Source organism: Megalops cyprinoides, chromosome 19 (assembly GCF_013368585.1).
Source record: "Megalops cyprinoides isolate fMegCyp1 chromosome 19, fMegCyp1.pri, whole genome shotgun sequence".
NCBI lineage: Eukaryota > Metazoa > Chordata > Actinopteri > Elopiformes > Megalopidae > Megalops > Megalops cyprinoides.
In genome coordinates this window covers 25,149,453-25,221,541 of record NC_050601.1, presented here as the reverse complement: position 1 = coordinate 25,221,541, position 72,089 = coordinate 25,149,453, and the positions used below count along the sequence as shown (strand labels likewise).

Genomic DNA, 72,089 nt, shown 5'->3' with positions numbered 1-72,089 from the left:
TATGATAAAATAATTTGTTGTAATGTTAGCAGTAAATACGATTCAAATTTACAGAAATACTCGAAGTAATGCTAAATAAAACAAAACTCTGACATTACTTCGAATTATTTCATCTTATTTTGTCCACAAGTTTTCTACTCACTTCGCTGTCAGTAGCTAACAGCATTGGTAAGAAAAATAAGATATGTTATTCAAAAACAGTTTTTTTTATTATATTAGAAACCAAGTTTATTGATATAGGAGAAAATGCTCAGTGTATAAGCTAGTACAGAACTCAGTTACATCCAAGCATTTATCGTATATTTGTTGCACTAATTGTTTTGGTGTCGTTCTGAAACATACTGTCTGAATGATTACATTATGTTACATTACAGTACTATAGGTTATGTTATTCTGTTTATTTATTCACCATTAAAACAAACAGATCTGTGTTTATATTCATATTTTTCACGGCATGCTTTTATTCATTTATCTTGTGCAATTAACCTTACTAATGTCTTGTTTGTGTGATGTCTAGCATACTTTAATAAATCTGGGTAAAAATCCCATCTATTTGCACTTTCTCAAACATGTAAGACGAGGCTGTTGATTGATTGAATTTATAGTGTGAATTTCAAATTACAGTATTACCACAAGGTGACACTGCATCGAAACATATCGAGGCCAATTCAATAAAGTCACAATTCTCATTCGTGACCACATTCTATAAGCTGAAACCAATGCATGCTTGGTTTACACGTAGTTGTACAGTGGTTTTCACGTGTGTACTCTGAGAGTTAAGACACTTTTTGAGCAAAAGTAGACAAATGTAAGCCTATATTTTTACATGTGCTTCACGTCATCTTACCAAAATTGGTGTACATTGGTGTGCCATCCGTTGGGGCACAACAGTAGGTTGTTGATAAATATCTCATATACTGTTTTAAAAAGTAAGAAAGATGGGCCAACATATCCATTAATGAGTTTAGATGGAGAGGAACAAGACTGGACATGGCCCACAGATTGTGGTATATCTGCAGAAACTTTACCTTATGAATCTTATGAAGCTTTACCTTATGTAGTTGACACAGAGAAAATACCCTCAATAGGGCTGTACACAGATGTTCTGGATCACTGTCTTATGTGATTAGCTAATAGGCTAAGGCCCATGAAACTGAAACTTTATAAAAAATAAACTTCATGCTAAACAGACACCGAACTTCATGGTTTGGGATATTTTAAAAACTATTTTTAAAACCAAGCCAGTTTCACATCAGCAGTTGATTTTATCAAATGCATTCATGACGTATTTTTAACAGCAGCATTAGTAGTCTTTTCGGCTAGATACCTCATGTAAGGTCCGTGTAAAATTGTCTGTTCATTTGTCAGAAAGTGCCATTCAATGGAAAAACTTTTGCTACTTTTTCCAAGACATTTCGAGAAATTTGGGACACGCTGCCTTATTTCCTATTGTCAGTTCTACTGTCAAAACTAATTGAAAATTTCTTTGAGGGTTTTAGCAAGTTGGTTATAGTTATTTCAAGTCAGAAATATCCTTAGGACACCACAGCAGTGCACTGGGGCAGTCTCACATATCATAGTATTAGTACCTGCAGCTAGACACTTTCAACTAAATGACTGAATCACTTAAATAAAACACCTAAATTACCTAACTAAAGGTCAAAGAGAAAATGAACCCGTAACTTTCAAAGGGGAAGATTTTTAACTTTTTAAATACTTTTTAATGATGTACACTCAGTTCTCTCGTTTCTTTGCTTCCGTCAAGGGTCATATGTACAGATGCCACTGAGGCGGATGGAAGCTCCCAGGGTCACTGCATATGGTTGCTAGGTGTCATAGGCATTGCTCATTTAATGCCCTGTAGGGGGAGACAGGCATGTTTCAAACTTGAGAGTTGCTCTGCATTTCCTGCTGTGGTTTTTGCTTCTGTTTCTTCAGACTGACTGAGTAGATCAAGGTCAGCTCAAGGTCTCTCCCATGGCACGCAGCATGCTGGCAGTGTGGTTGCAGGCTGCCTGGTTCTGGGAAAGAGATGGGAGATGCTTGCATTTAGAAAGGCAGCATCTCACCACAGTATCTTCCTCCAAAAATATTACTACAGACATAGACCTATCCCTCTGCCAAGTGTGTCCCTCTTTTTATGTATCACCCACTCATTTATACACACACACAAACACATACACACCTTGTTCCCTCAGTTTAACTATAATGCATATAAATTTTAGCCTGGTTAACCTAATGAACAAGGACATACAATTGACACATTTACTCTACTAGTCTATCATGTTACACATACTATCTTCTAGATGAGTTACATACCACAGTCGAATTCATGCTTCCGTTTGAAAGATGAAGTGATAGACGTTGGTTTTATATCATCCAAAACTCTCTGAGCAGCAGCACCAGCCTCAAGGTACACAAACACTAAAAACAACTCATGAAACACATGAAATCAGCCTGATCCAACCCTTCCTGAGCTGCACTAGTACCTGTATCTGACAAAGGCGATGGCCTGCTTTGAGAGTCGGGACCGCTTCACCCACTCAACTCCTGCGCCGATAGCTTCAGGGATGGTCTTCAGGACTTGATCATGCCTCCATCGGTATTGTCCCTCTCCAAGTGCCTTTGTGCAGCAGCTGAGGATGTGCTCCAGGGTTCCTCACTTGGAGCACAGTGGGCACGCTGGTCACTCTGCTTTGCCCCATGTGTGCAGATTTGATGGGCTTGGAAGCACATCATACACTGCCTGGATGACAAATTGAATGCGGTGTGGCTCAGCTTTCCAAAGCTCAGCCCAGGTCACTTTCCTCTCAACCGCATTCTCCCATCTTGTCCAAGCTCCCTCATGCTTCAATCCCACAGCCTTGCAGGTTCTCGTCTCCTCCACTGCTGCTCTCACCTCCTCCTGAACTAGGCGGCGCCTTTCCTTCAGTCTGGTGGTGTTCATTTGGGGAGTTGGAAAGGATCCTAGCCCAGCTCAGCCTTGTGTGACCACTCCCACCAGCCTCTTGTGACGCAGCCTTGCCTCTGCTTCCTGAACAGCTTCCTCTGCCCTCCACTTCCTGCCAGTCCTCACTTGGATCCCTGCTTTAGCCACCTTCGGATCACTTGAGTCCCTGTACTGTACCACTTCTCTGGCTCTTGTTACCTTAAATTCCTCCTCCAAGGATTTTAAGGGCAGTTGCAGTTTGTTGTGGTGTCCGTAGAGTGCAGTGCTGCTCAGGCTCTTTGGTAGCCCCAGCCATCTCCTGAGGTGGTTGCTGACCCTCCTCTCTAAGGAGGATCCACCAGGAGCCTGGGACTGATTCTGTGGTGACTGTGAGGTCATCCATGAATGCCCTGATGGTTAGTTGCTGTTGAGCGGAATTCGATGTAAAAACTTAATATAGAACATTTGTTGTAAAAAGCAATGACTACTATTGTAGGGGAATTAAACTTGGCTGTAGTGTTTATCTTGCTTTGAATCACATAAGTACAAGTTTAAAAGTACTTTTAAAACTAAATGTTTCATGATTACCTTAGATCTTAGATTAAGATTTAATTTTATAAATTGAGAAAGTAAAAATTCACACAATTCCTAATTTTGTTATATCGTTGTTATATAGCCTACTGTTTATAAATCATATCAACTTTTGAATTGCCTTGGAAACATGTTAGTTTACCTTTCTGGGTGCCACACAGCCAACGGTAGAGGTAAATGGATCCAATAACTGCAGCTCCCACACCAGCTGCATAGATCACTGGCTGAAGTGAGGGAGAAGCCAATCCTCGCATAATGGAAGTCATCTTGCTGTAGAAATCAGTCGATATGTTCATTGTACCACCAAAAACACTACCTTGAAGATGTGTTGCTCATCTTTAGCACTGGTATCAACTAGAGCAATAACTATTCATCCTGTATGATGTCACAAAGCTAAATACCAAATAGTATGCAATGACAAGTGGGAAAAACGGCATATTACCGTTCCTTAACGTCACACAATGGAAGTATAGTGCCTATAACTTTTTGTGTGATGTTGTGCCCCCCCCGATTTGCAAGTGCAAAGGCGCCGACCCTGACCCCACTGCTGAAAAAAATTATGGTAACTATGGTTTTTATATAGAAATTCCAGTCCTGTTACATTTCAACGTGTATAACCATAGCCGCAGGAACATATTCTGAACAAGGGGTGCTGGAAAAAAAAATGCAACTCAGCAGAATTGGGCCTGGCAGGAATGACGTTATGAGTGTGCATATAGACGCTTAACTAAAAACATTGATAAAATATACCGGCGTGGCTTGACTATGCGGAGTGCTTGTACGCTGTCCGTGGTGTTGAACACCATGGCTACAGTAAACAATGTGTCACAGCAGCCGTATACTTTTTGGATATTCATTTTTCCTTCCTAGGTTGACAATGAGCAAATAAAACTAAGCCCAAATTTGTTTTTGTTTTTGTATAAACCGGAAGTTGCACGTTTAATCTTTTCAGCCCCTCTCAGTAAAGACTTTCCCAGGTGCAGTGCTTCACAGAGAGGGACAGAAAAGATTAAACATGCAACTTTCTAGGTTGGCAACTTGTTCATTGCCAACCTAGATACAAAAAATGAATATCCAAAAGGTGTACGGACCATAGTAGGCCTACAGACTCTTTACGGCACGGGATACAATCTCACTGTGAATAGTGCAGGTGTACTGTTGAATAACTTCATTCTGAATTGTGTCCGAGAGCCAGTTATCTCTCCTAAGAATCCATTTCTCTCTCTTTTGGGAGGTTGTAGGTACATTCCAGCATAAGTTCATGCAAAATGCCATCACGGCTGCTGTCACCCCGAAAAGCCACCCCCTTCTTTCCCAGGAAGAGCACTCACCTGAACATCAGTTACAGGACATGGCTTAATGTATTCTGAGCTTGGCAGGTAGTGTCAGATAAAAGGGCATTAATTGGGGTGTTTTTAGAGCAGAGATTTTCTGAATGGCATCACTGTGAAGCTTAGACTTCTCATGCTAGTTGAAATTCTATGACCTGCCAGTTTGTGAAGCCTCCCTTAACAAAACTGCTGTCTAACCTTATGCTATCTTCATTAATTAGACCTTTCTCCACTGCTTTGACATAGCTAAAGCAGACAATGCGATCACCATCCTCAATATAATGCAGCCATCTCCATTTGTTGAACCAGTTTGCATTGAATAAACGACAAAACGTTTCTTTTCCAAACGGCCTTCCAGGAAAACTGAAGCTGGCTGGTTGATGCGGTGCCTCTGAAACGTTAGCATTTTGACCTGCAACGTTAGCTTGAATTGCGGGGGCACGGCTCCTGTCAATGCGCTCCCGATCATCAAACTCAGGGGAGGGTGCGTTGGTCATTTCGGAGGTGCTCGGACTGGGCTGCGAGTCTGCCTCCACCAACTCGCTGAATCTTTTTTGTTTTGTTGTGGCTTCCCAAAAAAATCAAAAATGCGTTTTTGTGCCATTTCGACAGGTGGACAGCTATCAGTGACGGTAAGGTCAATAGCTACGTCAGTAAGGTTATGTGACTAGCATGACACAAATTGTTTCTGTCATTAATGGCTTACTGTTACAGAAAGCAAAGAAGAAAGCAAGAAAATGTATTTAACAATAACAAGTCAAGTGATGACCTTCAGGAAGTGAATTATATTTTTCTTTCTTCTCCTTGCCAGATGTATGTGCCTGCTTTGGTTTATTGCTTTTGTTTTTTTTACTTTATGAACTCTCCAATGGTGTGAAAGTTTTACCATTTTTGTCTTTTTACTATGATTGCATGTTCTACATTTTTTCTGTACATAAAATAATTTTTTAAAAAAGTTAAATAAACGAAACTAGGAAAAAGATAATCCGTGCCACGCAAACATTTTTTCATTGTGAACCCATGACACAGTGGCACATATATCTATGGATTCCGGAAACCTGGGTGCTAATGTTGTAAACCAAGAGAAATTTGTCACCAAACGCAGTTGAGGGCCTGAACTTGTTCAGTGACATTTCTGCTTAATGGCACAAGCAGTAATTCTTGCGAATTCAATATATTCCTTCATCCTCAGTACTCTTCCTTGTTCTCAAACATACTGTCTGAATACGTTAATGTGCTAATGTGTAAGAATATGTTCACTTATTTCCACAAATATCTGTATTCATCTGCACATTTATCCATGTATGTTTGTTTTAGTGTTGATCAATTTACTTTCTAATGCTTTCTAATGTCTTCTTTTTGGTGTTATGTCTTGCATCTTTTGATGAATTTGGAAAAATGCCTCAATTCATACTTTCTCAAACAGGTGAGATATGCAATTCATTGACTGAATTTATTGGATAAGTTCCAATAAACTGCACAGTGACACACTGCAGTTCAAAAGGAGGCCAACACCATAAAGTCGCAACACTTATTTCCTATGGACATTCCATGTTTCATTAACTCTCATACATCAGTGTGTACCATGCCATCTGTAGGGAGACTATAATAGATTTGTCAACAAATACCTCCTCTGTTCTAAGTAAGGCAATCTTGTCCATTGATGAGTTTGAATAGAGAGGAACAAGACTGGACTTGGATCACAGATTGTGGTATCCATTTTTAACAGCAGCTAGCATTATGCTTCAAAAAATTTTGAGATACACTGTCTTATTTTCTGTGTGTAACTTCAAACCAAGTGAAAAGTTTTTGAAGATCAACCATGCATTTTCATACAAGGTGGGCTAAGTATTTCCCTGAGAATTTAGCCATCTCTCATGTACACACAGATGAAGGATATTGTTTTTTTTTATAATTTTTTTAAATATCCTGCTTAGGTGAAAGGTCATCTGTACAGATGCCAGAGAGAAAGGTGGAAGCTCCAAGGGTCTCAGCAGATGGTGCCTCAGCATCAGAGGCAGTCCTCATTTAATTCCCTGTAGGGGGAGACAGAGAGTCACTTTTCCGCTTGCAAATTCCTCTGAATTACCTGCTGCAGTTTTTTGCAGCTGTTTCTTCACACTGAGCAAATTGGTAGCTCTTTGTCTCACTTTCTCACTCGCACACACATTCACAGACACATAAATCTGGTCTCAGTCTAACTGCACTGCTGTATGAAATGGCTCACTCTGCTGAGCTATGACTTCGCAGTATATTCGAAGCGTGACCAGCTTGCTTCCATGTACTCGCAATACTGCCAGCCTCAAAGGATAACAGCACAGCGCACAGATTAATGTGTAGGACAGCAAGAAAGTGCCCCTCAAATCCCCCCCCCCCCCCCCCCCCCCCAATCCTTCATCTTGGACACTAGTGTGCCTGTTTTTTGTTTTTGTTTTTTCGTAAGGGTGAAGTCACACATTAGCCTAACTGTGCTTCCTGCAGAGGAACACAGACATTATCAATGCATTATTACTTGGGCCAATACAGGGAATCATTTTGCTGGAATAGTTCCTCAGCACAACAGGAAGAGCTGGAATAGTTCCTAATTGGAATAGTTCATTTAGTTGGACCCGTTCCTAAATTGAACTAAAAATAGGCCCAGCATTTAAAGTAGCAGCAGCCCATACAAACAGTAGGCAAAAAGCCTATGTCTGATTGTGGAACACTTGTATGTTGGTTGCACTGTGGCACATGTATTTCTTCATTAGGAAAGGTCAGCGAATACTTTGATAACGCTATTTTCATTATACCAGATGTCTTACATTTTTACAAAATGGCAAAAAGTGCATGTAAAGTTTAGTCTAGTTCAGTGTTTCTCAATCCTACTCCTGGAGCCCCCCTGTCCTGCATATCTTCTATCTATCCTTGCTCCAAACACACCTGATTGAAATTAGTGATTAAATCAGGTGTGCTCAGCTAATCAAAAGTGCCACTGCTGTATTCACTCAGGTAGCTAGAGCAGGGAAAGATGGAAAACGTGCAGAGCGGGGGGGGGGGGGGGGGGGGGATCTCAGGATTGAGAATCAGTGGTCTAGTTAATCCTAAGAAATGAGGAAATATACATGAAACATTTACACTCTATTACTCTATCATACCACTTGCTATCATGCTATCTTCTGCAGGCACCAGCTGAATTTGACCTTGTTTTTATGATTAAGTGATGTAAGATGTATTTATATCATCCGCTACACTCTGGACAGCAACAGTGGCCTCAAGCTACAAAAAAAGTAAGAACTGCGCATCTTACATGCTAATCAGCAAAAAATAAACCACTCCTCAGGTGCAACTGTACCTGTATCAGGCACACTAACGTCCTGCTGCTCCTCTGTGTTCTCCTCCTGAGCTGCACTCTCCGAGGTTAGCTTAGCATCATTCCCCTGGCCGTTATCAGGCCCTTGGCCTCCTGGTATGCTCAACTGACTAGCACCTTCAGTCAAATTTGTGCTATCTAGAATTTTGGGGCATAACATCAGTAATTTTGCTCATTTGTCTGCATCAGCTTTAGGGGACTTCAGCTTTTTATCCCTTACTTTCTCAGCACCCCTTTTTCTTTACTATAATGACAGCAGTAGGCTAGGCTATGTTTGTGCAAGCAGAACAAGAGACGTTTTCAGTTCATGAGGCGCTCACTTACTGCGCCCACTGCAATCAAAGGCATTCTGAGGTTGCCAATTAAGTGATTATGGTAATAGAAAGTACATTTGATATTTACATTTATTCATTTGGCAGACACTTTTATCCAAATCAACTTACAAGTGAGGTACAATACAACACATGCGCGAAATTATACGGAGTCAACAATATTAGAAGCACTGCATGACCAGGTTTCAAAGGTTGGCCAGGCACAAACTAGGAAGTAAAGCTAGTTCGCTGGATACTTAATTTCATAAATTTACTCAGTTGCTAACTAAGTTAACTAACATCTAAAATGCTGACTAGCATTTATCTTATATAGTCTACAGTCCATATGTCACATCAACTTCCGAATAACCTCGGTAGCTCGCTAGTTCACCTTTGTTGGGCTCATCAGAGTGATCGCCGCGCAGCCAACAGTAAAGGAGTACTGATCCAGCAACGGCTGCCCCCACACCAGCTGCATAAACCACTGGCCGAACCGAGGAAGAAGAGGCCAATCTTCGCAGAACAGCAGTTTTCAGGCTGGATAAAACAACCGATAACTTCCCTGTATCACCAAAAGAAATGAACCGAAGTTGTGTTACTCATCTTCAAAACTGGTATGCTATTCATTCGAGTACCAATCGTTTATCTTTTATAACGACAAATTGTGTAAAAGCTAAGTACTAAATTGTAAGGAATGACAGGAGGGAAAACTACCACTGAAAATCTATCACTGGTAGAGCATTATGCGTAGTGAGGCAAAATAATAATAATAATAATAACACATTCCGTAAAATTCCACAATGCAAGTAAATGGCATATGTGCCCTTTTTTTACAGTAAGCGTTAACAAGCGTGGAAGTATGAAAAAACAGCACACGTGCCATTAGTTTCCATTGTGGAATTAGTTGACACACAAGCCATTATTCTTAACGAATGGGAATGAAAGGTCTCGTCAGTCTCTCTGTCAATATTATTATTATTATTATTTTTTGTTAATTTAATCAATCTTTAAGATATTCTCTGCCGTCGACAAAATAGCAACGATAGCGTAGGGCAGGTGTCGACTCCGTAGTTAAGATATTTTCATGTTTGATCTTAATTCAAAGTCATGTATTGTTGTTGCTGTCTCTCACCAACATCATAGTTCGTCCCACTTACACCTAACTAACATGTAACATGCTAATGGATAACTAGCATCTGCAGCCTATTGTTCATATATCATATAAACTTTCGAACAACCTCGGTACCTCACTAGTTTACCTTTCTTGGGCTCATCGATGTTGAGGCAATGTAGCCAACGATAAAAATATATATATCCAAAAACAGCAGTCCCTACACCTCCTGCATAGATGACTGGCCGAAGCACGCAAGAAGAGGCCGGTCTTCGCATAAGGGAAGTCATCGGATCGAATTCAACAGTAGAACATTTCGCTGTTGTATCGCTAATCGAAAACTACCATCTTTACGAATTGTTGCTCATCTTCAAAATTGGTATTATGTAGCGCCCCAATCGTTTATCTTTTTATGACGTCACAACGTGCAAAAGATAGTCTACATACCACAGAATGTCGAATGACAGGAGGAAAAACTGCCGTTGAAAATTACTGATATGGGCAGTAGCCTAATATATGCAGCCATAAAATTCCACGATGGACGTAAATTGACAATTTCAAGGTCATCGAAATTGCAGTGATGGCTCGTGACAGGTGTCGACTCCGTTGTATTTTCATGTTTGATCCTAATTCAACTTGTTGTTTAGAGTAGGCCTAATCACTCCCCTGCAATTTGGGCTTTCAGAATGACATTTTGAACCAGCGCTCTCACCAGCGTCGTCCCAGGGCAGCATCACCGCTAACTTCATTGCGGTATTGCTTTTCAAGCTAGCTAATTAGCTGTTGAACAAAGCATCGACCCAACCTATGACATTCTCAAGTTGGCGCGTTATATGCAGAATGCGTGGCCTGTCTAACGAGTAAATATGCAACTGTGTTGGCGACCTAGCAATATTTGATGCCAGAGCAATAGTCTTTCTTTCTTGTTCCTGTTATATGTATTAAATGAACTTTAAAATGTGGTGATCATTTGGTAAATAGAAAAATAACATTTGGTTGTACATAAATGTCTGTTGGTCGCAGCAGTCTCTGCAGAATCTCAATGTCTCTGGTTACGCATTTTCCGCGTTGGCCACGAGCATCACAATGATCCGGCAGAAGAGACATGAGAGCTTGTCTTTCACGCGATAATATTGTGCTACTGGACAGATACTGTGTTTTGACGCTTTCACTGCCACTTGATGCCAGAGTGATATTAAACTGTCATAAAGCTTGACAGTAATAAAGCTTGTTTCATATTGTAGGCTATAAGATACAATGGCATTCTTCTCGCCAAAACGGTAGTTTAGGCCATTTTTTAAAAATGAGCTATAGACTTAATCTACTTCATTTCATTTGTGTTTGTAGTACCTGAATAATAACTAGTGTGTGTATTTTTGCATTTTTTGCAATTTAGTTGTTTTAAGTGACCAGTTGGAAATTTCAACTGGAATATGTGCTGGTTTATTTAAAAAGAATCTCTCTGGCTAGTAACAACACAATAATATACCTCTACACTGACAAGAAGGTTATTAACATTTTTATTTACATTTATTTATTTAGCAGACGCTTTTATCCAAAGGGACGTACAAAAGTGCATACAGTGAGTATAGCGACAGTACAGGGACAGGATGTGTACAGTTCCACAATGAGACAGTTCTCAGCTGAGAGCAAGGTCTGTTTGAGGACACAGTACTATCAGATTTGTACAACTACAGCGATTAACAACCATGAGAATATATCATGGTTATCATGATATATTATTTATCACGGATGACTTTGTTTACACATCAGGTGCATACTTAAACTTACACATACATTTATATGTTGTGGTAATGTGGTGTAGTGGTAGGAGCAGAGCTCATAATCCTATACAAATGGATAAAATTGTAATCTATGTGAGTCTCGCTGGAGAAGAGCTTGTGCTAAATCACAATAATGTAATATAACTTAATCCTCAAATGATTACTTAAACAATCACAAAAAAGCTAAACATGGATTCCAACTGAAAAATGCACACACATATGGGTAGCATATGTGTCAGACAGAAAATATGGCGTCATATGAGTACAAATGTTGTTTTGTGTCGACACACTTAAAATCCATGCTGACACAGCCGTGAAGCTTTGGTGCATAAAATCCATTCATAAGAATATGAAAAAAGGTTGACACTTAAAGGACACCTGTGACCGTCCTCTGAAAAATGACCTGCGGTGCGCCTTAGAAACACTTGACCTGTGAATATGTTTTGATCCTCAAATTAATCATACCATTTAAATTAATTTATTAAAAAGTTTAAAATGGGAAGTGTTAACCAGGAAGTACCACGTCCACACCAAGGACACCACCTGGTTTGTAAATGCTTTGTAAGGCCAGCCAACCTGTTCCCCTGGGTTTTACTTTCTCAAACAACTACCTCTGGTGCCTTTGAAGAGCACACATGGGAACCCAGAGGTATGAAAAATCCCGAGGGTTTGGAGACAACAGAGAGGCAAGTGTTCTGCTTATGTAAGTGGCCAGGCTTGCTTTCCCACAGTTACGCAGGCAATCCGACTCACACGGAGGGACACTTGTACACACTGCAGCCCTTGTTTGCAGATTAAATCCTGCAGATTGCTGGTCATTTTTGTGCAAAGCCATTTTTTTTTGCTTGTTTGTTTAAACCACACATCAGCTTAATCCACCAATCAAGTCTGGTGGCAAAATCCAAATTATGGGAGGAATCATTTGGTTTAAAATAACACAGTAGAAAGGATGCACAGTACTTCCTCCCCCCTCCATCCCTCTCTCCTGTCTCTTGCCCACTCTCACTACAAGGCAGGAAGTGTTTGACCTGCCCTCCTGATCTGTGCGTTTGTGCAGGGAGGTGTCTAGACTACCCCCTCCCCAAAGAGGCTCCCAGCTCTAATTTTTCCCTGCCCGGTTCAGGCTGAGGACGATGGTTCAGTTCTTTTCACCATCGCAAATTAGGGCTTTAATGAGGTCATGGGAGTGATCCCTCCATTAAACCCATGCTTCTTGACTGCCCCTCAGTGTGTAGGTGGATTCTGCCTCTGAGTGCTGACCTCAGATTGCTTTCAGGTTTTCTGCCACAATGGTCAGGGTAGGGAAGAGGATTGTTTACATTGATCCTGGATCAGTATAGGCAAAAGTGTCCCCTCCCCTGCATGGTGATTTGGGAAGTTAGTTCTGCAATTCCTCCCATCTCAGTACAGCACAGGATATCTCACATACTTTCAGGTTAATCCTTGGAGGACTTGGAGAGTACTGTGCCTATGTTATAATGAAGTCTCTTGCAAAGTTATGTTACGTTACACATATTATGAAATAACCAAAGGGCTGATAGTGCCTAATGTGCTTGTGTGTGTTTCCTCAAGGGTCTCGTTAAACATGGGTCAATGCGCAGCATCATGATAGGCGGGTTCAGTATGACATCTGTTTTGACACACCCCAAATTTACCAAGGGCATCTCTTCATTACATGTTCACTGTCTGTAGGCACATCATTCTCTGCACCAAAGGTCTTTTTGGAAAGGTCAGGTGGGATCCACCCGCAGTTCTGAGTGTTTAGGAGGCTTTGGTCAGCTGATAGCCTCACAGCTGTTTATCAGGTTGCCTGTACTTGCCTGATCAGCTCACAGGAACTACCTAATTGGTTGGGTAACCTGCCAGTCATATCCTGCCCAGTTGAGACACGCCTCAGATGTCAAGTGTTCAGCAATCTGTGCCTTAATGCGTCTTAATAATGATTATGAGGAATTTTCATTACAGTTCACCTTCTGCTGCAGTTTTCCACCAGCAGATGCTTTAACGTTCAGTTAATTAACAATATGCATCAACACACACTGAGCTGCAAGGGCCAGTACTGTAGTCCTGTAGTCACCCAGTTGAATTAAACTGCTAAAAATATAAGCATAGACTGACATGTACTTAAGTGTGACACTCAGACATATATGCAAGTTCACTCAGACACGCATACACATACATACACACACAAATCCACTCAAAACAAAGTAAGACTAAATCTGGAAACAATATTAACCAGTGCCCCCCTCCCCAGTGAGTTTTGAATTTCAGATGTTGGCGTAATGTCTGGTGTTGCTCTGGATTAGCAGCCTGCATTAGCTATCAGCTTCATGCGCAAATGCATCTATTCACCAAGTTTATCCTCCACACTAGTTAGCTGCACACAGCAGCTCAGTATTTTAGCTGTGTTTTAAAAAGGAACACACAATTGCAGATGAGCACATAAAGCTGCAGTTGAAATATTTTGGGAGAGGTCTAATTTACTTACAGTTGATTCAACCCCCCTCCCCCACAAAAATATGCAGCACTTCTCTTAAACACTGTACATTAACTAGAGACAGGAATTGAGAGTTACTGAGGGTGTGTTTCTCTCACTATATTAAGGCACTGCATGTAATATATTTTCCGCTTGAGGTGCAGAAGTATTCAAATCTTGGAATATGAAGGCATTTCAGATTTTTTTCCACTTTTTTGCATGGAGACAAACGGTTCATCGTTCACAAACCGTTCACCGTGCGATCATTCAATAAAACATTATTAGTACATTTTTCTGGTTGTCTGTAAGGGTCATTTGCTCATTCTTGAATCAGTAGAAACTCGAACAGAGCAGCCGTTACAGGGGGTTGCTGTGCCCCCCGCCCTTAAAATTTCAAAGAGGAAAACTAAGAAAACACAACATTTCCTGGGCTGGATTGGACATCTGCTCCCCGCTCAGGAAATACTCCCCCAAATCTGAGGCCCCTGTTCAGCCCCCACCCCACCCTCCCCCACCCCTGACAACCCCACTGGCTCTCTCTCTCTGTTCATTCACTCTCCTGCCTTCCCTCCTGTAAGCACACGTACCTTTAACCTGCTCAAAACCCACTTGTTCTCCTGGCACTTTCCCTCCCTCTGGGTGCTATGACCTGGCAGAACTGAGTTCCCGTGAGAGCCGCCTGAAAAAGGATATTGCAGTCGAGCAGGTCTTAACAGCATACAAGCTAATCCGATACCAGCTGAGACCTGGGCACAGGGTCTGAACCTCTGGCACATTCACACCCCCCAGCCCTTCCGTTTGTTTTGTGGGGCTCACACTGCACACACACACACACACACACACACACACACACACACCTGTGTCAGCAGCATCCAGGTTACACTATAATAGCTGGGTGTTCCTCATGGCACCCTCTGTGGTCCCTTCCAAGGCTCCTGATCCTTTCTCGTTGCAGTTTTCCTTTCAGTCCTTTGAGGGAACAAGTGTGTCAGGCACTTTGTTTGTTTTAAGAAGGCTGGTCCATTGTGTCCAGGAAAGAGGCTCCTGTTTCCCCTTGCATTCTGGGTATTCGGCAGGAGGTATGGGCATTTGTCTGGTCCGTGCGGGCTCTGCATTCTTTTGATCGCCGCATTCCCGTTTCAGTCACTGCACACCCCTGTGGTCACTGTGCATCCCTGCAGTGACTGCACATGTGGCTCCCAATGACCTCTGCTGTGAGTTTCACTTCAGATGTTTTAAATTCCCTTTGTTCATCCACCCACTTCACTTTCTATGGTAGCAGAAACACATATGAAACATATCCCCGGGTAAGCTCTCTGTCATGAAGGTCACATGTCATACACATCATACTGTACAATATTTTAATCTATCCTGTTTCATTGGAGCATCTCATTAAGGACCCATAATGCAACACATGCAATATGTTTGGAGAGAGCTCAGTCAACTTCAGGGAGCTTGAGTAACTTACTGGTCCAGGATCTGTTTGCCAGCAAGGAAGCCTGTCTCCGCTTCAGCAGACTGTACGTGTTGCACAGTCAACAGAAAGCCCGTTTGTTGCTCAAAATGAGGTCTGATGTGATGCTGCTCTCAGTTTTTTTTTCCATTGATGCGATTTCTGCTCTCACTTTTTTCCATTCATAGAAAACTCTCAACAGGCCCACATTGCTGAGATGTCTCAAAAGGTAAAGCGACAGGTTAAATGAGGTCCAGCTATCTGTGCTGTGGTCACAACGAGTTTTCACACATGTCAAGTCAAATTTATTTTTTATTTTTAAAAAAGCGGCATGTTGGGTTTTTTTCTCCCCTTCGCCCAATAATCTCATTGTCCTGTTGGGGCGGCGTCTGGTCTATTTTTAGCCACACGGTCTGAGGGAAGAGAGCATAAACAAACAGGCGAATACACGGAGACATCTGTTCATTCCTGACCTTTGCAGTAATGGTTAAAGGAAGAGAACATACCCCTCTCTGCGGAGGCAGGAATGCTTTAATTGAATCCATATGTGCTGTTGTAACACAGGCGCAGTGTACTCCGTTCAACACACTCCAGCGGATACTCCTCCACAGGTTTCGAAACCATGGCACCCCCCCCCCCCCCCCCCCCCCCGTCTGAACGCCCCACCAAGGGACACGATTAGCTCACCAGGGGTCTTAGGAGAGCTAAAATAGCATTTTCTCTCCAGTGCTGAGGGGGTGGCATCATCTCAGTGAAAATTCATTGTTAACTGGCATTCATCTCCTCGTAAGGTTGACCAGAATGGCAGGACAAGAGGGTTTGCCTTGCCCATTCTTCTCAGTCATCAAATTTACATGTGGATCCCGCTCATTTTAGTCTCATAGCATCCAGCGTATGTATTTCAGGTAATGTTGCAGTTCCACAACAGCTTTTGCAGATCAAACCAAAGAGTATTGTGAGTCATCAGATAGCCTGCCACCTTTACTGTAAACTAGCCCTCCTGCTTCATTGACACTGTGGCTGAACGGTGTAATGGGTAAGGGACTGCACTTGTGACCTCAGGTTGCAGGTTCAGTCCCCAGGTAAGATGTACTGCTGATGTACTCACAGATGAGGTGCTTAAACCTCAGCAGACAGCAGACAGCTCAGAATCCATCTGAGGATATTATCAGACTTGTTTTTGCTTTTCTTTAAAGGTAGTACTCATGTGCTATTAGAGCTAAATTCCTTTGACAATACAATACATTCTCAAAATAGCCATAGACAGCCAGTGAGTGGAAAAGATTGCAGCTTTCAGTGATTTGCTCCTGTGATATTTCTTAGCTGTTCATAAATACATTTCTTGTATTCACCATTCAGCCAGCAACTGCCACTGGCTGCAAGACATAGATAAGCAAATGGAGCGATCAACGTTAGAAAGCTGAGGATAACTTCAGTGAACAGAATGTTTTTAAAGTCTGATAGAGACTATTATGACTGCTATTGTTTCTGCTATTTCTCATACCACTTCTAAGATATAAACTGTAATATTCATCTCCATTCACATTCACCATGACTCAGGTTACAGTGGCCACACATATCATGCAACACATGCCAGTTCACCTTTGGCAGAAAAAGGCTTTCAGATTCAAGGGCCAGCTCTTTTTTAAATGATGCGTCCATTCAAATTTAACAGTTACAAATGCGGAAATCATATAATGTAATTGATGCTGTCTGTTATTCTCCCAACACTGCATTGTGGTAATAGTGCAGGACGGGCACTATGTCACTATAAATCATATAGCTTTTTTCCATGCAGGAAAAGAAACTAGATGTGTGAATCTGTTTCCTCTCTACCAGAACACACCCACACACACCCATACACACACACACACACACACCATTTGGTACACAGTTCCCTTGGCAATGTGTCTTTGCATACATGTTCGCCATACAATCACTTTGAGGAAGTGCACATCTTTCCCTGTAAATGAGGAAGTTAGCCAGCTCAATGACACACGCAGACAATGCCGCAAATACATGGGGGCATGTGGGAAGTTTGCCCTGGGAAAGAAATAAAGGAACCCTCCTAAAATGGTGATGAGGATGAGCCCCCCACCCCATCCAACAAATTCCTACTTGTCAATTTCAAACAGTTCCTCTTTCTTTGATGAAATCCTTTGTTCATCCCAAATCCTGAATATTCCGCCATGGTCCATGCATTGTTATGGGACAGGTTCTAAGCTTCTCACTCTTATATGTTTGCTAAAGTTACATTTTGTCTGCACTGTTGAATGCAGCTATTTCAATAGGAACCAAGGAGCATAGTGGTAAGGAGCATGGCTCATATCCCTGAGAGGAGCTATTTTGATTGTCACATGGCACTGTTGTTGTACCCTTAAGCAAGGTACAAAATTGCTTCAGGAAATATCCTAAACAAGAATAAATCAAACTATGTGAGTTTCTCTGGATGAGTATGTCTGCCAAGCAAAATAACATAAAGGTCATTGCCAACGATGAGTATTCATATGATAAGTGGAATAATACTGACCATCTACCAAAAAGAAAAAAAGTATTTTTATGAATGAGTTTTCATTCTTAATATAATATTGTTTTTGGCAGTTATAGTAGATACATATGTCTGTATTGTAATAAAATATATATAGACGGCCTTGGTTATGTCATTTTTGCTGCTATAACCTATTTTACTTCCATGATACATCATGAGAATTGGTGTCCCAAAAATGTCAAAAATAGTTCTGGAAAATTAGTCAAAGGGGGACAAGAAGTGCCCTTCAGAAACACATATCTCCCCAGCCCTGTGCTGATAAAACACTCCCTGCCCATTGGTGGAAATATTTACTGTCTTATCTCTGTGCTTAATGGCAGTGTAGCATGGAAATGTATAGAGGATGCATTATTGCACAGCATCCCCCAGGCTGCAGAGGTAGGCAAACGTACAGCTAGTATCTGTGAAGCACAGATGAAGTCTTGTGAAATCTTTCCTTGGCTCTTTCTTAAAGATGGTTAATCATTCACCTGTTCTACCTCCATGGAGGGGTATCTCTGTAGTCTGGAGTGAAAGCATCTGTCACAGTCTGGAGCTTAGATGCCAAGCCAGGGGAAAGGACTATGAAAAAACTGAGCATGACCAAGATACCTCAGCTTGTTAATCCACTTATACAGGCAGAGTGTCAGCTGTTCATCTTCAGTGTAAGGTCATTCTTTCTTGCTTCAAGTGAGGCCATGTAACCTTAAGATGTATAATGTAGATAAGATATCTTTTCAACACATCTTTTCTTTTATCATAGAATACCCTATCAGTTTTATATTTTGTACATTATATGACTCAACCTGTAATTTTTTTTTTCCTGAGCAGTTGAAGTGAAGCTCCAAGTTCATGCTTGCAACCTTGGATTTGAACCCAGGACCTCCTAGGTCTGGATTGTCGTACCACAACACTGAATGCTGTTGTGAATTTGAATCTCCGCCAAAGGGGCAATCTCACATTTGTATGGGCATCTTTTATGTAGACATGACTCTGTAAAAGTAGTGAATGCCAAAGTAAAGCAGTGTGGTCTCCACAGAAGGGAGACAGCCAGTGTAAGGTTTGCCTATCACATAACATCTGTATCGTGAAGCCAGATTTGGCGAGACCGACAGCGGGGCAAAGTTCAGACATGGGGTGAGACTGAAACAAAGATCTTTTGATTCAGCACCACAGAACAGCTATTTGTGCATGTCCAGCTTATTTAACTTGTGATAAATCCATCACCACCCATTGGATTCCCATGCTTTCATGGGTGGTAAATTCATAAATTTTAAAAATCTGCAAACACTTCTCTTTATTTGACAGGTGATGGTTGAAAGGAGCAATGAAGAGTCAAACACTGACAAACATGTCCCATCTCGGGACAAACAGCCCTGACAAGAAAATATATGTTCAATCACCAACAGGCTGAAGGTTGTGATTGGCTCAGTACGTGTGACTTACAATTTTAATGCCCTCTGTTTTTGTAAATTCACTTTGGCCGTTTTCAAAACGATACATTGGCATAAAATGTAACCATTTTACGTAAAACATAAGATCAGACTTAAAATGCCAGAGTCAAGCTGTGAAAACTCCTGACACTATTTAGGTTTCGATAATTACAGCAGAAAATGAGATCAAATGACAAATTATTGTCAAAATACTACGCATAATTACAGCGCATAACCTTAACTGTAAACGTTTAACATAAAAGTAATCATGCTTGATACTAATTTAAGTACCTCATCCTTATGTTTCTGAGATGGGGTTTGTCCGTTGTTGTCGTATAGGGGAGGAGCTGGGTGGTGATGACGTAGTCTGGAAGCTATCTAAACGAAGCAGCAGTTTATTCAGATGAGAGTAGCGGTCCAGCCGTGGAGATCTCGCATATTTCCCCGGATAAAATACATCCACTCACTTGAAAAACCGACGGCTCAGCTGCCGTGCGGAAACACGTTCATGGCGGATATTTAAAAGGATTTCTTCGTTTATAAACATCAATGCATAAACAACTCCTCAAGGAAAAGGCTTCCACGACAAGCAGTCAGTACATGTTGCCTGTAAAATATAACCCATTTTCTAGTAAATAATCCTTATATCGAGGGCGTTTAACCGTTCGCAGCCCGGTTTTGAACAGCTTTCCCCTTTCGTACTGAGCAACAAACATGGACGAAGATAATCAAGGTATGTTCAGTTTATTTGGTTACCAAGATTTGGTTGTGTCTTTTGTATCTCATTTATTAGAACAACCATCACAGTGCTGGCAACATGAATAGCGTATTAAAGAAAAAAAAAACTGTATAATAATAACCAGTATAGTGACCTGAATTTTTCAATTCAGTCCCAGTGACTGTTACTGTAATATTTTATCAAATAAATTATGGTTGTTGTTATTATCGTTATTTTTATTACTGTTGTGATAGCTGTAGTAGGAGTAGTCATAGCAGTAGGAATCGAAGAAAATTGCTTATAATAATCTTTTGAATTATACGTGAAAGGTATTCTACAGATTCAGATAGTATAGGCTACTTAATCTAACACACAAATTGTTCCACTTTAGTTTGAGTAGAGTTTCGGTGACAATGACATATTCGGCGTTTATATGTGAGCTCTATTGCACCTGGAGAGTTTCTGATGAAAGTTGTAGCCTACTACTGCGCTCAGTTCTGCTTTCTTATGTCAGTGGCACATTTTCGCATATAATGTTGAATGTTTCTTTTTTCGATTGTCGCATAAAACCTCCAAGATATCTGAAGCTAGCGAGGTGTCTGGGAAATAGGCATGCTTTTGTGTCGTTGACGTTTTGATACACTCTCCAAACGTACAGCGAAAGTGTCGGTATTTATGCGGTATTTATGGAGTGACCCACATTTCACTGCGCCGTGATAGCAAAGTAACGATCACTGTCATCGCGAACCAGGATGACGACGTATGTCATGAATTCTGTTTTTTGCTGATCCCGTAGAACGTACCTCCCATTAGCAATTCAGTTTTACAGTTTAATTTTGCATTGCTTCAGTTGTTTAAGTATTCATACTCGGCAAGTATTGGTGTATACTCTATCAATTTTAGTTTTTACCCCCAAATATTTTGGTTTTAAAACAGCTACACGGCTCATACAGAGTAAACGGCAATGTCCCCAATTGACTAGCACTAGTTCCTGAATCACATAGTCTAATAATAAGGGTAAGCTATGCATTGCATCCGGACACGAAATAAAAGTTTTAGATATGTGAAACCGCTTGAGGCTTTTTAAATCAAAAGTCCACAAATAAGTACGTTTGAAAGTTTAAAAATGTATACAAATGTGGGTTTTATGTCAGTAATTTCATGTTCTGCTTGCCTTGTAATGACCATTGCAAGTGCATTACAGAGAAGCTTGTCACAGGAGTATTACATGTTTTTGAAGTCAGAGAACAAGATGTCACATTATTGTGCAATGGATTAGGGGCATGCAAGGAACAAATAGGTACTGGTCATGCTGGCAGCGCCACCTCTGCTGGTCTTCCTGCTCTGTAGCGCCTCACATGTCAAAACGATGTTACTGTGGTAATCAGTCTTAAGTCCATGGGCAAGGCCTGGTTCTTGCAGCCACAATGAAAACCACAGGCTATCTGGCTATCTCTTATCATTGTAACTGTATAGCCTAGATATCCAGTGTGCATTGTGAAATCAATTCCAGAAAACAGTATGCAGAAAGGTACACTATATGGACAAAAGTATTTGGACGCCTGACCATTACATTGTAGTGACATTGTATTCAAATACATATACTTTAATATGGAGTTGGTCCCCCTTTTGCAGCTATAACAGCTTCCACTCTTCTTGGAAGGCTTTCCACAAGATTGTGGAGTGTTTCTGTGGGGTTTTGTGCCCATTCATTCTGAGGTCAGGCACTGATGTTGGACGAGAAGGCCTGGCTCGCAATCTCCGTTCCACTTCATCCTAAAGGTGCTGGATGGGGTTGAGGTCAGGGCTCTGTGCGGGCCAGTCAAGTTCTTCCACACCAAACTCATCGAACCATGTCTTTATAGTCCTTGCTTTGTGCACTGGGGCACAGTCATGTTAGAATAGAATAGAAAAGGGCCTTCCCCAAACTGTTGCCACAAAGTTGGAAGCATAGCATTGTCCAAAATGTCTTGGTATGCTGAAGCATTAAGATTGCCCTTCACTGGAGATAAGGGGCCCAGCCCAAACCCTGAAAAACAGGTGTGGCCAAATACTTTTGTCCATATAGTGTATCTTGGAATATCTGTTTTTCTTTCATAGTCAATTCTAAATTCTCCACAGCAGACCCACACATCTTTGAAGGTCACAGGGCTAACCAGACTCAAAGCATGTTTCAGAAAGCGGTCTGTTTCATTGCATAACTTTGGCACTACAGGGGTGTTTTTTTCCTGGTCTCACACAATGGATCACTTTGTCCATTTGTAATTGATTGTTCTCTACAGGAAACCAGGGTCATTTTGGGATCAGGACAACTTTGGTGGGGGAAGCCAATCTTGCGTAATGGAGCAAGGTTCCGTGAAATGGGTGGCCCTGCTCTGGCACATCTGTGACGTTACTTCGGTCTGGACATTCAGGAATCAGTCCCCCAACCCCCCACTATAAATTATGTTTGGTACACTTGTCGTTCCACAAACATGGTTTTTTTGGAATGGTCCACCAGGAATACAATGAACCTTTTCATTTCAAAGGGAGTCTTTAGGGAAGGTGGACAAGCAGGCAAGGTCCTGGGTCCTATGATCTGTTTAGTTAGCAGATGCCCCTTTTCCACAGCGAATTACACTTGCTGTTCTCTACACATTATCATTACACTATCATTATATTGCCATTCAGTGCCATTCAGGCTAGGTGTCTACAACAGGTGTGCCCTCCACCTGTGATTCAAACTGGTAATCATGTCATCGTTGGCACTGGAGTGCTGCTCAGAGTGGGCAGCTTTGCATCAGCACCATGCTTGTCAACAGCAGAGGCCCGCGTGAAGGCGGCTCGCCCTCGTGGACATTGAGGCTGACAGGCATTTGATCTGGCACGGGAGAGCATTGTGCGTTCGACGCTCCGTTCATCTGAAGTTGCTGCATGGGCAAAGCCAGCGGCACCTGCACATCCATGCGTTTCTGCTGCGCGAGCCAGTGCCATCATGCAGGTGCATGTTCAGCTCATGGCTGCGTCTGTTCAGGGTGAACCGGGAGGCTGCGGGTTCGAGTCATGGGATGAGACCCCTCTGATGGGTCCTGGAATGAGGTGCCTGGAACACCCCAAAAACCCCAAGCCTCCAAACTCATTAGCTTGTCTGTGCACTAGACAACATTCTAGTGCACAGAAAAGCTAATAATAATAATGATAATAATAATATTAATAGTAATAATAATAGGAGCAAGGCTCATAACCAAGTGCTCTTGTGATGAACAAAGCAGAGATCTCAAAACAGCAGAGAGAGAGAGCGCACACGACTGCTTCGCCAAGTTTCCTCTCCAGAGATGACCCCGGGCTTGTCACGTCCATCTCGGCCTGGACGTCTGGTGATGTCCTCTCTCTCACTCTCACAGTAGCACCAGCTCAACCTCGTGACACCTCCTGCTTTGAATTCACCTGTACGTGAGGTGTGTGCAGTGCTGGGCCTGATTGACGTAGTGTTACAGTGATGAAAATCAGGCTATAACATTGAAATGCAGCTTACTTGGTGCTTGTGTCGGGTGAATATTTCTAATGCTTTCCCATTCCTGGTGTCGTTTAGTGCATTGTTCGGACAATACAGCCTGCTGGGTAAAATTGTGGGGGGCTTGTTGCAAAAAGGAAGTAGAGGCCTGTGATGTTGGCACCCGGTGCTGATGAATGGAGCAGACGAGTGCAGGCCCCCATGAGAGAGAGAGAGACTCCTCTGTGTGTGATCTCACTTGTGACATGCTGGGTGCTTTATCTGACTGACAGGGGCCGTGCTGTGATAGAGTAGTCTACAGCTCCACCACTGCGCTGACTGACAGTGAGGGTGGACAGAGAGACAGGAGTGAGAGAGAGAGAGAGGAGCGACACAGAGAGCGGAGGAATGGAGAGAAAGTGCGAGGAAAGGAAGGGAGAAAAACAGGGAGGGGGGGAGAGAGAGAGGAGTGAGACAGAGGGAATGAGAGACAGAGCAAGAGAGAAACAGAGACCAACACAGAAAGAGAGAGAGAGAGGAACAGAGAGAGCAAGAGAGACAGAGAGCAAAGGATGAGAGAGAGAGAAGAGCAAGACCGAGGATGAGGGAAGGGAGAGAAAGAAAGACAGACAGAGAGAGCAAGAGAGACAGACAGAGTGACACAGAAACAGAAAGCAAGCAAAGGGAGAGAAAGAGAGAGTGAGAGAGAGAGCAGGAGACAGTGATACAGAAAGAGAGAGTGACGGAGAACTCAGGAAGGGTAAGGAAGAGAGAGAGAGACAGAGAAACAGAGAACAACAGAGAAAGAGAGACAGAGAGAAGAAAGAAGGAGTGAGAGAGAGACCAGCAGATAGTATTTTGCCCATTTTTTTTTACTATGCCAATAAGTCAATATGAATTTGAATGTGACAGAAAGAGACATAGATAGCATGAGAGACGGGGAGGGAAAGAGAGATAAAGAGAGAGAAGGAGATAAAGAAACTGTTGTGCTCAGTTTAACGAGACCTTTCAACACCAGCTTTGCATAACGTTTCACAGCATTGCTTGACTTAATTTGACACTTTTATTGCCAGCAGTGTCTCGTGAGCATGAAAATCATTTCACTGGCCTACAGCATAAGCTAATATGGCTGCAAAATTCATTTTTCATACACATCACAAACCTCACAGTGTTAATTTATTCATATCAGATTCTGCACATGTACAAAGGAGGGTAACATTCTTCCAGATGTGTGAAAGCTGAAGTTTTTTTTTTAACTCTTGGTCTCTGGCCATGTACAAATGGGTAACATTTGTCATTACTTTTATATTACATTATTGGCATTTAGCAGACGGTGTTATCCAGAGCAACTCACATCAGTTAGTTTTTTTATCCAATGTTATCCATTTATACAGCTGGATATCTACTGAGACAAGTGAAGTGAAGTACCTTGCCCAAAGGTACCCCAGTACCTTGCCCAAAGGTACCCCAGCAGTGCCCCAGTAGAGATTTAAACAGCAGTCTTTCAGTTGCACGTCTGACTGCACGTCTGTCAGCACTCATGCTTTCAATATTTACTATATTACTTTCTAGATGTGCTCCTGAGTACAGGTCAATTTCATCAGCAATTTCACCAGAAAGCCTGGAGTTACCTACAGTTTTTGATTGCTCCTTTGACAAACTGCTCACTATTGGACAGCGGCTATCTTCCCCACCCGCAGGTAGACCAGTCTAGTCTTCTCCTCTATTGGGTAAAAGTCAGATGTGTTTTTGGGGTCTGCTCATAGCAGATGTTCAAGAAGACTGCACTAACAAGACCCAATCACGATCCAAGAAAAGCATCAGACGCTCTCTCCATAATGGAAACAATCAATGCCATTGGGTGTTGGTAATGGCAGCCAGGGCCCATAAGTTACATGACAATAAAATGTACGGTCTGATTTAAAAAGAAAAATTCTATTCACCTTCAATTAACTTTCAAAAGAGTTTCTTACTCAGCTCCAAAATCAAGGGCTGTAGCATTGCTGCTCTGTGAAAGCCTCGAACACTAAAAGGTGGACCAGCAAGAAGCCTAGTGGGTTGGTCTGTTACTACTACTAGACTTTTATGTTGGTAAGATGGAAATTACTAAATGTGACTGATAAAATGAGACCAAAGTGGGTGACAGTGCAGCAGGGAGAGAGAATGCATGCAGACAGTAGGGGCGGTGTGGAAAGCACCATCGACTAAACTGGAATGCACCTTCAAACAGAAAACCAAAACAGGGAAAATCACCCACTGGTGTAGCGGCCCTGTTGCCAGGAATTTGAATTTATCAGTGCTGAGTTTGTCTCTGTGAAGTGATTCTCTCCAAGTTATCTCTAATATCTTTCTGTGGTGAAATAGGGAAGTTCCCTTCTTGTATGGGTGAGATTTGGTTGAGAGGTGAAAGCCAGGACAGCATTGCATTCCTGTGTTGATTTAACCATCGGTCACATTTCCTACCCCTCATTATTGGGCCAGACCCCACATTGCCAACCTGTTCAGCATTCATTCTGAATGTAGACAGCGGTATCGATCCTCTCATGAGTAACCTGGCTTTTTTTCCCTGTGAGATTCGATCATCTATGTAAATCATTTGAAATCGTCACAAAAAGGGAGTAGGTTGCCATCTGAGGTCACAGAGTTTTCCATCCGCCCTCTTCGCTTTTTCATAACGGCTTGATTGGGGCACTAGGTGGGAAATGGAAAGGCATTGAGAAGCTACTGTCATCACCTGGGCGTACTGGGGAGGAGTTAGATAGGTGCAGAACTGTCCATCACGACCTCCACCGTCTCTGATTGGATAATTTCTCACGTCACTCCCCCTAGCTGCTTTGTGTCCCTTTCAGACCGCCCAGATAGGACTGAGGCGATGAATTTAATGGTTTTTTGAGGTCATAAAACATCTTCAGTTGAAGATGGGTGCTCTGTCCCGAAAGAGGGTGCCTTTGTTGAAACAGGGGTAATCTGATTGCAGCGGTATGGGACGTTTGAACCCTCTGAAGTGCAATTACAGCTGATGGCTGAAGCCAGTGCACAGGCGTGGGCAGCGATTAAGCTCGGGATTAGCGATTGGTGGTCCTCGGGGGAGTCCACTCGAAACTGCATCACACTAATGGAGGGAAATCAGGATGGAAAACATTTTAAAAGGGAGATTACGCACCGGTTCTGCATTATTCAAAGTGGCTGCGGTGAGGGCTAAGAGCACATTGCTGAGTGCGCTAATTGCGGAGCACACTGAGTGCGTTGCGCCGACAGAATGGAGGTGCACCTCAAAGACTGCAGTAGTGGTGGTGTGTTTTGAGCTGAGCAAAAATTGGCTGTCAATTTGGACACCTAGCAAACACGCCAAAGCCACAGCAAAATGGGCAGTGACCTTGCAGCCATAGATTGGTCAGATGGGGGAAGCTAATAACAATAAGACAGAGGTCAGGGGGACTGCAGGAGGCGAGAGGTGAGATTAGAACTATTTTTATCTCTTCAAAAGGGAGGGACAGAAAACAGGGTCTCTCTCTCTGTGTCTCTCTGAGTCGTGTGATGACACAAGCTCACCCTGTCTACATCTCTGACCCTGGGGTTCAAGGGGTTTTTTTATTGTACATTTTCGGAAAGGGAAGCGGGGGTGGGGGGAATGAGGGATGGGGGTGGGGGTGGGGGTTTGCAGGAAGAGGCAGGACTGGAACATTTATGTAAGAGATGGTGAATTTCTCAACCTGTTCAGGAAAAAGGTGTACCTCTGTTACTGGGACGTTTGGATCCGGATGTACATCCCCATCCCACCCACCCCCCACGCATCCTTTTGCTGGCATTTTTTCATTGGTCATTGTGCTTGTCCTATAAAGCCACGCTAAAGTGTGAATGATGGAGTCTTTTTTCTGTGGCTTTGGACAGCTTGACATGAACACACTTCCCATGGGGTCCAGCCTGTATTTGTGCCTGTGGGTAATGCCAGGAGCAAAAGAGGAAAGGTGCCTTTAGTCATGAGCTCACTGTCCAGGGTCAAAAATCCCATCATTCTGCCAGCCTCACATTGAGTGAAATGTAAAAAAACAGTGTTTTAATGCGCTAAGCACAGAGCATGCTGTGATTCGTCTGAGGCCTGTTGCTGTAACTGGAGAAACCCATGTTTCTCTGATATTCCTGGTGTCTTGGGAATAGATACAAATCTCAGAAAGTAGAACTCAAACCTGTAAAAGGAACTACACTTTGACCCCTTTTATCTTACCTCAGCAACACCCTCTCTTGTGGTTCAAATCAATCCTTTTGCCTGATGACAGAAAAGTATTATGAAAAGTGGCAGTTTGTTGTAGTTCACGGTGTTCCCTCTGATGCTGGTGAGATTTTTTGTACGTGAAAATGATGAGCTAACATGTTGCTGCCTCATCTCTAAAGGGCCTGGGATGCTTTGTGGAAAAATCGATCCGGAATTAGAGATGGTGTGCTGCCTATGAGAAACACTATTTTAGTGCAGTGTCTGCCTCTGTGCTGCTGTTCGCACATGAACTGCCTCTGCGTTGGGTCATGAAGGGTTATCATGGGCTTTGCAGTTCTTTATCTCATGGGATTTGTAGTTTTTTTCTGTCAGTTACAGAATGTTTATCAGCAAGCCTTGTACGTTAATAAAACTACACCCAGTTGTTATCGTGTGGTATTTTCTTGCCTCACATGCAGACGGTCATGTCATTGAGAATGGCTTCCTCATTTAAAAAGACACCCTGCACTCACACCCTTTCCTAGATGGAATTCATTTATTTATAGAAGCTTGGATCTGCCGTGTCCCAGAATGTCACACAGATTGAATTATTCACATGCTCGGCAGACATCCTAGGCCAGAGCCCGCGGCCTGGCTCACGCTCTGCGGTCGATCCTTTCTTCCACCTGGGGTCTTGGCAGCATGATTCAGGGTCCGACCAAGGATCCAAACCTACGACCCTCCAGTTTTAAGCCTGGCTTCTTGACCATGACTCAGGACATTTAAGCACTGGCGAAGCCTCTTGACAGCCAGGCCCACAGTGCACTGAAAATCTCCTCCAGGTGCACAGGCTGTTGAGAGGATGCCGCAATCGCAGATCGTACCTTACCAAGAAAAGTAGGTTAGCGCTGCCGGGCTCTGTGCAGCTGTGTGCAGCTTCCCACTGCCCCTCTCCTGTCTGTCAGTCAAGGCTGAGACCACGGTGGGTGTCTGCCAGGGGGGATCTCAATCAGCTGGAGGCCCCTTCCTTTGAGCAGCCTTAGAAAGCTAAGAACACAGATATTCCAAATACAAGCCAGATATTCAGCTTCCTGCATTTCCCAACAAAACCTCTGTCGCTAATATTGTTGAAGTGCTGTGATTTTCCAGCTTCTGCACATTCCTGGGGTGGGGTCTAAAATATGATAGCATGTAAATGCACACAGCGCCAGGACCTCCTGTTACCAACCGGAATTGCCTAGATGAGGAAGTAAGGGTGATGGAAGAAGCACAGGTGAATATCTGGCCATGATATATAATATCTGTGCACAAGAGAGAGTGAGAGGGATCAGGTGACAGCCTACAGATTATGATGTCATGAGCTCCATCCCCCCAGCTTGCTGATGGCTATCACACTCCAAACCTAGCAACGCACGATTATCCAAAAAAAAAAAAAAACCCAGAACCCCATTCTGGATTTACAAGGCTCAAACACTGGCTACATAATCTGGCTGTATAATCACCTCTATAAGACTGTTTTGTTATTTGTTCTGTAATTTCCTAGTTGTTACGCAGACACCTTCTTTTCTGCCAGTGGTTTTGTTAGGGACTGGGGCCGCCGGTTCAACACGAAAGGCAGCAAATTGAGCATGAATTAGAATGAATGGCCTCACCTCAGTCATTCATACCACAACCCTACACCAGTCAGGCTCAATAACCTTGACATCTGGAGCAGGATCTCTTCAACACCTCTATCAGTCAAGCAGAAAAAAGAGCCGACCGTTTGTTACTAAAGCGGCTATATCTCAGCATGGGCAACAGAGTCGCGTTCTGTGAGTGTCACCATGCATTTAAACCGATTGAAATGGGGGAAATCCTGACTCTCATCACCTGTCCGGCCTCGGGTTTTGGCTGTAATTTTCAACTCAAACCAATCCGCTCCCTCTCCTTGAAGCGAACTTAACCACTTTCGCCGAGAGCTACGGCCAAGCCAAATCCCACGTGCAGTACATCACCACTCACAGGTTTCACATAATCACGCTTTAGGATTGATTGCATGTCAGAGGAACACAGGAAGTAAAGCAAAACAGTGTTGGGAATGGAATGGTCTGGCTCAAGTTTTATGGTTTGTGCCATTTTGTCTTTTGCTGAATGCGTTCTGTTGTGTAGTAACAACCCAATTACCGTATGTAGTACATAATGCAGCAGTTATTAATTATGCACAACCATGTACCTGCAGTGCAAAACCAGTTTCCACCAGCTTTATATTTCACGGTAAGGATTTAAATTATTATAAGCAGGAGAATGAGGCCATGAATGTGTGCCTGCAGTGTATAAGTCAGTGGACAGACACAGGAGGCTGTGTGATTCTGCCGTGCGTTTGGCACTACCATGACTCAGAGGCAGACAGATGCACGTTTTGGCTCAGAGGCTGAGCGCTGAAATTAGTGGTAAAACGGAGGAATGCAAACGGCACGCTCTCAGACGCAGCAGAGGGGCGGGGTCTGGCTGAGTGACAGACGAGAACAAGGACAACGCGCCTGACAAAATTCAATCAATCAGTCAGCAAAGCAGACAGTCAATCAATCAATCTGCAATCAATCAATTATTTCCTTGTCATTGTTGGCCTTTTGAATGCCAGAACAAAAAATAATCAATCAGTCAATATTCATTGATATCATCAATATCCGTCCATCCATCATTCATCAATATCCGTCGTCCTTTTGGCCAAAATTAATCATTGTCCTTTTAGACACAATCGAATAAGTCATATAAGTCATATAAGTCAATAAGTTGTCATTTTGAATTTTGTCAATCATTCAATCAGTCAATCAATTAATTGACCAATGAGTATTAATTTAATTGTTTAATCTTCATCCTTTGAAGCACCATTAATCGTTCAGTGAATTCATATTCCTGCTTAATTACTGTCCATTTGAATCCCATTCATCAGACAGTCAGTCAATGTTCCTATTCAACCGTTGCACTGTACTAAATCTTAAATCGCCTAATACCAGTGGACACATTATGTGTTGTGCTCAAGTCCTGTGTTGTGCTTGGGTGAGAACGAGAATGGTTCCTCCCCAGTGCTCTGAGCTGATCACCGAACGCAGTGCTTAGCGGTCCTGTTTCACAGCTGAGCACACCCAAGCATCCACTGAGTAAAACATCAGCCCTGGATCTGAGGCGTTTTACTGCTGAATCAATGGCCAGCCGTAAATCGCAGACACAGTAAGCGCAAAGACAGATGGGCTGAGAGGCCCAGGCCAGTGGAGGGAGAGGTGTGGGGAGTTTTGCAGGAGCTGGAAAGAGGCTTGAGGTACATTTTGGAAACTGGTGGGTCCTGGCACTCGGTCTGTATGGTTAGCAGTGAAGAAATGAGTCCAGGAGGCATGGCCCGCACCAGGGTGTCGCATTAGGGCGTATGCCTGCACATGGTCATGGTCTGTAGTGGGAGTGTGACCACTATGGGGGCTGTGGCCAGTGCAGGAGGTGTGGTCTGTGTATGGAGCATGAGTCCTACGGAGGGTGTGTCCAGCGAATTGGGATGCGGTCTGTACCAGGAGCGTGACCCCTATCGAGGATCCAGCCAGAACCGGGCGCATAGTGTGTACAGTGACACATAAGGCATGTGAAAATGGCCTCATGCTCCACAGTGAGAAGAGACGGGCGACTCTCCCACTCTCTCATTCCCAGGCGTAAAGCCCTGGCTGCTGTCCCTCCTCTCCCAGCTCCGCCTCGTTGCCTTTCCCGAGTGCGCGGAGGAGAGGGCAGCGGTGTGTTTTTGGCAGGAGCTCTCCCCAGTCTCCGCTCTTTTCCAGATGCTGGGCCCGATGCTCCAGAGCCAAGATAAGCAGCAGGCCGTCAGTGCTGTCAGCACTGTGTTTGTTTCACATGCGACTGGCTCCCCATCACACAGCTGGACCGGGACACTAAACTCATTTCCTGACTGAGTCATGCAAAGCTGCGGGGATGTCTCAATCTAATTTGTTGGTCGTTATTAATGTCCTGCTTCCTGAGCCAGAAGTGCCTCGTTTATACCGCCCCCTCTCTCCATGCTGTAATAGTTTGTCTGTGACCTTCTATCCAGGTCTTGCAGCCTGCACCAGTGGGGGCGAGGGTGCTGGCTTTGCAGATCTCAGTAAGGCAGCTTGCATTTTGTTTTCTGAGGTCATCTTTAGGTCAGCATCCACCTATATACATTTTGTTTCCTGAGCTTGTCTTGGGTCAGCATCTACCTATTTACCAACAGTGAAAGCTGTCAGTTCCTTTCCTCAGCCCCTTAGTGTGATGTTTAAAGGGGAACATCCCACTCACACTTTTGCCTTCTAACAGGCACCTGATTTGCAATACAGCAGACAAGAGTGCTTGAAATCCCCCAATGTATTTGCGTAACATTTATCCCTGCCCAACACCCCCGGCCCCACCCTATCCTTAAGTTTCAACAGGGGAAAAAAATAGCTTCAGCGTGTCAAATGCAGACAACACTGTCAAAACCCATCCTGTGTCACGTGCTTTATGGCAGATGGAAACCATTGTCTGTGACTGGTTCAAAATTCTGATGAAGCTTACGAGTCTAACTGACAAACTGCTGAGATGGCACAGGGCCTGCACAATGCACTATATCCGAGGAATGCATTCTTTTTGGAATAAAATGGAAATTAAAATGTATTCCATAAATACATCCCAGTCACCAAACTCAGCCCATCTGTGTGTAAGTACAGAGACATTAAAGAAGTCCAAATATGCCTGCAACAGCTACTAATCTAATTTATGTGTGTATGGTAGGACTCGTGATTAGATAAAAATAGACCCATTTGTTTCTTCCCAGAAACAGAGAGGAAGCCTCCTTTGAAATTCAATTAGCCAGGGGGCAGAAATATGACCCTTCAGTTTCTATAACCTGTGAGTAATAAAAGTCTTCTAACTGATAATATCTAGAGATGCTGGTTGAAACAGACTGTAACGTTTCAATAAATGTACATATTTCTCATGGTCTCCTACTTTAGCAAACATTTCGGCTACAGAAAGAGTGCGGTACAAAAGGTGCCATTCTTCATCTCCAACCAACTGTACTTTCAGTCATGAGATTACCATTCCTTCAACTCACATGCTGTCCAATCAGAAGCAAACGCTGACAGCAAACCATGTCATCTTGGAAATCGAAGGGAGCATCAACTGCTTGGATAGGAGACAGTTTATCACGATTCATCTGAAAAAACAAAGTGTGGTCTGTTTTTTGGGATGCAGCATAAAAGAAGAAAGTTTAAACAATAACAAGTTCTTCCAGTCAGATGTCTTTCCCAGACTAACGGACTCCGCAGGTCTGATCGCCCCCTCCGGGGGAAAAAATACGAAGAGGGCTGTTTCCACATTCAGAATAAGTGGGCGAGTGTGGACGAATGCCTTCCTTCATCTCTGCTAGCTCTGACTCCTTGCTGCGAGAGGGAGAAGTCAAGAGTCATGCCTCGTTGCGAAAAAGACCGATCTCCTGCGATAAAGCACCCAACTGAAAGTCTTTGAGAGCGGGGGATGAAAGCTTCCTTAGTCTAGCGTCTGAACCAGGGAGAAACTGCTAATGTGGAACATCCAGTTTGTTCTGTGCAACTGGTATTAAAACCACCAATCAAGTGCCGCAAAAACAAAAGGAACCAAATTATGTGTTAAAAGACACAATGAGTGATAATTTAGGAAAACAAACACCCAGGTAAAGTGTTTGGCTGTGTGTCCCAAGCATCCAGAAATCATACTTTGAAGGGATGTTGACTTGTGGCCTTTGGGATATCCAGCATTTCCCAGGTAGACTCGTGAGGGAGGGTCACTGCGACTTAAATCCTTGATTTGTGTGTTTTTGTGGTGAAATGTGAAAAGTTCAATGCATTTGTGGGACTGCATCACTGTTTCATGAAGAAATATTAATGAAATATGCTTATCGCTCATTAACAGTGCATGCCAAAACCATGTGTTGCATACAAACAAAATAAGATCAATTATCATGTCACACCTTGTGTGATTTTACTGAATGTACAGGTGACTGGAAACAGTGGAGATTTGGGCTCATTTTGATCCAGGATGTTAACATATTGGTTACATCAACATACAGTTAGATTTGAGATATGTTGACAGGTTTATCTGTAAACCTCATTGCAGTGACAGCTGGTACTTTTTGGATGATCAGTTAACATAAAGATTCACGTGAGACAGAAGTTAATACATTTGGGAAGGGAAATTTTATGTATGTGCGTGTGTGTGTGTGTGTGTGTGCGTGTGTGTGTGTGACACCAGTTTTTCCAGACGGGGCGGTTCGCGTGAGGAATTCCTCACCCAGGCAAAGCTGTCAAGGAAGTGGTTTGGAAGGAAAGCAAATTCTCGTTGACTGAAGATCGCAGTTACAGTACATTGGTAGCAAATCTCCCAGTCATCGCAACTTCAGGAAGAACAAGGACAAAACCATTTATTTTCATCCAGGCACAGCTGGCGCAGACTCTGGCTTAAAATGTACACCCTGTACCCGGTCCGAAAGAGCCAGTACCACCGCAGAGAGGCGCGTAAATGGACAGGACGCTGCGGTATGTAGCACGTGGTACGCAGAGACCTAATGCCCCTTATGAAGAGCCAGTACATGTCAATATAGGGTAAAATACAACATTTCAAATGTAAAGCCTGTGTTTTCCTGAATGACAAAATGTGTTGCACATGTTGCAGAGTCAAATTTTGCCTCTCATACATTTTCATTTTTGTACATACTGTAAAATATTCTGCTGTGGACTTTACAAAATATGAATGAATTTGAACTGAATTTTGCACCTATATGTTTTCATAAGGGGCTGCCTTGCAGATGGTATCTCATACTGTAAAAAAAAAAAAAACTCTGAGAAAAAAAAATACCAGAATGTGCCAATAAGCCTTTAGTCTGGAGTATTAAGGAGATATTCTGAAATATTTCAAATATTTCAAAGGAGTTTTAAAACTTTTAGAGGAACTCAAAGGTTTTTGTGTGTGTGTATTTGTGTGTGATTCCCTGCAGTTTGTGTCTGTAACACTATCTTATACAGCAGGCAAATTTCCTTCTCAAATTCAAAGTCAGAAATGAACTTCCCCTATAAGATGTGACTGTTTTACACTGTACTCCCCTTAGAAATACTGACAAAACAATCCACTGCATATAGTGATCAATAACACTGGGATGGAATCATTCTTATTCTAACCTTGTTTAAATAAGAAAAAGAAAGACACTTTTTAGAGATCACCAACACTGCCTTCTTTGGTGTTACGCTGGAAGTGAGTCTTATCAAAGTGATCTTTGAAACAGACTGCTCCATAGTCCACACGTCAGGATTCCGGAAGACATTTAAGAATGAAGGAAAACAAATGCCAAGCAAAGATACATTTGCTTAAAGAGCTGCTTAAATAGGGGCAGTTTTCACAAAGATACAGATAAAGAATGGGCCACATTAAACTTTTATTTTCAAATTTATTTGAGGACGCTGATTGTGCCATGTCTTTCAGACCCTGCAGCTGCAGCAATTCACAATGATGACATTCAAATAACTGTGTATAACTGTGTAAATAAAATGTGAATTGTTATTGTGTTTTATTTAATAAAGGACTGCGTTATACATTGAGATACATTTTGTTCCAGGTTTGATACATCAAGTAAGGACATTTTTCAATACAATTTGAGAAATCATGAAAAACGGTACGACCCTCATTCGTCGGTTTTCTGCCCCCCCCAAACCCCCCCCCCCCCCCCCACCCCGGTTGCCACCGGTTTTAGGGCTGGCATGGTTAGTGTCATCACACATCCTGTGGCACCATATTCTCCAGCATGTTCAGTTCTGCGATCATGTTACCTGATGGACAGGAAATGGCAGTAAAATGCATACCTATGGGAGGAAGGCATTTGGCTGACACGGAGGCATTACAGAGCAGCAAGGCTACCAGCATCCTCCTGACGCGCGTGCATGTGTGTGTGTGTGTGGGGGGGGGGGGTGTTAGGTGTCATAAAGTTCTGGAAGCATTTAAATTTAGCATTTAATAATGTACTTTGTGAATCCTGACAAACAAAACTGATCATTTTTCCATTAGTAGTTTGTGCCTATGTATGGGTGCCAATTTGGCGGTGTTCTGCAAAAGTTGTTTCTCCAAGTTGTTGCTCCAGTTGTTTCAGACACCGTCTTTTAAAAGACAGAATGTAACAGAATTAAGTAAATTTACTGTGGAAGGTTAAAAGTCCCTCTCTGTGTGAGCACTAAATGGATCTACCCACAAAACTTCCTTCTCCCTTGACTTAGGGTGAAAACCTAAACAAGTGTGACATTTTAAAAAAGGACACTTTTGAAATTTCTTTTTTTTTTGTGACATTGTGTTGTGATATTGCCCTAAAGGTTGCCGGGAGCAACATGAGAGTGAGCCCAAGAGCCCCGCTGGTCGGGGACTGGTGCCTCGGGCCTCAGGAATGTGGAAGTGTATTTGTTTGCAGCTTTGGGGTTGTCTGCGCCTCTCTTTTCTTCCCCAACAGACGTAAATATTTTTCCTAGATGTGGCCTGTAGTCTCAACTGCACCAAACAGAACTCATGAGCAGGGGCTGTGGTATGCTATGCTGGGGGGGTTAGATTGGGTAACTAAGGAGAGCCATGGCTATGGTTGTGTTTTCGTTATTGGCATGTGAAACCCGAGTACCTCTCAGCCTCTCCATTGTCGCAGAGCGGACCCACAGAAACAGGACATCCTTCTCCGCCCCGCAGCCTACCCCCTTGTTAGTTGTGTCCCGTTACCCATTCACGAGAAACCTAGCAACCTGTAAACAGATCTTTTTTAGAGCGATTTCCCTCTTCTCTAAATTAGCAGATTGGTATGCGCTGTCTGGGTTTGCGCTCCTAGCAGAGACAAACTGGACTATAACAGGCACAGCTGAAATACGTACACGCTGAAATACTGGTCTGTCAATATGGGCTGCCTTTTTTCACAGATTTGATCTCTATCATTAACTGGGAAAATGCCAGGAAGAGGGATCATGGTTGCCATTAAACAGGAGAGGCCACCAAGCAGGATTTTGTGTCCGAACTGAAAGACGTTGCTATGTCATTTTGAGACCCGAGCAGCTAGTTGGCCACATCACGTGGATAAGTCTGATGTATAGGACATAGCAGTACAGGGTGCAAAATACTTTTAAAATCCCTACAATTATATCTGGAAAATAATGGTGTCAAGATGGTGTTGTAGAGTGGAATGTTCCACCGTTGTGCATGCAGCCTCCTCTGAGCTCTCTGCTTGGCTTCATGGGACCTGGTTGATTCTATAGCCAGGGGTTACTCTTGACCTTCATGTGGTGTAGTGGCAACCAAGTTGAGCTCATAACCTGGTGGTTGCAGGTTTTAAACCCATATTAGGCACTGCCATTGGCGTTGAATGAGGCACTTAGATATTTAGCAGTGTATTATAAAAATGTAAGTTGCTTTTTGCTTATGCAAGAGGAGAATGTACATTAGGCAATTACAGTTAGACTGAATTGAGTGGAATAATAAAGTTTACCACATACTAGAACATGTGGTTAGAACAATGCTAAAACACATTTTTGATTTTAAAACGGAATTGAAAGGCAAGAAATTGAACAGTTTGGCTTTTTAAAAAACAGATGGACAATATTTGCAAGGAGAAAACATAATCATGATACATTAGAGGAAAACAAAATGGTCATTAGAGAGATACAGATGCAGAATAAATTAAGCAATTAAATGGGGTGTGAAGCTGTTAATGAGCTTTTGTCCCACAGCTGCAGTATTTTTAAAATAAAAAGAAATTAAACTTGATTTTTCCCCCCCACTAATAAAGGACACATCTGTAGAGCAACAGGCAGAACTTGGAAGCACTGACATCACAGGCAGAATAGGTTATACCCACCAGTAATGTTCCTACAACCTTTGCACAACACTGAGGTAGTGTTACTTTTCACTTGGGGAGGAAGGTAAGAATTGGTCATTTCTCAGGTGCCCTGAAAAAAGATGTTGAGTATATTTATGTTTATAATGTATTCTCTCTGATCTGCTGGTTCAGTCCCACAACAATCTAAAAAAAGAACCATTGTTGCCTCTTTTTAAAATTGACAAAATGAGAATGCAGAGAAACTGAAGTAAAGCCCTAGAAAGAATCTGGAGGGAATGAGAGAGAGTGCAAGATAGAGGGAGGGAGGGAAAAGGAAAGGAGAGAGGGAGGGAGGGAAAAGGAAAGGAGAGAGGGAGGGAGGGAGGGAAGAGCAGTGTAGAAGAAGTTAATAAGTGGCGCAGAGTGACTATCAAGGTGGCTTCTAGCTGGTGGGTCATAGATGCTGTCTGTTAAGCTGTTGACCTTTTATTATTCAGGAGCAAGAGCTTGATTCATACTGGATTGTCTGGTGCAGTGAGCTGGAAATGAGGAATTCAGAAAGTCTATTGAGATGGTAACCTGGCCTGAAGGTGTCAGTCAGCTTGTTTCAAATCAATCCCGCAATGATGTGACTTATTCTTTATTTATTTATTTTCAGCAAACCTATAAAAACCCCATAAACTGCCAAGTCAGTAGTTAATAGTCAGCAGGAATGATTAATGTCTCTTGGTGTTTTTCTTTAGCAGTGCCATTAATTTTCTTTTTCTATAGATTGCATCTGGTATGTTGAGTCAGGCTGTGCATGGTCATGGTTGTCGTGATACAACCCAGTTTCCGATTTTAACATAATACCCAAGATGGGTGGGGCTGTAGTGTGGATGGCCAGGAAACTGACCTTATCACATTTAAATTCTGATTTGCATTGGCATTGTAACACTGAGGTACCTGAATTGCTTCATGTACTGTGTTTGTGTGTTTGTATCTCTGTGTTGTGTGAGTGTGTGTGTGTATGTGTGTGTCTGAATTTAATTTGGATAACTGCTGCAATGAATGAAATACGTAATGGGATTATATTGCAGGGCATACCTGCATGAGTTATTTTCCTTGTTGTACTCCTGGCTTATGAATTGATGATGTCTTTCTATGCAGTAGTGTTCTGTTGGGTAAATTGTGCTGTGGCGATATGTTGGCGCAGCCAGGGTATCGATTGTTTTTGCCCATGCCCGGGACTCGTCGGCCTGTTTCAAACTGGTATGCTGCAGCAGCACCACCCCCCTGGCCTTCGGTGCTGTGCCAGAGTCACGGTTTGTGTGCCAGCCAAAAAAAACGCGCTTCACCCGCGATGGTATCATATTACTGAGTCTCTCAGAACACACACGCGCCCGCAAGCGCACAGCGGGGGTTATTGTTGCCACGCTCGACTGCCGCCACTCGAAACACATCTCTCCTTTTCACTCTTCTCTTTGAGGACCATAGGAGGGTGCCTCTTCTGTTTGGGGGCGTTATGTGTGGGCCGCCCCGAGCCAGACTGCTCAGCTGCACGCGCTTTGTGTGCCGTGTAAACGATCCCGAGTGCGTTGTTTAGGGAACCGTTGTGGCCTCATGGTAGAACCATCAGCATCTCTGTTACACAGCATCCCTCTTAAAGGCCACTGCAGAAGAGTCAGCTGGGAATGCAATGATCATGTATTTAAAGGAGGTTTTTTAAAGCGTTTGCATGTGCTGCTGTATCCAATTCCTCCATTTCACGAATCCTTTAAGAGCGTTTTTTTGTTCTAGAATTAACAGTACGCCTGGATCTATTTTTACTTTGTTTTACATGAGAAAAGAAAAGCCCTCTCTTAATTAACAATCGAACAGAAATGAATTGCTAAGCAGCTTAGCGGGGTGAAATGATCAGGATTTTTGTAGCCCCAGGCAGTGGATCTAAGCAGTTACAAGCACAGGGAACAGAGGAAAAGCACAGTCTGTCGAGGCTCAGAGGGAAAGTGACCCAGTTCCCTCCCCTGATTCGATGCTCACTTTGTCAGAAGAACTTTCTGTGTGGTAATGTGTGAGAGTTACTAAAACAAACTAGAAAATTGTTATAATAATAATTATTGTGATGATTATTACAACGTATTCCCTTTGGGTAAACAAACATTGTAGAAGTTTGAAAGAGGTGACAGGTAACAGTGTTTTGGCAGCCTTAGTAGATGAGGGGCGGTGGGCGTGGGGGGTAGGGGAAAGAAGTTGCTGTTCTGGAAACGGAGAGGCACATCTTGTAAAAAGTAACCTGGGCCTCCATACCTGGGAGTAATACAGAATGCTGGACAAAGGTCAATTTACACAGCTATGGCACAATGCGCTCATGTAAGATTCGTGTATCTCAAGTGGCTTTGGGAAGGATTCTTAGGTCGGTCGATGTGGACAGGATAGATTTTTTATCACCTAGAGCAGAAACTTCCAAGCCAATCAACCCAAACCAATCTGGGCAATCATGTAATGGGAGGGGGAGAGATGGGCACTGTGGAAGACCCCAGTGGGGGTTTGCAGTAGGGTGTGATTCTTCAGTTGATTGAACACAGTGGAAATCGCTCCTTTGCTGTTGATGGCTTGTAACTCAAGAATAAGTGAACAACAGGTGCACGTTTAAAGCTAAAATATCATCGTCCTTTGCAGTGCAAGAAGACCTGTCCCCAGAGGAAAAAGATGAGCTGTCAAACATACGTCGGAGGAAGAAAGAGCTTCTGGATGACATTGAGGTACCGTTCTTCCCTTGTCAAACCTCAGATAGTCCTGTGAAGACAATGTCTTCATGATAATTATTGTTATTAACTCAACTTCACTCTTTTAACTCATTCATGTTCCCTCTGGGCATTATAGTTGGCAATATTAAACCCTCACCTTCCAATCACATGACAACTTGCTTCATTCCTCCTCCTCAGTAGAATGTAATGGTCTCATTTCTGATCTCAGGTCTTCATTCTTCCAAAACAAGTATATCCACTTTGAAGTTCATTCACATTCCAGGAGATTATGCTTTCTAAGCGGCGCTGAGTCAAGGATATTATGCGCATTTAAGTATGTGTGGAGACACTGTGGCCTCTGTTCAATTCAGCTGCAATGTACTTTGTCCTAAACTTTGCACACCTAGTTTAAGCAAATTTCATGTTTTTGTCTGTGGACAATATTGTGAGTTTGGCAGTCACTTCAAGGAAAATGTAAGAAGCTATCTGACTCTTGGCTTTTGATTGGAGAGAGGCCTATTTTTTCTTCAGCTTTCTTGATGTTAGAGAGAGAGAACAACTTGCTATTATCATCCTCTGTTTGCTAAGCTTTTGCCTTGCGCAGTATCACCCCACACCATCTCTTCTGTAAGAACTGTGTAGTTTGACAAGACAGGTTGTTGTCAACAATTTTCTGTTAAACAGTACTGAGCTGTTGATATCAGCTGTTGAAGTGGTGATAACAAGAAATCTCAAATTGCCTTTGTGTTTGAATGGGATGTGTCCGCACGCACAGAAAGTCATTCAACATAACCAAAGTGGAACCATTCTCCCACCCTGCCTTTCCACAGATATTTTATTATTGCCAGACATTCACCTCAACCATTATTTCCATCCTTGGTCTGGTAGGTGCTGGTTGGTTAATTTGGATGTTCTTTTTTAGACTGGGCCTGAAAATGAGGAAGCTTGCAGCTTCAGCGAAGGTAGAGGCATTATTTTGAGTGTGGAACGTGAACAAGCTGGTCGTGTCTCTAAAAAAATCTATGGTCTTTTTCTCTCCACAGCGGTTGAAGTTTGAGATTGCTGAAGTCATGACCGAGATCGAGCAGCTGACCTGCGTGGGGGAGAGGTGAGTGCGACCCCGCCCTTGCTCGATGAAAGAGCGCGCGGGGCAGCGGAAAGGGATGGGAGGAGGGCTTTTTCCCCTCGGTTAGTAAGCCGTTTAATCGCCCGTAACTCCCCAGACACACACCTGCTCAAGCTTGCAAAAAACCCTTATTGTGTGCAGAGCGTGGCTGATACCGAAGAGCCCACCTGTTTGCTAAATGCTCCTATTCACAGTTTGTCACCAAGGCCCACAGACATGGTGATTAGGGGATTAAGTGAGTGCACGGAGCTACAGGCCTGTGCGTGTATGTCTGGATGTAGCTGTCTGTGCTGATGGAAAAAGCACAGTTTTAATGCATGCTTAAAGAGCACACAGGACTGTTTTCTGAGAATAAAACCCTGTAACCTTAGAATTATAATTAAACTCATACATTGTAATGGAGTCTAAAGGTAATTTCACTTTTATGGGCAGAGGGGAGTAAGTATGTGAAAGCCAACTCCAGCAGTCTGCTGATAGATGCATGATGCACTCATCGCACAACGCAGCATGTGTTTCTGAAAAATTGCACAAAATGAACACAGTTATGCAAAACTGTCACTGTGCAGTTTCAGTTACAATTAGATTTTTCTGATTTTCATTTATTCTTATTCTTGCTTAATTATGTTTTCATTACTGTCAAGCAAAGATATTCATGAATCCAGAGACCGCGATGCACATAACTGAGAGAAGTGAGAAATTAAGAATCCTACTGAATACAAACTCCTCTAAATAAGCAGGCAAGCATACAAACAAACACACCAATGAATGAATTATCTTTCTTGGTTGAACTCCTTTGGAGGACTGTACACTCGGCACACTCTGCACAATGACTTAAGAGGCTTGGGATTTCAGACACTTTTCAGTTTACTTCAGAGCAAGTGTTGTTGGCATTTGTTCATAGAAACAAACCTTTTCTCAATGTTGCATTCACAGCAAAACCTCCCAAAGAAACAAACAGATTGCCGTGGGAAGGAAGAAGTTCAACATGGATCCGAAAAAGGTTAGCCTTTGAGTGTCCTCATTTATTAATGTCTGCAGGTACTAAATACTGTTAATCAGTGAGGCACAACCATTATAATTACTGAAACAATATAATTAGTTAAGTAGCCTTGGCAGCACTTTTCTTGAAGTGGCTCTTTATAAAGCCCTTTGTAATCAATGACTAGTTCCACATAACTGTGCCATAATGCTTTGTGATACTTTAAACATAGATAATCACAAAAAGGTGGGGCTAACTACATGTAATTTAAGAGAAAGCCAGGCAGTAAAAATAAAGGAACTGAAGTTATCATTTTGTGATTTCATGTTAGTTTTGTTGAAATAATATTCATGTTAACACTGTTTACCATCACCTGCACACACAGTTGTCCTATGAAAAATGATTGACACTTAAATATAATACTTATAATAATTTACATTCATGCACTTTGGTCAATTAATATTACATGACATAAGTGTGTAAATGCCTGTGAGCATTAAGGTTTTGACTACAGGTAGTGTTCAGTCAGAAGTATTTCAGTTACTATTTATTTATATGCGCAGCATATGCCCTTATCATGGCAAATCAGGTTAAGTTGTGGGTCATGGGTAAAATGGGACTGCCCCAGCTGGGAATCAAACCTGCCACTCCACAATGACAAGCTCAGTTTCCTTAATACACTAGTTATGGCAGACATGCTGTGAACGTTTCAACTGATGTGGTGAGTGCTGTCCTTCCTATGACTTATGGCATGGAAACAGGCTTTAGAAAACTTTGGTATGGTTTGCTGTGGTCTGACACCTAATTTATTTGGTGACTTCTTCACTTGTGAGTTAAAGCCAAAATTCCTGGGTGTCCTCTCAGTCAAAATGGACAATCTCTCATCTGCATGTCTTGCAGGGGATCCAGTTCCTCTTGGAGAATGACCTCCTCCAGCAGACACCAGAGGACATTGCGCAGTTCCTCTACAAAGGGGAGGGTCTGAACAAAACTGTCATCGGTGACTACCTTGGAGAGCGGTAAGCCTCGCAATCGCGCTCTCATGTGAAGATTTGTCTCGGGTGGAGAAAAGAGAGTACTTTTAGGGTTCGTCTCTTGTGCAAGATCTATTGTTCATCGTTTTTTCCCCTTGCGAGATCCCACAGCACACTCGTCTCATGCGAACCCGGCACCCTGCGGTGTTATAGATCCAGGCCCCAAGCCACAGGAAATGAAGTCTGGATTTCACAGAGCTGAAAGCTGGAGTCAGGCTTAGAGGCAGTAAAAACCGCTGTGGCACGCGTGTCTTATCGCTGGCAGTGAGCTGCTTCTAGAGACCAACCTCTTACTGTGATGATGTTGTTTGGACTCACAGCCTGGAGGTCTGCTGCTGGAGCGGTCAATAACGCCGTCTTGGTGGTTCTGCTGGAGTCAGAGGGACAGCCGCCATACTTGTCTATAGACCTTTCTGCTTTTGACTGTCCTCCACAGCAAGCCAAATTAACTGCTATTCAAGTAAAATATAATCAGGGGCCCAGATCAATGAATGCAGACAGTCGCCCTTTGAGTTTAAACAAAGGGCACATCAATATCAATAACACAACTGGGAGTTGCAGGGGATTGTTAATGGGATTGTGGTTTTACTGGTGGGCGGCTCTTTCTTTTAGTGTCTGGTTACATTATTTTATTTGTCGCATCCAGCATGACTTGCAGATACACATTAATCATTCATTTTCACACATTATCCGTTAAGACACCCAGACATTTTCCAAAGCAGCTCAAGTCAGGCACACTGGTTGACTATCCCGTCAAAGTCACAACCCTCTGGTTACAAAGCCTGTGTCCTGACCGCTACTCCACACTGCTGCCACGCTTAAATGATTTTTAAACTTAGACTAGACTTACACAATGCAAGTAAAAAATAACAACATTCCTCTTTGACCCCACGTCGCAAAAGTAGGTCAGCAGCTATAGCTAACAGGCAGCTGTCGACTGTAAGAAGCAGTGGAGTACTTTGGCACTTTTCTTTGGTTAACTTATGGATCTTCTAAGACGTACTTTAGCACGTGCAAACTGCAAACCACCCAAGGAGTTTAGGCGGGTCCCCCTCTGACCCACTGACTTCGTTATGTGTGCAATCGCCTGAGCTGAGGCTCCTCTTAATAAACAACAGACACTGAGCGTAAAGGTGGGTGGAGCAGGTAGAGTTGTGTAATTGCAGCTAATGGTGTGCGTGGGAGCCCCTGGAGTCTGTAATTATGCTGTAACTATGGGTTTAACGCAGGAGGAGAGGGGCCGAGGTAGCTACCTCAATCACCAGCTGCCAAGGATGAAAACGTTGCCACCTTGTTTCCTTTTATGGTGGGAGTTGATAGTGTGTTTGCAGGCAGCACACACACTGACAGACGAATGCTTGTGGAAACAGAATTGCTGTGTTGACTTAACAGTATGTATGGATGTGGAGACTGATAACGCATACAGGTGACCGTTAATGAGCTTCTGGCCTGTTCCGTCTGACCGTAACGGCTTACTGTCCTAAACTTCAAGTAAAACCTATGAGCAATGTCGGTGACTGATATTAAAGGAAAATGTTTTTGATAGAAAAAATTAAATTTGTAAAGCTAGCTTGGATTAGTTACTGTACGGTAAGTTAAGAACAAACCACCTGGAGATTAGGCAGAACCTGGGCTTGGAGAATTCACCAATGCAGTCACTGAGTAAATCTTCCTCTGAAGTGATTGTCTTTGTCTCTCTCAGGGATGACTTCAACATTAAGGTCCTCCAGGCCTTTGTGGAGCTGCATGAGTTTGCAGATCTTAACCTTGTGCAGGCATTAAGGTGAGAATAATCGTGTCCAGTGCGAAATGTTTGCATTAATAATTATATAGACAGTCCCAGGGAAGGGTGTGGGGGGAGAGGGTGGTGAACACTTTGCACTTCTTCATGTTGAGGTAAAGCATAAATGCCCTAAAATGCACACAGGTGGAATGCAAAGAGTTTTCCCCATGAAAGGAGACAACCTATTGTCAAATTGGTAACTGTAGTGTGAAACTATTTTATATTAAGTCTCTCTTGCTCTCACTGTATTTCTCCATCTCTGTCTCCCCTCTCTCCTTCTCATTCTCTTTCACTGTCTTATTGCTTACCTCTGCTCTCTTCCTTTCTCTCTCTCTTAGGCAGTTTCTGTGGAGTTTCCGGCTCCCAGGTGAGGCTCAAAAGATTGACAGGATGATGGAGGCCTTTGCCTCACGCTACTGCCAGTGCAACCCAGGAGTCTTCCAGTCCACAGGTCAGACCCTGAGTGGGGGTGGAACTAGAAAAGGGCCGTAGGAAGGGTGTGGGGGTGTGGCTACAGAAAAGCTTGGGTGAAGCTAGAGGAGGGCTGGACTGCATCTGAGGAAAACTACACTGTACATGTCTGCCTCACCATTTGTCCATCTGTTTACCTGTGGTTTATGGCTTTATGGCCGTATAGTTTATTGCTTCCTTTTTTTCCTTGATTCAATTTCAGTAATGTTATTGATCTCAGGTCAATAACAACTGCATACAAGGCACATGTGTTCCTGTTGTGTTTGGCCCAGAGCAGCACATGTAGTCGAACTGTCCAACCACCATTTTCTCCACACACGTGTGCATGCTCTGGACTGCCTGCTCTCCCAGTGCAGAAGTCTGCTGTGGGAAGTGGTTCTCGTGAACACTGAAGAAACCAAGGCCTGCCGTTCCTGGGTTCAAATGGAGCTGCTTACACGATTTGGGCGGGAATCCAAATGGCAGACACTTTGGGGAGGGGGGCTAGAGATTGGAGGCCCCTGGTGATTACTTCTCTCTCTGACAGGGGCGAGATAAAGTGGCAGCCATGAGCATGGCTTAACGATTGGTTTACCGTGCCCAGGATAATGCTACAACAGGAACATCTTACTCTCTCAGTCTGAGTCAGTCAGGATTGTCCAAGCTGCCATTCAAAGGATTTGCACTGGAAACAAAGGAAGAGGCAGATGTAGTTAATGAATTGCGTGGGCCTGCTGTTTACAGCATGGTTGATAAGTGTCAGCCCGCCTTGCAGGAGACGCTGGCTGAGAGGGAGCGTTTGGTGAAAACAGGGGGGGAGGAGGGGGGTGTCTAACTGAGGAAGGCCCTGAGGAAGTTTCACTGCTCATGACTTTGGAATTATGTGAGAATAGAGGCTAGTAGCCTTAATACTGGAGATAGTAAATCTATTGTATAAGCTGTTAGGCATGCACAGTTCTGCCTTTATGGTGTAATACAGTTCAAAAGCAATAAGCAAACTGGATCTTCATTATCGTTGTTTGCTTTATATTTAGGTCCACTTACTTGCTTTCAACAGCTTATACTAGAGATATAACCCAACAGTAACCCACAACAACACATCTGTACATACAAGAAGTAGAGTTTCTGAAGTATTTGTGGGTAGAGGCTAGTAATCTTAATGCTGGAAGCAGGTCTATCAAATAGTGTGTAAACATGCAGAGACATGTCTAAACTTCCTTCTATGTGCAATATTTGTATGTGTATTGGTGAGTTTTTGTGTTTAATTACTTTATAGAGCTTTCTGTATGAAGTCAGATCATGGAGATTGCCATTCACATATTCCTGTTGAAAGCGCAGCCCATGGAATGTGACATTAGTGTGTTTGCGTGTTCCTGTGTGAAGTGTGGTTGTGGCGTTGGCGTGTTGACTTGTTCCCATCTCTGCCCCCTGCAGACACCTGCTACGTCCTCTCCTTCGCCATCATCATGCTGAACACCAGCTTGCACAACCCCAACGTGCGGGACAAGCCAGCGGTGGAACGCTTCATCTCCATGAACCGTGGCATCAACGGGGGCGGAGACCTCCCCGAGGAGCTGCTGCGAGTACGAGCCACACCCCCGGGGAACACTCCTCACAAAGCGCATGACATTACATATATACTCAGCAAACTCGTTCACCCAGGGTGACTCATAATTGGTCATTACTGAAGCCCACCAGGTTAATTATTTGTATTTGCTACAACCAAATTGTCCTCCCCAGCCTGGTTTTAGAGCCTGCAACCTCCTGGGTACAAGCATAGAGGGGTGATCAGCAAAATGCCTCCCAGCCGATTGGTGTGACACTTTAGCTGGTGAAAAGGTTAAGATGGGGCATCAGTGTATCTGTCTTTGGCTCCTCACCATATGCCTGAACCAAGGAAACTGGCACCAGCATTCACACATTCACAACAGTTCCTGTCAACTGTAGTACACCATAAAGTTGGAGGAACATTTATGCATATATGAGGATGTAGGAGGGTGTAACTTATTTGAGGGACATTGTACAAATATACACAGATAACCATCCCCCATCCCTTAGCGTCCCCTGTCCCTCTTTCTTTTGTTTTCGGACAGAACTTATATGAAAGTATCAAAAATGAACCTTTCAAAATCCCAGAGGATGATGGGAACGACCTGACGCACACGTTCTTCAACCCAGATAGAGAAGGGTGGCTGCTGAAGCTGGGTGAGTACAAAGGCCAGAGGGATTTGACAACCTTACTTCCTGTTTTAAAAACCGGTTCAACACATACAATTCTTTGTAATTGCATTCTGAATAGTTGCACACTTCATCTTTTTTGCTTGGTGATTGGCACAATATGCACCATTTCTCACTTAATTTATTTACTCCTGTCATCTGCATACTTTGGATAATGTATACATAATGTTACAGCAGTCCCTAGTATATGCATTTGTCAAGAATTGGCTTATATGAATTGCTATTAGTTACAATAGTTATGGTACTATATGTATTTAACTGTATTACCTAATATTGTATAGTAATAACTTACTAATCACGATTTATCAATTAAGTGTGACTAATTTGTCTGTGACAGATCAAAAGCAGGAAGTAAAGTGACTTTTCATTATGCGTGTTTGTTTTCAAGTTTATTCAAGAAATGATTAAATTGCTTTCAAATGCAAATATTAGAGATATAACCAGGGTGCGAAATACAGGGGGGTCTTGGGGGTTGGAGACCCCTTGATTGACACCTGAGACCCCCTGAAAGCCTCAACAGCAAAATTTTGGGGGGTTTTTGGAAAATCTTTAAAAAATTATTTGTCACTTGCAATTGTCACTAAAAATGTCCTGTAGTAAAGCCCGACAGACGCGGCCTGCATTCAAAATTCACATCCCTTCTTCTCGGTTGAATTGCTCACAAAGTATTCATCGCTAACGTCGCTTTTGTATGTTGCTTTGGATAAAAGCATCTGCTAAATGAATAAATGTAAATGTAAATGATGCTAGTTGCTTGCCTATGCGACGAAGTGTTGGCGAGAAAAATAATTTTGAATTTACATCAGATTTAATCATAGTTACAATCTGCATACAGCTCTGCGTCCATCTCCACACCTATTACTCTTGTTTGAATTATTCATGAACTCGTCATTGCATAGATATGGAACACTCACAAGAAAGAGCGGAACCCGAGCTTTGTAAGGATGCTAGTCACATATTTGTGCATACTGAAGTAAACACATTATGAAGACAGATCAAACTTCTGCAAAGTAATATCTTTACTACTTTCTTCACACATTTTCACACTCTTGCTTCTCGATTGAATAAATCACAAAATCCCTATCGCTTCATAACGTACCGCATATCAGAATAAACAGCAGCAACTTACCCTTTCTGATGACACTAGTTGTTTCTCTTTGCGACAAAGCATTGTCGAGTAATCTGGTTTTGAAATCACAGCAAATTCTGCAATGTCTCCAGCATAGGGCTGGAGGCATGGCTTTGTGTGAAAAATAAAGACAAAATAAATCTCTTGGGAAACTCCTGTAATTTGCATGGCAAACTTGATTATGAATAATCATCTTACTTGATTATGAATAATCATCTTACACGCATCCATAAGTTTTGTATGTTTGTCTGACGTTAGCCAAGTTGCCAGATCTATAAAACACAACCTACACACACAATCCACACACTACATACAAATATTTATTTACCATCCACAACAACCCCCTCCCACACCCTGCCCCTGACCGAAAAAAACCTCCTGTATTTTGAAACCTACATGTTGGGAGGTATGGGTAGGGGGGACCCCCGATTGCCACCGGGTATTTTGCACACTGGATATAACTATTAGAGATATAACCCAAACAACACATCTACATATAAGGGGTACATTTTCTTTCACAGTAATACCAAGCGGTTAGCACTTTATTGACTACCTACTGACTGACTCTTTATAAACACAAACCATATTGTAATTACATTCTGGTATATAAATTGATAAGTAGTAACATGTGTGAAGTGTTTTTCAACAGAATAAACGGGTTGCTATTATAAAGTGTGCCCCTGTTTCCTGCTGCTTTTCCTTTTTCATTCTTGTTCTGGTGCCTGTGTCACAGTGACATAGATAGGGCCCAGCAGTGCAATCGTTAGGCTCCATAGAACATCGATGGGATTCCACTGGAAATTTAGCACATTAACCGATTGGCCTGTGCTGGTCCCATCTCAGTAAATGTGACCTAGATTAGAATCCTTTCCTGCAGACAGGAAATCACCCCTAAAAATTAGGAACATATTGACAGGTCACAGTGTACCCAGGTGAGTTTGTGGTGGGAATGCTGTGTTTGTTTGTGTGTGGGTGCATATGGAGGGAGGTGCTGACTGCTGAAGGGATGTTTGTGGTCATGTTACTTTGGTTCATACTGCAGACCAGACACAGTGTCCCTCCCCCTTACTCAAACACGTATACTGTGAACAGAAAAGCACTACTGCATCAAATATGGACAACACTTTGAAGCTGGCAGAGGATAAAACAAAAAGGAAACGCTCAAGGCTGAGGCAAAACCTGTGAAGAGAATTAGAGAAACACCAGCAAAGCCATGCTGCATTCGTGGACCAGGATCCAAACTGGCGTACTGAGGGAGAGCGCTTTGTAACGGGAATAAATAGGCGGTGACGTTCAGCTTCAAGCACCAGGGCTGGACCTCGTTTTGTGTCGTCATGGCGACCCGTTGCCATGGCTGTAGACTCTGTTGAGTGAGCTGTGACATGATGTCACTCCCTACCATCCCCTCCGTCAAAGGAAACGGACGCCCAGATATTAATCTCCGTTGTTTCTCGGTGCGGGAGGGCAATTGCACAACACAGGCAACCTTATTGCGTTCCATCATCAGCGGCACATGGGGTGACAGCATATCCCTCCAAAAAGGGGGGTTTTGATGTGGCCCGTTACTGCAGCTAACAGCTTTAGCTTTAGCTTAGTGTAAACCACAGAGAAGTGTTGACAGTGCAGCTTGGCACTCCCTGTTGAGAAAATCTTGAAGGCTTAAAACATGTGCTGAGTGTTACTTTTGACACTTTGTTCTGTGAGATGCGAATCTTGTGGTACCACCTCTGTCTGAGGCAGAAAATACCCTACAGCAACCTGAACTGGGCAACACATTTGCCCTTGATTTAATGTCATGACTATGTTGTTATGTTGTACATCTTTCTTTGTAGGATGGCAGGCATGTTTACACAGGTGTTCCTTTTGGGGATATCATAATTATGCTGTTTGTTTTTGTTGTGTCTGGACTGCGACCCAGGGTCTCTCTCTCCATGCCCTTACATTATCTCCATGTGATTTTTTTTGTTTTCATATGCAGTGCTTCTTTGTTAAGGCTTGTGCTCAGTGAGTTTGTTAAATGAGCCTTCTTGCGTTCCTTATGGCCTATAGTCTATGATGACCTGTGACCTCTCATCTATCTCCTCTATGCTTGGCTTTCTGCACTATGACATAGCCCCACCCCTCCATCCCTGAAGTTTAGTGTTTTTGGCAGTTCTTTGGTATAAATTGAACTAACAGCTGTACTAGGCCTGTTACCCCGTACTGTTCGTGTTGGAGAGGGTCAAAGGTCAGCAGTCTGCTGGCACATTTAGTCTGGACCCTTCTCTTCTCACTCTTACTGGCCAAGACCTGTGCATTCCTGCTGCTAAATGTAACGTCTCTGAACTGCAGTCAGGTCCACTGTGTATACAAAAAGCTCCCTTTCGTTTTAAGCACAGAGAAGGCGTGCATCATCAAGTGTTCCTCTCTGGATGATTAGTAAAGTGCGACTTTTAAAAAAATTGATATCATCCCTCATTTGCCTGGCAGACGTCCTTTTTCAGGGTGACTCGCACAGCATGACCCTTTATACAGCTGGATGTTTATGGAGGAGATTCAGGGAGAGCACCTTGCTCCAGGGGAAAAACAATAGTGTCTCCCATGGTTACAGTTCCTGACCCAGAACCACCAGGTCACCCTGCCACAGTTTCAAGTTGCTAAGAATAAACCCTACAAAATATACAGCAGTAATGACAGTCGAGAGGTGTGTGTGCGCGTGCATGTATATTACATATATATGTACATGTAAGTGTAATGAAAAAAGCGCTTCTGTAACACAATAAAAGATGGCCACTTTTGCTTATCCTGTCCCTACATCTTTAAAAAATGGGTTTGGGGATTTTTGAGAATTGGCTTTAACAGTGTTTTCATACCAACAGGTGAAAAAAATCCATACATAAAGTTGCATTATAACCAATGGTGTCTTCCGCACCACCCACTGCTATTGATACATACAACCTTCTCACTATTATATGTTGGCTGACCTGGTTTAACGTGTCTGCTGCATTGCTTGTCGATTTCCACCCTGCAGACATTGCATTCTCAGCAGGGAGGCCTATACCCAGCATGCCTCGGCTCTCCGTGTATTAATTCGCTTTAACGATGCTTAATGACGATTTTTAATATTGGCCCGTCTGGACTGCCTCTGCAGGAGTTCGCTCAATCTCCTGCGGCATTCAGTGGCTTTCTGGGTAATTAAGGCACCAGGCTGCAGCTCCGAACCCTTTCAGACAAATGAAGCCTCGTCAGAGACGAATCCGCTAAAAGCTCCCCGGGCGTTCAGATTAGTTGTCGCGGACGCAAGTCTCGGGTGCTGTGGAGGCCCCCTTCCTGTCCCTCTGTCTGAGCCCTTTTGTTCTCCTCTTCCGTCCGTGCGGGTGACTGTCGTCACTAACGCCCCCTTTTCTCTTCCTGCAGGAGGAAGAGTGAAAACCTGGAAACGGCGGTGGTTCATTTTGACCGACAACTGCCTGTATTACTTTGAGTACACAACAGTACGGTTTCCTTTTTAATTTTGACCTAAGCACTTTTATTGGGGGGGGGGGGGGGGGTGTTTGAAATGAAGATGTGTGTGTGTGTGTGTGTGTGTGTGTGTGTGGTTATGTGTGCACATACATAAGTTGATGTTCATGTGTGTTGCCATGTGTGTGGTTATGGGTGCATATTCATACCTTACTGTGTGTGTATTGGTGTGTGCACCGGTTAGAGCCTGTATGGTGCCTGAAAGCCCCTCAGTAAGGAGTGCTCTCCCTGTGTTTGCTACACCCCCCCCCAGGATAAGGAGCCACGTGGCATCATCCCTCTGGAGAACCTGAGCATCAGGGAGGTGGAGGAGCCCAGGAAGCCTGTAATAGACCAGTCACAGCCCTTACACCTGCCTTCACTGAGGCTTTAGTATCAACACATGCCTTAGAACTGAGTCTCCGTTTATTCCCGAAACAAAACGCCATCTTCGTCATCGTCATTATTGCTATCATTTTAGTAGTAGTGTTGTTGTTGTTTGGGGTGGCAGTGTAGCATAGTGGTTAAGGTAGGTTAAGTGGGCAAGGTACTTAACCCCAAATTGCCTTGCATTGTAACTGATGTACGTCACTCTGGGTAAGAGCATCTGATAAATGCCAATAATGTAATATTATAATGTTTGTTATTTATTTCAGTGCCTTTTCCAAAAGGGAAATGCAAAAAAATTTAATGCAGTTTAAAAACAATCTGATGCACATACTTGTTTTTTATTTTTAGTTGTGTAGTACTCATAATAGTAATGTTTGGGGGAAGCTCCAATCCATAGGGAATAAAATTAAGCATAAACTGAAGGAGAAAAACAGATCAGAGTTAAAGCTTAAAGAGCCGTGCCTTAAGCAGAGGTGAGGGAGGACTGTATAGTCTCTCTCAAACTCTGCATGTGTCTGCTGTGTGCCGCTGTGCTAACCCATACTCTGAATCTGCCTCCCCTCTAGAACTGCTTTGAGCTGTATAACCCCAGTCACAAGGGCCAGGTCATCAAGGCCTGCAAGACGGAGGCGGACGGCAGGGTGGTGGAAGGGAACCACGTGGTCTATCGGATATCCGCCCCCACGCCGGAGGAAAAGGAGGAGTGGATCAAGTCCATCAAGTAAGGGGCCGGACCGCCGAACTGTATGCCTCACCTATCGCATATCTATGTGACCCTGAATGAGAAATCTCCCTTTTACACTGTAGCATCAGAACCAGGCTGGCACAAGCTAACTGGCCCTGGATCAGGATGATTCCTTTTCCATTGCAATGCCCTACCTATGCAAATGATAGTGACTGCCAGGGCTTTTGTAACAAGGATTATGTCATAATTGAAAATCCCAGCGAATTTTGTATATAAATAGGTGGCATTCTCTTTTAAGCAGATCCAAACCATTTCAATGCCTACATTCATGAAAGATCCAACGTTTTTGCATGAAAGACAAGGTGAAAGATTCAAACGTTTTGGCATGCTGCCCTCACCAGCGGATGCCCAGTGTAATGAAATGTTATTATAGCAACATTAGCTGGCAGGACAGGGAACTCAGATATCACAAGCGAATCTTGTATTGGGACACCAAGTCAGACCATCTGGACAAGAGGCTGAGTGTTACAAGCCCCATCCGCAGCAGTCATTAGTTTTTAGCTTTTTTTTAGCTAGTTTTTAACAGCGTTGCACAGCATGACCCCCCCCCCCTCCAGTGTCTTGTCTCCCCCCCCGGTTTCCCTACAGACTGTTAGGGAAAGGGCCCCACTCATACCGCTGGTGTGATAAGGCAGTGAGGACGTACCCTCTCTAGGTCCTGGTGGGGTTACAGTGGTTATTCAGAGGACGCAGTACTGCTGATTACATAAAAAAAAAAACAAAAGACTATGTGAAAGGATTTGCCGCGCCCTGCATCTTTGGTCTTAATTTTCTTTGTCCTTTGTCCTTTGTTCTGGAGCTTGGTCTAGGTTGTAGTTACTTAACAGCCTGCTGAACGTGCCCTCAGTCAGGACTCTTGATGAGACAGGAAGAAGGCCCCCTTTTCAGGCCCTGTTTTTGTGATCTGGAGTTCCTCTCTGAATTCGCTCTCGGGAGCTCTCCCACCGGCCTGGCTGCGTCTCCCGGGGCGACTGGACGAGGCTCTAAGGCCTCCCATGCTGCTTTGCCTTCTGCTCAGTGTGTCGTGCGCATATGCGTAAAGAGAGAGACTCAGGGTGGGAGTGTTGGAAAGGCATACCAGCTAGGTGTGTGTGTGTGTGTGTGAAGTGAATGTGTGTGTTTTTTATTTTTTATTCTTATTTAACCTTTATTTAACCAGGTAAGTCCCATTGAGATAAACATTTCTTCCAAGGGAGATCTGGCCAAGAAAGCAGCAGCACACAGTCAAGACAAAAATGTGTGTGTGTGTGTGTACCTATATGTGTGTTTGCACATCTGTATATACTTGTGTGTGAACATACTGTATGTGCGTGCGTGTGTGTGTTTGCCTCTGTGCGAATATGTGTATGTGCATCTCTTTGCATGCATGCATGCAAATATATGTGTGTTTTCATGCATGTAAATATGTGCATGTGTATGTTTATGTATGTGTGTGTGCATGTGTGTATATGTGTGTTTGCAGAGCAGTGGAATCTCAGGAGTGTCTCAGTGTTGTGTGAGACTGAGGCTTAGTGTCAGGCAGGGGATAAAATTCAGGTTAGTTCAGCTTCTCTTTCTTCTTTGATCAAAGCGGCACACAGCTCTGGAAACAGCAGCGCATTGTGTGTTTCAGAGGATGTTATATATTATTACTCCTTAAAGGGGGTTTGAAGTGCTGGGGGCTCCCTTTATACCATATTGCACTCTTAATTATATTATATAGAGCACACATGGGTGGTGAGAGGCCAATTACCACTCCAGAAGTGCTGTGTATTCTGTAGGAATTGTACTATGCAAGTGGTTTACATAAACCATTTAAAGTATACCTGGGGCTATTCTCCTAAAAATGAACTGTAGTTTGCCTTACAATTATTGTTTAATATGTTTATGTAAAAGGATCTTGAAATCCCTTTTAAGCTGCCTGGAAACAGTTGATAGGTATCTGAAAATGCACCCCCAGGGAAAGATTTCAATTAGATGTGTCAGGCATGTCTTCAGTAGCCTTAATAGTTATTCATAAATGCTGAGTTGGTCCAACTAGACACTTTTCCTTGGTTTTACCTGAGGAGATGTGTGTGTGTGTGTGTGTGTGTGTGTGCGCGCGCGTGCCTGTGTGTGTGTCTGTCTGTCTGTGTGCGTGTGCATGTGCATGCACATATAAGTCTATATATGTTCAAGCAAGACTAGTGCTAACAAGACTGGTGTTAACAGTTTAACCGTCTCACGAGCGAGTTAAACTGTAGTCAAATTGTTCTTGAAAGTTATAAATTTCTGACAGTAAAAACTCGATTTGAATGGCACGGCATTTCGAGATTCAAATGAAGCCGGGGAGCGAGTTTATTTGACATTTAAGACTTGCTTTGAATTTTTGCATTATTAAGGGTAAAATTTAGGTTAACCAGCTGTCCTTCAGGAGTGGATCTTCCAAGAAATATGACGGTCGCCGGGGCTTTTTTTTTTTTTACTGAAGTCGCTTGTCTCTTATCGGGTTGAGCGTGGGGGCAGTACGCCCCAATATTCAAAGACGTGATGACAGCTTCCTGCTGGTGTGAAAATGAAATTTACCTCAGAATACGGTACACACTGAGCTGTTGTATGTCAGAACGGGGACGGGTGGGGTTGAAGCGCAGCGGCGGTGTTTGACTATGCAGCGACCAATCCCCCACCCTCCTTAAATCGCTCGCAGCGGGCGTGTCCCCGAGTCATGCCTGCTGCTAGTCTCTCAGCGCTGGCTGTTTTCTCTCAGTTTTCACCGGGAAATCGAGGGGATTAGTCACTCGCTTATATCTCCCCAGGGGGTGTGGAATCGCAGCCAGCTCCGGCGGGAGACTCGGCTCTTAGACTACAGCACGACTGCCTTACCCTCTAATCTATCCTGGCTCATTACAGCCAGCTTCTGTGCGTGCTATTGATATCAGAAGACTCGCAAATTATTCATGTATGCTAGATGTGTGCGTGCGCGCGCGTGTGTATATGTTTTGAGGTGGACGGGGACAAGGTGTAATAAAGTTTTGAAAGCATTAACATTTGGCACTTACAACGTATTTTATGAATTATGACAAACAAAACGGATCCTTTTTCCATTTTATGCCTGTGTATAGGTGCCGATTTGTTGGCGTTCTGGAAAATGCTCCACTTCTTTCAGAAATTGTCTTTGAAGGACAGAATATTAACGGAACTGTAGAGGGTTAGAGCGAAAGCTTTGTGCGAGCGCTAAAAGCATCCATCCACGTAACTTCCCACTCTTGCGTTACCAGATTCTCAGGATTGGAGCCTTTGTTCGCAGGCGTTTTATCCACAACGAGATGTATCACATCAACCAGTTTAAATGTTAATTATTAGAGACTCTTACAGTCTCACATAGGTCTCTACAACAGTGGAATCACGGGGGGAAATACACTAACACCAGGAGTGATGGAGGAGAAATTCCTGAGAAACTCACAAGAAAAACCTGGGGCTGATGAGGATCGTCAGAAACCATGGAAACCAAACTGGGTCACAGAACAAACTTTCCTCGTTTTTTGATCTAGTTAAGGCAGGGGTTTGCATGAGTGCGCCTGCATTTCCACATCAAAGATGCTCGAGTTTTCTCCCTGAGTATTATTTATTTAATTCGTCTCTAATTCGCTTTTCCAGAGCCAGCATCAGCAGGGATCCCTTCTACGACATGCTGGCCACCAGGAAACGACGGATAGCGAACAAGAAGTGAAGGAGCCGGCTGGGCGGAGTAGACTGGCCACCCCGGCAGCAATCCAGTCGATTTTCGAAGGAATTCTCGCAGACAATCCCGAGTTCATGGGCGTTATGAGATATACAGGACCAAACACAAACACAAGACGTGAGATGATCAGAGGACCGAGACCGCGCGGTGTGTGTAGCATATTCTTTCCGTACAATAGTCTCCCTGCACGAACCGTCATCGGTGTTTTCCCCATGCATTTACAGTCCTGGCGTTCTCTCAGTTAGGTTACTTGAATAGCACACCTGGATAAACGCAGCTATATGCGTTAGAAAATAACCCCGTTTATTTCTCCCTCTCGCTCCACAGACATACGCGGGGGCGCGCGTTAAACCAAGCACCGTTCATGTTATACAACATATAAGAGAAAGCAGACTATTGTAAAAATAATGACGGCTCTGTAGAAGAGTTCAAGAGCCGTGAAACGTTGAAGTAGAGATGTCGCGGTCAGAAAAGAACGAGCAGTTTGGTTGTGGCTCCAGTCCTAGTGTGCACATGATAGCAGTGATTCCATACAGTGAATGTCCAAATCACCTTTGGAAAAAGTGTGTTGAAATATTAGCACTACCAGCGTAGGAATCCATTCGGTAGCCTTGCAGGCCAACTTATGGACCCGTCCCAAACGTGCTTGCGGTGCACACAACACAACGATTGCAGCCGTCAGAAAATACTTGTAGCAGGCGAACTTTGGCAAATGAGATGTGTTATCGACAGGTATAACTTCTAATTGATTACGTTTTGCGCTACTTCTGCGGATACTACAGCTAGCCTTTAAAATGAAGTTAAGGATGATCTATACACTTAATAGCTCTCAAATCAGCTGGGCTGATCTCATGTCTTGTATGAAACATGGAAAATCATATGTAAAGCCCTTTGTCTTCTCTCAGGGAAGGGTGGGGATACCAAACAGTCGTTTTAAGCTTTTCTTTAAGGATTCTAGTGCAAGAGGCTGCACCCTACGTATTAGGCTACCGTGATTCATATGTGTTTGCATTGTTGCTGTAACATGTAAGGAAGGTGGCTTGCTTGCTGCCACAGACTGTGCTTTGGGAATCCATTGAAATTATAAAAGCCAATTGCATCTTAATATTTATTTTCCTTGTGCAATTGCAACATTATGTTTGTTACTGTTAAATGTAGTTAAATTATGTGTATATAATGTATATAAGTTGTATTTTCTTGATGTTTGTACATTTTATTGCATACAAAACCTAGCGGCTATTTTGTGCAACAACACAGTTCAAGTTCAGTTCAGTTCAAGATTCTGTTGGTAACGTCATTCGGTAGGTGGGGTTCGAGGGTCTTTAATGTGATACCCAAATGATGTCGTGTGATAGGGATTGATGAAGATAAAGCCAGTAGTTTTACATGCAATTGTAAAATAAAATAAAAGCCCTGACCCAGGGCTTACTCTTATCTTGAAATGCCTTGTGTGGCAGTAATTAAACTTTTCTAATGATGTTTGAACTATGTGTGTAATGGTGGCTTCTCTGAAATACCAAATGATGAATTAATATGTAAAGCTTTCTTCTATAAGTGTATAAACTTTACATAATGACAAATTAAAGCCAGGTGTTTGTTTACAAGTAAAGGAGTGTTGGGTTGTCTTTCTTTATCGTGGTTAGATTAGTCAAACATGAAATGCCGATATAAATTAACACGCTTTATATGTAGTCTTACAGGGTTGCATCATCTCTTACAGACTCACTCAAAGTGAAAGACGTAGCCTACACATTCATCATTATCGTAACGTCATTTATAAACACACACATACTCACACACACACACACACACACACATCTTCATATGTATGTGTGTGTGTGTTAATCAGAACAAGTTATGACAAAAATAGAACCCTAGAGCCACATAAAAGTAATACATAAATAATACAAGATTATAGGTGCTTATAACAAACTTCGCAAAGACTTCAGCGAGATTAATAGTACTGTATATATTATGCCATATATATTTATTCACAATGATAAATGTTCCAATAAAGTATTTGCATCATGCAAAATTTATGCTGGGAATTTCGTCGCGGTGGGTAGGTACTTTTGGCGATCCGCACATTAATTCTCATATTTTTTATTTATGCTGCATCATAAACAGCGTACTGTTTGACAGTCGAACTTAATTGCACAGAATGAGAAAACGCTGAAACGTTCCGTGACAGATTACTGTAAGATCCACTTTCTTTGAAGCGTTTTAGGGGTCGTCTATTCCAGCGTTTCCCAACCCTGCTCCTGAAGGCACACCGTCCTGCATATCTTCTATCTATCCCTGCTCTACCTACCTGACTGAACTCATCAGTGGCACTTTTGATTAGCTGAGCACACCTGATTTAGTCAAGCAGGAAGGATCCATAGAAGATATGCAGGACAGTGTGCCTCCAGGAGCAGGGTTGGGAAACACGGGTCTATTCGAATCGCCTGCGAGGCCTGTGTCCTTTCCAAGAACAGGAACGCAATAAATCTGTTCACAGTGTTTACCACACTTTCCTGGTAATGTCGCTACATCCGGATGCATGAATTCAGTTCACCTGCCTCTTCAAGCGATCCAACCTTGAAAGAACTGCTGGACGAAAAACGTCCAGAACACAGTAGCCCTTGTTGAAGGTGTGAAGCTTAGTTACAGTACGCCTGCAGCCTCTTATCCACGGCTCCATGTAAAAAGAACAAAAAAATCTGATTCTGCGTTTGAGTCTGACTACGCTTGCCTGAAGTGAGCAATAAAACTCGCACAGTGAGAAAGTTAGGTTAAGTCACGGGGGTTAAATAAAAATACACCAGTCCCTTAACAAGGTGCTCCAGGAAAGTGGTACTGACACCTGCTGATGGAAAAACGCACTGCATTTTCGGTGAATGCATTTAAGAGACTGAAATGTATTTTTAACAGTAGCGTGAAAGTAATACGTATGAATGTCGGAAAGTACAATATAGAAACGACTGTGTCCGAATCACTGTCTTGTGAGCGGAACAGCCTTTTTCACATGACATGAGATGCTGGTTTTATTTTGTTATTTGTGACAAGTCTTTTATAGCAGAGTGCCATAAGGGGTGAGGAATAGGGCTCATAACCGTAAGGTGACAGTGTGATGAAGGACTGTCAGTTTTGTCCGCAGCGCTCCACAATCTTAATCATCCCGCCTCTTAAACCTTCTCTCACGGACGTATTTCACAGCCAATCAACAGCACGGATTTCGCTTCTCCATAGAATTCCACTCAACTGCAGCCATCGTCTCCCTTTCTTAGCCGGTTTCGCTTGGTTCTCCGAAATTATGAGGGATGAGTTTCGCAGTACTGTCGTCGGACTGTAACTGTGTTAGAGAACTGTGTGCGTGCAACAATAAGCACGAGAAGTTGTAAATAGTCCCGTTAATTAGCAGAAAAGGTAATCCGAATGCTCTAGTGCAGGGGTGTCCAAACCTCTCCTGGAGGGCCACTTGTCCTGCATGTTTTAGATCTCTCCCTGCTCCAACACAGCTGATTCAAATGATCAACTCGTTATGAACTCCTGAAGCTGCTGAATAACAAACTGATCATTTGAATCAGCTGTGTTGGAGCAGGGAGAGAAACATGCAGGACAAGTGGCCCTCCAGGAGAGGTTTGGACACCCCTGCTGTAGTGGCTACGCATTTTAGCGTGCTATTCTTTTGTATGTTAGCACAACTAATTTGTACTGAATAACAGGATCTTACCGTTATTATATTAGGCAAATGTTGATGTACACTGGTTAGCGTTATGTGTTTATGTTATACCGTGACCGAGTTAAACACGTTTCTGCGAAAGGGGAACGCCACGGTAGAATGTTAGATTTACCTCTGTTTCGCTGTGGCTTTACTAGTGGTGAGACTGTGAGATATGCATCCAAGTTAGGCGTAATCTATTATTCCTTTACGAGTGCACATGGAAACCGCATTGCATTATGCCTTAATTCAAGTATGTCCTGTGTAGTACCTTTAATAAGTATAATTGTTAAAACCAGGAATGTAACGTAATGTGTACAGCCTTTGATTTGCTGTTATATTATCTTATATTGTTATCTCCTTAGTTTTCTTATGGAACCACATTCATTGAATGTAAGCAACTCAAATTCTCTGCTCAATAAATACTGCATTGGGAAGGAACATCTCTGCATTCTTGCCGGATGCCTCACCGCGACCACTATTCCTACAACAAGCAGTCTGTAGCTAAAATTTAACTTTGAGTCTGAACCCATAATAACAGACAGGTTCAAATCCTATTTTGGTGCTGCTGTTGTGCACTTCAGCAAATCACTTAACCTGTATTGCTTCAGTACATATCCTGCAGTTTAACTGGATAATAAACAAAAAGCTACATAAACTGCCCTGGGAGAAACTGTGCTGTACAACAGTGTTACTTACTGACCTGTGCAATGGTTGCATTTTGTTTAATGGCTGTCAAAATGTTTCCCTTGTTTGTCTGCTTCTTGCATGCAAAGTGGTTGTCTTGCCACCTCAATGGCTGTTGTGGTTCAGTTCTGCTACACCATCTGAACCAGATGAAACTTGACCCCCAATTCCAGAGGTACACTGGCGATCTTCCATCAGAGCTGAAGCTGACGTCTGACCCCAGGGGTGACCCTGGAAAGGTTATACCAGGCACAGACACCTGAACCCCCCCACACATACTGTTATTGGAGGGAGGCAGGCAATACTATATTCCTGTTTTTACCAAAATACTGCACAGCTGTGCTACTGCAATAGATTTTCTGACAATTCAGCATCATTGTAATAATCTTTCTTTTTGATGTGGTCTAAAATTACTCCACCGCTGTTAAAACTAGATGTTAATATGACACAACCCAGAATTCAAACATCCCTATGATACCAGGGGGTGTTGCGAGGGGTGGATTTGTGACACAGTGCAGACTTTGTTGGCCCCGTTGGGCCCTTGAGTGAAGTCCTGGTCACATAGGACTCCCCAAGGTATTCAGTGACCTTTTAATCACCTTGTTAAACGTAACCCTGTGTGAATATGCCACTCGGTAAAGCTTCACTTTCCCATTTTACCTACTGCTCTTCAGAGCATCTCGAGGAGCCCTGCGTTTTTAGTGATTTGTAACAATTCACTGTATGACACTTTGAAGCAGCTTATCATACCTAAAGAAACCACACATAGCAAAGCAAATATTCATAAATTGAGACCAATGCAAACATTTCATTGTTGTTAAAAATAAAGAGGGCAGTAGGGTCAATGCTCTAACACAGGTATCTATACCTCCCAGCAACAGGGAGCGCTATGCTACTGGGAGGAACCCAGCAGCCCACTCCTGAAACTGGTCTGTTCTCATAGAGAGCTTACTCTCATTCTTTTTTTTTTTTTTTTTTTTTTTTTTTTTTAAATCAATGCTACGCAAAGCCTGTGCCGGTTCGCTGAGCTTAAAATGATCTCAATAGCTAATCATCCTGTTTACTGGGCAAACTGGGCTTTGGTTTATTGGATCAACTGCTGTGCTGATTCACTGATCCTTATAACATGAGGACGGCCTGATATGCTGGGCCTCCTGAATACGATGTGCCGAAAACAAAAAAGCAAAGTTTTCTCATGCCATACACCTCTTCACATATGTAAAGAGTAAGTAAATGTGCAAGTGAACTCTTTACATGCAATTTACAGTCCAAAGTAATGATGATACTGCATGTTTGAGTCAAGGTGAAAATTTTAATAGATTTTAAGAAAACAAAACAAAGAAACTGCTACGAAGTCATACATCACATACTGCCCATGAAGCAGCAGGTCCCTTTGCTAGTCCATAATACAACACTTCATATGCTCGAGAGCTAGTCTGTTTCTCAATAAAACGCAACACGCACGCACACACACACACACACACACACCAGATATTATGAGGTTATAGAGGCATGAGGTGGGAAGGAGTTAGGTGTTTACTACATATGACTTTTTTTTTTTTTAAAAAATCATTACCTAACATCACCATGTAACGTATTCAAGTCCTCCCGTGTGGGCGTGGTGTAGTGGACAGACTATCAGTAGTGGGTGGGGTCACTGCAGGAGGGCGTAGGCGCGGCTGAAGTGGCCCAGGTTCTCGCACGACTTCAGCCACTTCTGGACGTTGGGCGGGGCAGAGGAGGCAGAGCCAGATTGGAGCACACAGCAGGCGCACACGATGTCGGCGAGGGAGAGCTCCGCCCCTGCCAGCCAGGGACTCCGCCCCAGCGTCCCGTTGAGCGCCCGGAGGACGGCAGCCCGCTCCTTGCTCCCGCCCTCGGCCATCTGGAAGAACGCCGTGTCCACCCAGCTGTCCGCCAGCGTGGCGGCGGCCGGGTCCCGGGGCTCTGCTGCCAGCAGCCGGTAAAGGAAGCGGGCGATGTTGCCCTCGCCCTCGATGGGACACATACTCTGCACGCTGAACTTCATCTGCGTCTTCGGCACTGGAGGGAGACAGCGAGCGAGACGGTGAGCGAGCAACAGGTGAGACCAAGAGGACAACAGTGAGGAAGAGAGGAGGGATAGTGAGAGATGCAGGGTGGAAGGGAGACAGTGACCAAGCAAGAGATTTAGAGAAAGAGCTGGTAGAGAAGGAAAGGGGTAAAGATGGAGACTGAGTGACACAGAGGTGAGAAAAAGAACAGAGGAGATGGAGAGAGGGCAGAAGGAAAGAAAAAACGAAAGAAAGTGAGGAGTGATGGAAAGAGAGATAGAGAGACTGAGGAAGGAGGGATGGAGAGAGAAACGGTGAGAAACAGAACAACAGGCAGCCATCTCATGTTGCCATAAAGACCAGGGTATCCTTGGGGTGATAATTTTACATTGCTGATTAAGTCTCCTAGGTTTTCCCAAAATAAAAAATAAATCCAGGGCTTTAAACTGACCGTGCCTGCCATACTTTATCACCGAATATCAAACAGTTCCAATCATGCTTGCATCACAGTGAATCTGTCGATTTTTAAAAGGCACTTAAGAGGCAACAGCCAGGTGACTCGGTTCAGTCGGTAAAGCACTCGTTCTGAGTGTAGACTGAACGCTACGGCCTGGGCTCGAACCCGACCGTGTCACTAGCCGACAGTGACCGGGAGGTCACATGCGGAACACACTGGCTTCGTTCCGCCGGGGTAGGGGTGGGTACGTTGGCAGGGGCTTCGGTCCCATTAGCAACAGCGACCCTTGCTGGTCGATGGAGCGTCTGTGGTCCACGTGCCAAAGCTGCATACGAAAAGTCCTCCTCCGAGTCATCTCTGTGCTAGCTTAGCTTCTGGACTGCAGTGCGAAAAGAGGCAGCGGCTGACATCATGTGTCTCGGAGGAGGGCTTGTGCTTGTCCACGCTCTCCCGGATTGACAGTGGGGGTTGTGCAATGGGACCGAACATCGATGATGACACATTGGGCATCCCAGAATTCGGGGAATTGGGCATTCCAAATTGGGGAGAAAATGAAAAATGGGGAAAAAAATGCCAGGTGACTCAATCTCAAGATGCAACACTGTAGCCTTTCAGCAGATGGACCCTTCAGGTCAGTGCACATCCAAAAAAATTGTGTGCACGTTAAATGGAAACAAGTAACAAGTATGCTCACTAAACCTCATCGCAACCTTGGCCGACTCCACTGGTTCATAGCAGAATTACACACGTCAACATTGTTTCTACAGCGAAACACTGATGACCACCACCTACAGCAAAGTTTGTATCTGTCATAAGAAAAACATTTTCGCATTTTATCAGAAATACCATCAGATATCCCTGATGGACCCCCTCTTCCTTACCGTCTTTCCATATGAGGGTGAAGCCCAGCTGGAAGCGCTGGCGGGTATAGCTGTGGGCGTCCCGCGGGCCCAGGCAGGTCAGCAGCGGCGGGGGCACGGCTGAGATGGATGAGTGGACGTGGACGGTGGACAGCACCCGGTAGCGCTGGCACAGCAGGCTGTGCAGGACCAGCAAGGACAGGGGAGGCCTGGCAGGGTGGGCGTTGATCACGATGTCCCTCAGGGCCCCCGGGTCCTGTTACAAAAAACCCAAAAAAGCCCTGTCAAGAACCACCCCCCTCATCTGATTGGTGCATAATGCAAGAGGCCAACAAATGACAGTGCCTGGTTTTTAGACACGTGTCCTTACTTATATTTGGGGAATACTGTGCCCAGTATGTGAAATCCAACTGCCAAAACTATTTTCAATATTAACACTTAAAGAATTCTTAAAGATTCTTAAAAATTCTTAAAGAATTCTGAATTCTGTTTCTTATCTGTATATAAATCATGCATCACAGATAATTAGGGCTGCCCCCTGAAAGTCGATGAGTCAAATCATCTGTCGGAGACCCGTCAGTCGACTGAGATTCTTCAAGTCGAGCAGTATTTTTTTTTTTGGTCAGTCAGTGTGCATTACAATAACAGGATAAAACAGATAGAAGCTTACAAAAATGCAAAGGGATATCATTTCAATGAGGAATTATAAATAAGGGGAATCATAAATATATTTTTATATTCTAGCAGGGCTAGCTGGCGTGCTTGCTAAAAAAAAAAAATCCACGTGACAACATGCGTTGGTGGTTAACTGATGAAAGAAGCTGAAACCTGAGGTGGAATGGTTGGTAAACTAGGCTAGCTATAACCATGTCTCAGAAGAAGTCTTAAGTTTGGCGGCATTTTGAACATTTGAAGGACAACCCTAACAAAGTTAAATGCAAACGCTGTATGCAAGAATTTGCTTGTCATTCAACAACATTGAACATGGCAAACCACTTGAAACGGGTAAGTTGCATAGCTAGGCAGCCATTCTGCAATTATCTGGGCAGATTTACTATACATATAATGCAGGCAATAAGTCTATTTACAAGGCTAATTTAACCCTTTCGCACGTAACTTATTTTTTATGCTATGTAGCACGCGTGTTACGTTACATGGTTTGTTATGTTTTCATTGGCATTATTAAGCTTTTCATAGTTTTCGGTTAGCATTTACTATATTTTTAAATGTTAAATGGCTGTTTCCTCAAAGCTAAAATTAGCTAGAATTTTTCTGATCCAGTTTTCTAATCGCACCGGTTTTAGCATACACGCTAAACAGCTAATCACACCGGTGTGACAGTACGCGCGAAAGGGTTAAATGCTCAAAAATATGTTCCCATGATGAGTCTATTGCATTTGACTATGTTAATGTGGTCGAAATCATAACTGAAACCCATGCCAATGGATTTTCTGATTGCCAGGATGAAAAAAATGTGAAAAAAAGAGGAACAAATAGTCGAATCTTCATATTGAACAGCCAGATCCGATTCGACTGACAAAATTCTAAGTCGGGTACAGCCCTACAGACAATGCAGTCTGCAACACTGTTTCTAATATAGTAGGATCAACTTGGGATAACCCTGCCTAGCAAATTTTGCAGCTAGCAGCTAGCTAAATCTAAATAAACAAACACATTTCACAAACAGTGCACAAACATATTTCCATTGCCAAACTAATACAACAACTCATTTTGGCCAGTAAATCTGCCAGTCTAAATGATGTGGCTAATCTGTGCAACTTGCAGGTTGAGGTCTGACATGAAAGTAGGACAGTCTCCCAGTGCTCCAACTGGAATTCAAGCCTGCAACCCCCTGGCTTTGTCTCCCTGGCTCACCTTGCCCAGCAGCGTGTCCAGATCAGCCGTGCTGGTGAGCATGGAGATGGCGCCACCCTGGGGGATGGTGGTGGCATCCAGGTCTGCGTCGGGGGTGGTGACTGTTTTGGCCAGTCCGTCCACGGCTGCCTTCAGCTCGTAGAGGCGCCGCATGATCTCATCTTGGCGGGCTTCCAGCGCCCTGATCGCTGGGTCCACCTCTCCATTCTTGGAGAGGGAGACAGGGGAAGGGGAAAAGGGCAGTGAGAGAGGGACACAGAGGAAGGGGCTGACATAAAGACCAGCAACTGAGAAAAACCAAAATCCCCTACACCTACTCTTCAAACAACGGACTTAAGCAAAACCAAACCCTGCTGTTCTCACTATTTCAATACAAACACCCTCCAAAGAGGCACACAATGTAGTGCCAGTGAATTTACAAGAAGAAATTAATCTTATTATGCACAAAACAACGAAATGTATTCATAAAAATCATAATCTGGCAAACAATCAGCATACAAATACATCAGAAGGCAATGGTGTAGAGAGCCAGGTCAGCTGATTAGGAATCACAGTTGCCCATTTGACAAGTATTATTTCCACTGGAATGCACAGAGCCACTGGCACCAGGGGAGGGACTGGAATTGTTTTGCTACATACCTAAGAACTTATTCATGTCTAAGGAACATAAAGCACTAGGAAATCTGTTTGGAAAGATGTTTTAATGAACTGAAATGTATTACACAGGAGTGCCAATTTTCAGTCCCATTTAATGGGATCTTCACAAACTCTACCATCTGAATGAACACTGCTGAGAGAACAGTTCAAACAGATTAAACCCAGTGATCTACAAAAAGAGCTGACACCCACAAACTTGGTCCAAATTCCCTTTGGAATTACACAGGCATATCTTGATAGTCTGTGAATTTCATCTACCATAATAGATGGAATTATGAGAGTCACCTATCCTAAAAAGCAGCCTGGACCAGGCAATCCTGCCCATGGATGTGGCGTCCCTGTGGCTAGCCTCTACAATGTCAGCACGACTAAGGCCCAAGGCCTAACAGGGAAGCCTGTGACACACTGTAGATAAATCTCCAGTCACCACTCCTGTTGCTTTCATTTATTAGAGTTAGATTTAGGGTTAAGGATGGGGTGAAAGGTCAGTAAGGGTTAGGGTTAGGCTTTACGATGCCACATTCCTGGACAGGTCAGATATGGACAAGACCATTTAGGACAGATCCATCCACAGCCAGAGCCTCCCACTGCTCTTAGGCCCAGATACGCCATACTGGATTATGGGTGAGTAGATTAGGTCTTGAGTAGCACTGTAGACACATGGCAGATATGGTACTGTTAGGATTGTCAGGTGTGGTAGGCTTACAGCTGCCTTAATTCTAATGATGGAAAAGAATCTTTAAAAACATCAGCTGTACAGAAACTGAAGTGTTGGGTTTTATATGGCAAGTCTTAATTTTCATTGTGATAAAAACAGTAAAAATATTAATTGCATGGACTACACTTTCCTCATCAGCCACCTGTAGGATAGGTTAAATATTTTTAATTCAGAGAGTCACATTCCTCACATGCCTCATTTAATGTGTAATGTGCAAGAAAGAATTACCTTTAAGGGTAATGCCCGTGTGCATGCTTTCACACATGCACTGATAAGCACTCTTCACTTGCAAACTAGTTTTTCTTGTTGCCTGCCATTTTCCTATGCATTAACTGCCCTTAAATTGATCAACTTGTCAGTTAATCCGCCATACGGAAAGGTTGATGTTTTAATCCTGCATGGGGACGTGGATATTTAGGCTGCAAAGGGAGGATCAGGTTTACATGACTTATGAGTGACTTACATAAATGTAGGTTACAATTTGATCCATTTACAGCTGGGTATTTACTGGGGCAATTGTGGGTTAGGTACCTTGTCCAAGGGCACAACAGCAGTGCCCTAGCAGGGAACTGAACCAGCAACCTTTTCATTATGCTTCTCCTGCTTCTTACCAGCACACCACACCACTTCCCTTTGCATATATTAGGGAACACCCCTCTGATGGTCTGAGCATCTATCTGCTGGAACATACGTTATAACCAGAGGATTGAAGGCTTGACCCGCCCACTGTCACTGTGCCTCTGATTATCCCCAAATCACATCAGCAAATATCCAGATACATAAAGGAATACTACACAGAAATGTTAAGGTTTTTTAATGTTCCTGAGTATGAGCGACTGGTCAACAAATCTATAACAACAACAATAATTCAGAACAACTATCTAACCTAAACTTGTCAGCCCTCGTCAGACAATGTGCTGGCCAAAGAACACTTTTTTTGCATTTTTGCTCTGTTCAGAAGTGCAGAAGTGGCAATTCGTATTAGTAATAATAATTAATAATAATTATTAATAATAATAATCGTATTATGTTGCGCCACTGACGTGAAGACAAGAAAAATCACAGCCACGATTGCATCATCCAACCCAGATCCCCAGATGGGTGACAACCTAGACCAACTAGCCAGTAAACCTAGCTAAGTCAGTTGCCCTATTACACTGAATCGACTGACAACTGACACTCGTAGCAGTCAACGACAAACGAGACATTTCCTAACGAAAGCTAGTTAGCTGGCCAGCTACCTAACATGCTAGTTAGTGGATTCACATTTTTACCTAGTACTGGAAACTCGTCCGGTAGCCTTAGTGGGAATCATTTTTGAAACGTAATGTCTAGTTCTGTGTCTGTCAAGATGATTATTCATTTCTGGTATAGTTTCCTAGCAAAGTTGATTTTGGATCATTTGCACATTGGCAAGCTATCTGGCTTTGTGCCACTGGCATTTCTAGCCATCCCAACGGCCGGATGGAAATTACCTGGTGCGCATGCTCTCCGCAGCCGCTGTTCTGCGCGTGGATATTCGGTAACTTGTACATGCAGGTTGGCAAATCAATCTTTATGTCACCACTGATCGGCTTTACCTGGTACATGGGCATGACTTCGGATGACTACTTCGACAGCAAAACAACACAAAAACAGAATTCCTTTAAAATCCACCCTCGCCACGGACCCACGAGCCACCCGTATGCGTACGTACCACCAGAGGAAGAAGGCAATCTCCTGAAACGTCACATCCGGATTGTAGTAGGTCAAGCAAAGATGGCATATGGTTGAAAGATATGGAGCGCTAATGTTTTATTGTGTCTGATCAATTTATAATCCACTTCTATACAGTCGGCACCTTCTGTCTGCTCCCTCCAGTCTTCAGTAATAGTTCTGTAGCTGCAATGTTCAGTAATCCGCGTAGCACTGCGGAGTAGCATTTAGGCAATTGGTCTAATGACCAGAACATTGCTAATTTGAATCCACTGAAGGACCGTGCCACTTTACCTTTGAGCAAGGTGCCTAACCCAGATTACTTCGGTAAATATTAAGCTTTGTTGTAGATAACGTGTAATAAGTATAAATCTGTCCCTAAATGATGTTTCAGGCAAATAAGTAATTTACTAACGTAGTGGGGAAATAACTAATTCTTACCTGGAGGCCGAGTCTCCAAAGAATACTGGTGTTCAGACTGGTGTCCTGATGACCCCTTTCAAAAATCCTGTGAGGTTTCTAGCTTTGCATATTTTCAGCACTCACAATTCTGACCAGAAAGCAGCTCAACATAGCACTTCTCTGTAGCAGGTTATCTGTCTTCTCCATTATTCGCACAGTCATCCATACAAATCAGTCCTAATCATTATTTACAAATAGTAAAAAAAATATCATGTGTAGGCAACATGGTATGTACTCAGTAATGTCATTTTTGAGAAGCAATTCAGCCCCACCCACCGAGACTTCTGAAGAAGTCATATAAATGTCCACTAGAGGGCAATAGAACACAATGTTTCAATGCCAAAGCGCTTCATGAACCGTAGAAGTAGCCAACCATACTGAAATGCTCACGCTGATTGGCTACTTGACATATCTTCATGTTTTCACATGTGATTCAATTAAAATTCAATTCAGTTTATTTAAACTAAGAAGAAGAGGTGAGGTAGAGCGAGCTTGTTTATTCCTCTCTTAAGGTAATTGGTTCTTTTGCATCCCTACACCTACATATAGCCTAATGTACCTAACGCCCAGTGTATGAATGTAGAGACCAAGGTCCTGAGCGATGCTGGGTGGAGTATTCACCAGGCACAGTGTGGCTGTAATTCTCTTAGCATGTTGTCAGAACTTAAAGAGCTTAATCATATTTATGTTATACGTGTAACTAGGGAGATATCTTGCATTTTCTGCTGGCTAATTCAATGATAGTTGGGTCTTGGATTGGTTTCATAATCTGTGCAATTGTTTTATCTTGGTCTGAGTACTAGTGGAACAAAATAACCCTGGGTTTACATGATTGGTACACATTTCCAGTTCTCTGTATCTCTATCTGTGTCACCCATCAGACAAGCTTACTCCCCTGCACTAATGCATAAGACCCAGATGTTCACCACAGAGCAATATACAGGACCACACCTTAGAGGGTCAAGGCAAGGGCACGATTGGTTCCCTATATGAGGGGCCTGGCTTGGATTGACCAATTGTGTCACAGAGCTGTGGAGAGGCTGTGCAGGGTGGGAACAAGGACTGTGATTTGAATTAATTTTTGTATCAACCAATCAAAATGTATTTGTTACAGTGAATCATCATAAAGGGCTGGACAGATGGATTCAAAATCCCAGAAAACCCAGGGGCAGCTGGGGAAAAACTGGAATATTATGTTGCTAAAGCCACAAGTCTAGTCTGGAGGTGGGGTTGTGCTCTGTGTGCATTTGATTATGCCTGCCATCTTTCTGTAAGACTGGAAGCCCAGAGAAGAGGATGAGCACGATGAAGAAAAGGAGAGAGAAGAGGATGAGAGAGGACAGGATGATGACCTCAAATCCCACCCTAAACAGAGCCTACCCACACCAATGTCTTTGACCGCAGGCAAATCTGTCCCTGAGCTCCAACTTTATAGCCAACAATTTCCAGTAGCCTATTTGCAGCAATTTTCCAAATAATAAATTGTACCTTTATATGTAGGTAATGGGAAGCTGCTGGCATATTAATATCATTGCAGTGACTGATGTCCAACCTGTCATGGTATTATTCAATGGATTCCTCTTTTGGAGAGTGCGTTAGCAATACTGTAGCCCGCAAGGCACCTTAAAGAATGCTCAT

General features: G+C 43.3%; 2 protein-coding genes across 3 annotated transcripts; one reads left to right on the top strand and one right to left on the bottom strand.

Moving 5' to 3' along the window:
* The first annotated feature begins 19,718 nt into the window (after positions 1-19,718).
* LOC118794341 (cytohesin-3-like) lies at positions 19,719-57,877 on the top strand. Its single transcript, XM_036552576.1, has 13 exons — positions 19,719-20,028; positions 40,183-40,265; positions 41,294-41,358; positions 42,310-42,376; positions 43,256-43,374; positions 45,092-45,172; positions 45,511-45,623; positions 47,057-47,205; positions 47,716-47,827; positions 52,386-52,462; positions 52,744-52,815; positions 53,426-53,580; positions 57,220-57,877. Exons 1-13 carry the CDS (start codon positions 20,010-20,012, stop codon positions 57,290-57,292), a joined length of 1,185 nt encoding a protein of 394 aa, XP_036408469.1. The 5' UTR covers positions 19,719-20,009; the 3' UTR covers positions 57,293-57,877.
* Positions 57,878-62,992: 5,115 nt separating this feature from the next.
* On the bottom strand, positions 62,993-69,996 carry aimp2 (aminoacyl tRNA synthetase complex interacting multifunctional protein 2). 2 transcript variants are annotated; one of them, XM_036553014.1, is made up of 4 exons: positions 69,770-69,996; positions 66,920-67,126; positions 65,066-65,300; positions 62,993-63,737 (listed from the first exon to the last, which is right to left on the bottom strand). In XM_036553014.1, exons 1-4 carry the CDS (start codon positions 69,887-69,889, stop codon positions 63,349-63,351), a joined length of 951 nt encoding a protein of 316 aa, XP_036408907.1. In that variant the 5' UTR covers positions 69,890-69,996; the 3' UTR covers positions 62,993-63,348. The 2 variants fall into 2 exon arrangements, with proteins under 2 accessions (XP_036408907.1, XP_036408908.1); XM_036553015.1 differs by having other exon boundaries at positions 69,875-69,996.
* Positions 69,997-72,089: the final 2,093 nt, after the last annotated feature.

Coding starts and splice junctions, on each gene's coding strand:
- LOC118794341 (XM_036552576.1), top strand. Junction 47,828..52,385: donor AGGGTGGCTGCTGAAGCTGG/GTGAGTACAAAG, acceptor CTCTTCCTGCAG/GAGGAAGAGTGAAAACCTGG. Junction 52,463..52,743: donor ATTACTTTGAGTACACAACA/GTACGGTTTCCT, acceptor ACCCCCCCCCAG/GATAAGGAGCCACGTGGCAT.
- aimp2 (XM_036553014.1), bottom strand. CDS start 69,889: ATGCCCATGTACCAGGTAAAGCCGATCAGTGGTGACATAAAGATTGAT. Junction 67,127..69,769: donor GCGGAGAGCATGCGCACCAG/GTAATTTCCATC, acceptor TCCCTCTCCAAG/AATGGAGAGGTGGACCCAGC. Junction 65,301..66,919: donor TGGACACGCTGCTGGGCAAG/GTGAGCCAGGGA, acceptor TTTTTGTAACAG/GACCCGGGGGCCCTGAGGGA.